Source organism: Hemibagrus wyckioides, linkage group LG07 (genome assembly GCF_019097595.1).
Source record: "Hemibagrus wyckioides isolate EC202008001 linkage group LG07, SWU_Hwy_1.0, whole genome shotgun sequence".
Taxonomy (NCBI): domain Eukaryota; kingdom Metazoa; phylum Chordata; class Actinopteri; order Siluriformes; family Bagridae; genus Hemibagrus; species Hemibagrus wyckioides.
In genome coordinates, this window is record NC_080716.1 from 6,201,900 (window position 1) to 6,273,988 (window position 72,089).

Genomic DNA, 72,089 nt, shown 5'->3' on the forward strand with positions numbered 1-72,089 from the left:
TGAAAAGTGAAGTGGTTCCTCTCCTCAAGTTATCCACTCTGCTCATCATTTGTTTTGTGATTCAATGAGGCCCACTGCCTACAGTTTCACCTTCAATGACATCTCTGAATGCCACCGGATACGCCTTTACCATCTTTCTTGCAATCTCACTTATGTGTTTCTCCCCAGGTGTTGGGCATATTGTTAAGATTTCACTAACAATCAGTTGAATTATTTGAAGTCTCTCACTTGTTGTTGGTTGCTTTCCTGTTACTAGCTTTCTGATGATGGCAGATGGCACCTTCTTCCAAGGAATTTCAGTGAGTTTGAACTTGAAGAGTTGTAGCCACCTAAAGGGTTGCAGAAGAAACAAACAAAAAAAAATTAGGCTGCAAATTCAGATGTGACATATCAAATTTCCATTGATCAAAGATGTTTCGTAGGACACCATACATTTTGTTCATGTAAACAGCTAGTGTATGTTTATAATTTCTAATTTGCAGGCCAACCTGGAGACCATTTAATTTATCAAATTAAATTAAATTAAATTAACAATAATTATCAGTGCAAAAACTGAAGAAGATGCATTCTGCACAATAAAAGTGTGTACTCACCAGAAAGGGACATTTTGTTAGGCTGTGTTTGAGGACTGTCACAGGTTGTATCTGAGGACAGCTTGTTTCTGGGAAGACTGTCTGACACATCTCTTTGGCCTTAATAAATGACACACAATATTATAATAATATTATAATATTATTATTAATAATATAATAATATTATAATAATATCTCTTGGATGTAGTTCAAGTCGTCTAGCTCCTGGACTCCTAATTCCTGAAGAACCTCAAAAGCTCAAGTTCCATTAGTTTTGGAAGAGTTGATTTAATAAAAGAAGCAAGAGCACTCCTTCAATCCATGACTATACAGGACAGATGAGACCGACAGTTTAGTTTCTCACATCATTGATTTTATGTATAACTATATTTTATGTAGTGACTATTAGTGGTAAAAGGGACTTGAATTACTCTAGCCCATACAGTAATTTTAAGGTAAATGCTATAAATTTTAGTATCGTAAACCAGTGTTAAATTTCCAGATCTCTGGGGAAGTCTAAGCCTCACTGATATTGCTCATACATTGGTGTATTTATTGCAGTTTACTTTAGTTTACGGAGTGTGCAGCTTTACTTTTGAGGTAGTGTTGAGGTGGAGTAAAATGGTCTAATCTTTGCATCTCAATAGCTCCTTATATATTTAACCTAGTGTGTCTTGTTAAAAAAAATCTAAAATAGGGTACTACTATTCTGACAGAGGTGTATAGTCTGGAATGATCTTTACTTTCTTTCCATTTACTGTGAGTCAACAATGCTATGCTTCAGTGAAATGGCTCTTGTCCTAAAAAGCTTGTACACAGGTAATGGATAATAATTCACATTAAGTTCTGCTTTTCTGCACTTCATGCTCAGCCTTGCCTCTTTCACTTAATATAGACCAAACTCTGGCAAATCTGACACATCATGAGGTGTATTAATGAAGTACACATGCTTCTCCTCCTTCACCAGTATGAGTTAAATTTGTCCAAATTCATTTGACTTGCCTTGGCTCTAAAAGATAAAGAGCCCAGTGCCTTTCCCCTGTACCTCTGTAGTTGCCACAATATTGGGTTCTTTGACCAAGGTTGGTCCTCCAGCAGTGCGCACTCCATTACTGTACAGTTCAGCATGGAAAGGAGTGGAGTTCTTCACCACCAATAAAGGTGCAAAAAAGAAACCTAAATGTAGGTATGCTTGTAGCAACTGGTAGCTCCTGTTGAGTGTTTGACATACATTTTTGAAATTTTGTGTTCTTCGGACACATCTTTTGAAGTATGAATGCTTGCTTTCGAACTGCATTATCCATAACCGCATTAGTGGGCCAAAATTCAGAATCAATGCAGGGTAATGAGTGAGGTAATGACGCTTTGGTTTCAGTTTGTGTGTAGGAAACAACTCTTTCCTTTCCTTTCCACGGATCTGAACATTGAGAAAAGCAACCTGAAGTACTGATATTTTAGGGACACAAATCAATTCCACTACCTCAATCAGTTGGACAGTCAGCTGCCATACATGATTCTCTGTATCTGTGATCTTTTCACCAATTATAACAGGTAGAAGCCTCAGCAGACACCAGTTTTCTGTTGCTTGGCCACCTAGTTTTATACCCTTTTCAGAAACTTTTGAGGGTGTAGAATTACGGTCAGATCCTTGGTAACTAAACTGCCTGATCCTAGTTGTGGATATCTGAAGAATTTCTTCACCTTGACAAAGTAGTTGAGGTAAATGGCAAGGTCAGATGCCACTACACCCTCAAACAAATCATGGCCAATGCAGGGTGGGAGGCCTGGCTGGCAGACATGAAAAAAAGCCAGAGAATTAAAGACAGAGTTAAATTTCAAACCTCTGACTTCACGTGCATCACCATTTTGCACCTCTTGAACAGTGTCATTGTAGTCTTGCATTGCCGGATCGGAGCCTGGTGTTCCAGATTGTCTAGCTCACTTCTAGTTATATGGAAATAGCGGCAGAAATAGTGACATGTACTAAAGTTTTCTGTGAACCCACCAATATTATGTGAACCCAAATTATTGCCTGAAATGCAAAAGACTGATGCCTTCACAATGTTTCCATGTGCATTCAGTCCATTTGTCTCCAGTTCTTTAAGATCTGATATCACTGGAGAGAACACTTTCTCATGGCCAAAATGTTTGAAATTAGCTTCTCTTTTGCTAGAGTGAAGTAGACCCCAAGCATTTCGTGTTTTTACTTTGCAGAGCCAAGGGGATTAACCACCTCAAATCCATCTTGTTAAAGTATTACCTTTAAGGTGACACTTGGCTCTGTAAACAGAGGATTGGATTTGAATACCAATCCATCACACACATAGTTTAAAATAGGATGTGTACTCTCATTCCCATATATACAACATTCTTTCCACAGAGCAGGATCGTTCAGCAGAGCTTTTAATGTATCTTTTATGGGAAGATCCTGAGCACATAGGGAAAATTTTCCTCAAAATAATGGTTTCTCTTGTACTCTGTGGAAAGGAGAGAGCTACAGGATGCATGAAAGTCATCTAAATTCTTCAAAATATCCAAGGGTCCTCCTCAGGTCTATCTGTAGCAGAGAGCTACAGGATGCATGAAAGTCATCTAAATTCTTCAAAATATCCAAGGGTCCTCCTCAGGTCTATCATCAACTGATCTGACAGGCTTTCACCAATACAGGACTGAGACTCACTAGGAACTGAAGCATAGTATGCACTAGAGATATGCAGAGATGTAGTGTGTTTGTGCTTCCTAGATAGGTGGGATGTAAAAGATGTTTTCACTGAAAAAGTGTTATCACAGTTTTTGAATGGGCAACGAATCTCCTCTCTTTTCGAAATGTGAGATTTCTGGTGAAACCAACGATTTTTTAAGATCAATCAGCTGTTTCTGACAGTTAGGAAGATCACATATAAAGAGTCCCTCCTGAAAAATGGAAATTTTATGGTTATTCAGAGTTACAAACATTCTGTGGTGTTTTACCGTTGACATGTAAATTCACAGTATATTTTTGTAAAATTAATAATATTCTGTGTATTTCAAAAATACAGGAAAAATCTGTAAAAATTAACAGTCAGATTTTTCTACAGTGTGAGAATGAATCATTTCATGAAAGCATGTTGGTTTAAAATATAATATGTTGTGATTCAAGTTCAAGCATCTAAGTAAATTTATCTAAAGGGAATTGTGTGTGTGTTTAATCCCCTGATAATACAGGAAGTATGTCAAGTGAATATAAAATATTTCTCAATGGTCAGTTCGGTTTAGTTGTTGCATTTTTTTTAAATGATTTCAACATCTGTTTCCTTTTAGTTTTTCTTTTTCATTTCTTTTTCTGCTTTACATTAAATGTTGTATTTTTCAAAAAAATCTCTAACCTTGTGTTGATAGAGTCTTCCAGTCCACCTCACTCCTGAATGTAAAGCCACACACTGGTGAGACTGTCATGTGATGCTGTGGGGTGGAGCTTCATGAGCCTTCATTATTTTAACATATTATTGTGCAGAAAAACCTCACAATATTTCATTCAGTGAAAACGATTCATCATGTTTACTGTTATCTTCATGTGTCTGTGGCTTTCACTAGGTGAGTTTTTGAATTTTTGTTATTTTAGAAATATGTGCTGAATTAGTGATTAATTAGTCTGTGTGTTGTAAAGGCAAAATATGAGTCTGACTTATGCAATTCTGGCTTTATTATGTAAAGTTTAAAAACATTGTGTTCTCTTCTCTATGACAGGTGACTCCATGGCAGATTCAATAAAGCCACTTTTCACTCATAAAGTTGTAGATGAAGGTGATGATGTTACTCTGTCCTGCAGCTACAAAGACTTCAGTGATACTGTACAGATTCTGCAGTGGTACAGGCAATATCCAAAATCTAAACCTGAGATCCTTCTTTATATTTTTGAAAATGGAGATCTAAGTCCCAACACTCCCCCAAGAATGTCTGCTAAAGTTCATGAAGATAAACAAGTGGATCTAATCATCTCCTCTGCTGCTGTATCAGACTCTGCACTATACTACTGTGCTCTGAGGCCCACAGTGACAGGAAATCCAGCTGCACTGGACAAAAACTTTCACACAGTTTTGTTATATTGAAAGTAGTTCAATTCTGTTAATTTTGAATTTACATGACATTATTGGGGATTTATAAAGAGTTATATTTTTGACACATGTTGGATTACAAGCGATCCTCAGTGATCAATCTTTGCTCTGTTGCTGGTCTTGGATTTTTATTTTTTTTTGTTTTATATTACTATACTGTATGATAACTTTCAAGTTAATAATCTTAGTGTTTGGTTTCCAAAGTTCTTAGGTATGAATTGTAAACTGCTTAATCTTTCTGAATATCATAAAAAACTTTGCTGATGCACAAATCTGCTTTAAAGCACATTACAAATCATATCTTCATGTATGCTGATGACAGTACAGTGTTGAGCCTCATCAGCAAAATACTGAGTCTACATACAGGCAGGAAGGTGAAAGACTGGTGTAGAAGCATTAATCCATAGGCGGAGTTCTCAGTTTCCTACAGACATATGAGAGAAAACATAAAAAAAGACATAAAAGGCATCCTGTGCAGCTGTACCATTGTTTAATATGAAAAGTGCATTCTGTCTCAAGACACTACAACAGATAGTGAAAACCACAGAAAACATCATCAGGGTCTCTCTTACTTTAATCAAGGATCATTACCAGAAAGTGTACATTAATTAAGCCATCAGTTTTGTGAACATCACCTCCCCCTATCAGAATCTTTCCTCACCTGCCATCTGGCAGAAGGAATAAGAACATCTGGACAGAACATCTGCTAAATTCTGTAACAGCTTCTTCCCCAAAACAGAAGTAATATAAATATATCTAATCAGCTTGATATGTTCTCTGTACAGTGTATAGATTGTAAAAGTGTAAGTGTATGTATTAAAATGTAAGTTTAAAATTATGTGGAAACAGAATCAATTTCAAGTTTCAAATCAATCAAGTTTTGATTTCTATTTGTAGCTTGGTTTCATTCATTTTAGTAGTCAAATAAGTCAGATTATGCAAAAGTCAAATTTAATTCAAGATTTATTTATTGTTATTAGTGACCCAAGATTTAATCCTGAACAGCATCACTTCCTGGGTGTGGCCTTCTAGAGACGTGTTCCCTCCTGTGTACAGTTCAGCACATACAGCACTATTATACAGAATCCTCACAGAGCTGTGTTCAGAAATGGATCAACTATACAACTTACTGTACATAGTGAGATACATACCACTGATTCTCACTCTAGTTACAGGTAATTCATTTTCAGCAGTTAATTGAGGGTATTAATTAATACTCATGTCTTATAGGATTTTTTTATTAGAAAAATCTAGAATTTAGAATGTATTTATTACTTGTCATTGTTTTCAGTATTACAAATACTTATAAAAATAAATTTGTTCCTTATTTATATTACTACTCTTACTTCTCTCTTACTTCTCTACAACAGGAATTTTTGCTGATAAAATTGGGCCGAAGGATGAAGATGCCAATATTGTCAAGAAGGAAACAGACACTGTTACTCTGAAATGTTCATATGAGTCAAGCAGTAATTATGTTTGGCTTTACTGGTACAAACAATATCCTAACAGCGCACCACAGTTTCTATTGTATAAAAGTGCAAAGTCAGCAATTTCAGCTCAGCACAACCCCTCTGGCTCTCGATTTAAAGCAGAAACATTCTCAGACTCTACTAAACTTACTATCAAAGATCTGCAGATCTCAGATTCTGCACTCTATTACTGTGCTCTTAGAGTATTAACACAGTATCACAGTGATACAGAGTCATTGAGAGACTGTACAAAAACCTATGAAATAATTCATTTAAAGTTAAATGATAAATATCAAATACACTTCCTTTAGCAACTTATCAGTTAACCACAGACCCAAAAGACATTTGTGGTAACATATGCAGCTGAAGAAAGAGAAAAAAATAAAGAGGCACTGTGTCACTTGTTGCTGGTGTGTACTGTTTTATATTAAATTCATTGTACTTTGCTGGCCAGTTCTTCCCATGATTCATTGAAATTAATTTTTAGTCACTCATATGTACAAACTATGATTGGTCATATATTCGAAGAAAAACAATATTGTACAATTTGTTTATAGAAATATCTGCAAATCAAGATGTGTAGTATAATCTAGGGAAGAAGACGAACATTTTCTAGGTTGTCATGAAGTAACATAGAGCAGCTTACCATTTCTATCATGCTGCTCTGTTTTTTTCTAGGTATGTTCAACTTATGTTAAGACCAAGTCTAGGGTTGGGATGTGAGAAATGTGAGAAATAGCACAGGGTTATATACAGTATATAGGAGGTAGAACAAAACACAACACAGCAGTGAATTAAGGTGATACATTGTGATGTAGTGATATGTACAGCTCATTGAAACACACTGAGATTAGCTATCTGACCTAAACAAAAAAAGAAATCAACATCTCCAACAAAAATAGCAGTCATACCCGTAGTGCCAGTGAATATATACAATGTCTCAATATTTACATGTGCAAACAAAAATTAAAAAAATATACACAAGGCAGCAAAACCATCAACAAGAAGCAGATCAAACTCGTAGTCAAGGCAGGTAAAGATCGAAACCAGAATTGTTAGAAGCAAAAACACAACACACCAAGTCAGCATCGAAGTTGGGGTAACACTTAATAAATATTATATCTAATAGTATAGTAAACATTTATATCTACTGCAAGAGAGACTCAACAGTCATGTTACTCTATTTTTATAGTTGCCATTTATATTACCACTGGTATCAACTAAAACCTCAATCAGAACCAGAATATCTCCTGCTGATGGTGACACAAAAACTGAACATGACCCAAGACCATCCACCAAAGTTCCTAAAAAGGACAAAGTAGATCTGGAGATCTTTCCTGCTGCAGTATCAGACTCTGCACAGTTTTCTTTTTAGTTCTCAGACTTTGATGTTGATTTGCTTTGAATATCAACAATGATCCTTTTACATATTCTGGTAATGCTTATTGGTTGAACAATCAGACATGAAATCCATTCAAAATAAATGTTAACCTTTAATCAAAAAGAATTATTTCATACTGTTATGCTGTTATTCCCCTAATGCAGTGGCGGGCCATGCATTTCACACCTAGGCCTTCACTGGCGTCGCTAAGCCATTTTTAGGGGGGCTTTAGCCACTGCAGTAGATACTAATCAACCATTAAATAACAAAGTAAAAAAGAAATTACACTGTAAAAAATCAACTCAACTTAAAATTTTAAGGCAACTTGCTGCACAGCTTTTTTGAGTTAACTCAACTTTTAACCCAAGTAGTTGACTTAACTCAATTTACTAAGTAAGGTCACATGTCTCCTAACTTATATTATTTGTTAAGTTGATAGAGTTTTGACAGTTCAAAAGACTTAGCAATTTAATAAATGTGAACTTATGTTTTTTGACATCCCTGATTTACTGAAGCAGGTCATTTAACACAAGGTTATGAAAAAACTGCATGCTTAAATTTTATTTTAAACCAAAAGTAAAACATTACAGTCACATTCCTTAACTGTCAAGTAATATTAAACTAAAAGAAATAAAAATAAATTAAAATCGTGACATTTCAAATGTACACAATATTATAAAGCAATAAGTATAGCTAGAACATTTCCTTTTAAAACGTTCAAATGTTTTTCAAACATTATAATCTGCAAAAAGGTAATATTATAAACTTTACCTTTTAAAATGTTTTTATAATTTCAAAAGACTCTAGTGCAAAATTAGCAGTTTTACAACTTTTTCTTTGGATTTGTATTGAAAGTGCTTAAACATGGCAAAATGGCAGCTCAACAGCAGCTTCTCAGAACCATGGAATCATAAGGTGAAGGATAAAGATTACCTAAGTGGCTTTTTAGCCAAACACCTCACAATAGTCATAGAAGAAGTTTAGTCTTATGGGACTATACCCTTGCAGAGCAGTGAGTCCCCATTTCCAGAAACACCTTCTCAATCACCTCAAAAGTGTACTTCAGATTTTTTGGGTACTGAAAATCCAAGGCAAACAGAAGGCCAAACCGGTAGGCAACAGCAGATTGCAGATCTGGAGCATCTTGCAAAAAAATTGCTTCTTCCAACACAATGGCAAAGTTTATGACACTGGGCAAAGTGGTAGGGGCGTCATTATCTTCGATCACAATAAGAACTAAAACGTTCATCAAATAAAGAGTACAGAAAAATCACTTTTGAGATCCATCTTTTCTTTGTTGTTATATTTCTTTTTGTACCATAAAAGTCTTGGATCCTATTGGATTAATGTAGACAAAATGAACAGAAAACACTTAAAATCCACTTAAATCCTTAAAATCAGTTGTATCTGAGATATGTAAGTAAAGCTAAATGATAAGATTAACAGCTGTATTAGTTGTTTCTACAGAGGTTGCTTATTCTACATGTGTAGAATTAATGCAACATGCTCACCAGACATGTTTTGAACAGTGGGATGAATGTTCACAGAAAAATATGGGGAGACCTTCCAGGGCAGTTTTCTGTTGGTGAGCCACAATATTTGAAGTCTGAAAAAAAAGGTACCAAAAATAAGGACTTATTTCAAAGATTTGTGATGTAACATTTAATGTTAGGAAACGTCTAATGATGAGACAAAGATTCAAATTAGAAGGATTAACTATAAGATATCTTTTCAGCCTAAGTTCAAGATTGAGAACCACTTATGATAAACAATCAGCCTGTGTGCAATTTAGGAAGTCATCTTTCTTCAAAAAGAAGAATCCCTTATTTTTCTGCAAATACAATAGCAAAAGGCTCTGATATATCTATATTTTCTTTAAAGAGTTAATGTTTGTCATTAACAGGTTACCTGTTGATCTAGCTTGTTCAGAAGCTCCTCCATCTCTTCTCCAAAAAGTCCTTTTTTTGCTCTATATAACTTACTGATTTACTGATGCCTTGAATGTATCAAGAAGGTTCACATTGGTGATGCGTTTGAACTCATTACAGATCTAGAGAAGAAAAAAAACATCTGGCCAGTAACATTGCTCAACAGACTTCATAAGACTCACAACAGACATGTGCAACCAACAAGTAATATTAAATTATCAACTAGAGTTAATTATTTATTTTTACCTCATTTGGAAGAAACAAGGCAGGCCATCGTTCCAGCAGATCAGACACCATCGGTACTGCCTCCACAATTTCCTTTCGTCAAAGGCAAAATGTCTGGTTCATTTTCTAACTGATGAGTACTTCGTTTCTATTTTTCTTCTTTAACTCCTCTACTAAGATGAGCCTTTGCTCTTCCAGAGAATCATCAGACTGGCCTTTGGGATGATCTGGCAAGTAATTAGCCTCTCCTCGCTTAGCCCTTTTCACAGTGTTTCTCTGTTTGTCTTCATTTCCCCCATCTCTTTTCCTGTTGATGCTGACTTCATGGCAACCAGCTGAACGCAGTTTGGATCTGTAATTGCCAAGTTTGAATTTTATGCTTGTTTTCCAGCCATCATATCCTTTGCCTGTGCCTGGCTCTGTAAGGCAGGGATGCTTCAGTATAAGGTCAGAAGCTACAGACTCAATTTGCTCAGGGAGTGGGTATGCCTTAAAAGCAAACATTGCCTCTGCAATTTTCTCCAAGATGTGACTCTTCATTTCTCTTGGAAAACTTAAAGCTTTGTTTGTCTGTGCATAAACATCATTGCCTTTGCGAAGCCTTATCTCAGCATCATACAAAAAATTAGGAATTGGAAAGGGTGATGGCCACTGTGTGTACTTCTCATGTAGCTCTGGACAATAGGTGATGAATCCTGGGAAGAGGTTGACACACTGGCAGTATCAAGGACGGAAAAAGATTGTGCATCAGAGTCATCAGGAACAGATGAATCTTTGTCCCACACAATTTTTTTAACACAGTCCTTTCAGCAGGCAGTTCAGAAATGTCTGTTAAATTACAGAGTTCATTTCCAAATTCAGGGTCCTCATACTGTAGCAAAAACTCTCCCTGAATCTGTAACTGCGATTTCAATTTTGCTTTTATATCATCCACCGAGCTAGGCAGTTCTGAACCTTGGATCTTTCTAATATTTTGGGGTGAGATGATAACCCGGAGCCACATTATCCACAGGGACAGAAACACAAAAGTTATGTATGCAAATACAAATTTATATGCCAAACTTAATAGCAATACATTTTTAGAAAAAATTAAAATAAAATACTTATCTTTTAATGGAGGAGAAACACCTTCAGAGATATCATCAGCTTTCCTCCAACTTTATATGCTTGGAGTGGGATAGGATCATTCAAAGACTGAGGATTCAGAATCTCAATCTCTCCATATTCACTTTCAGCAAGCTCAAAGGACCTGTAATGTTCCAGGTACCAGGATGAAAGTTTTTTGGAGACAAACGACACATTGTTGTCATCAATTAGAATACTGACAATCCTATAGAATTCTGGCAAACCACTGCACTGGCCAGCAGAAATGACCATGCCTTTAACATATCGGACACTTTGCAGGTGTAAATCAGAGCATAAAGAAACATGTCTTTTGACATGGAAACTTTCCTGTGATAGCTGCCCTCAGTGAGGTATCTAAAGAGCCAGGCTCAACCACTTTGAGTCTCTCCACATACAACTGTGGCTTGAAGAGAGAATGTCCTTCTAAATAATATGCAGATGTTTGCTGATGCTTTGTTGCCATTGTGAGAAGCAAGTTCTTGAAATTGTGGGTATCATGCACCACTTTTTAAAAAAAAACTGTGCTTCGCCTCAAATCTGACTGTCCATAATTGCTAATGGCCCAAAGCAGCGGATCAGGTGAGGGTAATGATCGATGAAGTGGTGTTTGGGTAGTAGTTTGAACTCAGGAAAAGACTCTGTAAGTAACTTTTGATGATCAGCTATTTTACTTTCCAAATAGCATAACGTCTCCTCCGAGAACTCTGTAGACTCAACCAATTCAACAATCTGTTTAAGGTCCATTAAAATCTCCCATGCTGGCTCATTTTCCGGGATACTTCCTCCGATCATGAGGGTGAGTAACCGCAAAAGCACCCAGTTCTCATGGCCGTTGCCACCAATAGTTCCCCTGGCAAAGCTTGATTTTGTGATTTTCTGTGGCGTATTTACAGAACCTGCATACTTGTAAGGAAATGACTTGATGCAATTATTGAGTTCATCAAATGATATGAATCCTTTTGAAATCAAGTCCTTCAGACACAGGGATAATTCAGCAGGAACAATACCTTCGAAAAGGTCGTGTAACACATCTGCAGGAAATCCTGTAATTGGATGGAAGTAGGATAAGTGCTTACTTAGAACACACTCCTGTTTTACACCATACAAACTGTGGGGCTGGTCACATTTCTTAAGCTCCTTCACTAGAGAAATGTGTTGTTTTGGAGTTCTTAACTGAAAATTTTCAGGCACAGTGCTGGCAATTTCTTTCTGACTTATCAAGCAAAATCTGCAAAAGTTCTCAATAATGAAGCTCTCTTGAAAGCATGCAAGGCCATGGGCTCCAAGGTTGTCCGCACAGACACAAAACACAGTTCCCTTTATGTTCTGCTGTAGATCTGGAACAAATATCCCAACCAGCTCCAGGGACTTTATATCTTGTATCAGTGAATCAAGGAACCGGTCATAACCAAACAATCGCACATCAATGCTCTTTCCCAAAACTGCTAGATTAATTACATTTACAGTGGAGCGAATTTTTGATGGCAAATTTAGAATTACCCAATATACAGCAGTAATTTTATGGATCTTTCTTGAGGTCCCAAGAGGGTTGCAGACTTCAAAATCATCTATGTATAATCCCAAAGCAATGCTGAGCTCTTCTTCACCAAAAAGTTTGGTTTTTTTGTAGTATCTTCCATCTTGAAAAGACTTGTATTGGCCAGGCAAGGACTCTTGATTAAACACGACTTTGTCCAAAAACTCTTTATTGCTAAGTAAAGATTCTAGCTGCTTTGTAATTGAAACATAAACATAAGTAATTTTCTTGGTGCTGTCATACAAATATTCAGTTGGTTCAATCACTTTAAATTGCTCTTTAAAATACAAATTTCTTCTGTAATCCGTAGATAACTTTCCATGTGCTGACGTTGTTACAACAACAGCATTTGTTTGAAAAAATGCATCTGTAATCTCTTGCACAGTCTGATCATTTGTTACAATGTTATGGTTTGCAAGTATTTCTCTAACATTATTGAGAGCTAGATTTTTAGAAAAATATAAAATGTCTTGTAACTGTTGAACTATTTTCTGTATTGCACTTTTTGAAATATGCAATACCGTTTGCATAGAAAATATGCTCAAGTGTCTCAGCATCAAAACTTTCTATGTCCTGTTCTCTACATTCTACATGTTCACATGATGAAGTCCCAGCTTCAGGTTCACTGTTCAGTTCAGGTTCTGTGTCATCCAAGACTTTTTCTGATTCCATATGCACTAATCTGAAACCTTTGATAGTGTGATTTTTATGGTTTCTTGTTCTATGGCTGCTAAAGCTAGAAAGATTGTTAGTTTTGAATCTGCATTTCTGAAAGAAAAAACTGTTTCTTTATTTCTCATATGTTTTCCAAGGTGAGAGAAAAACTGGGCTTCAGAGCAGATCTCATTGAACTCACACAAGTCACACAAAAATGTGGAATTTTCTTGTTGTCTTCTGCTTCTGTTATGTATTCTTGAGAGGTGTGATTTAAGTGAACTTGGGTTTTTAAAGCTACAGACACAATTGTCATAAAAATAGGGCCAGTTTATTCTTCCAGCATGTCATAGTCTAATGTGTTTCAGAAGAACATCTTGAGACGAATGGGCAAATTTGCAAATTTTGCATTGCATATTCTGTTCAGAAATCAAAACCCAAGGTCCCTGCAGACAATGTATGGGACACATATTACTCAAAATATACACTAAAGTAAAAGTAGTAAAGTAAAAGTAAAAAACTACACTGTTTTAAGAACTAGTCTGACCAATTTGAAGTTTGCCAGGAAATAATATTCATTCATTCATCTTCTATACCTGCTTATTTATTTGGGTCATGGGGATCAGCACACATTTTGGGTGAAAGGCAAGGGGTACACCCTGGACAGGTCACCAGTCCATCACAGGGCCACACATATAGACAGACAATCACACACACACACTCACACTCACTCCTATGGACAATTTAAAATTACCAATCAACCTAATGTACATGTTTTTGGACTGTGGGAGGAATCCGGAGTACCCGGAGTAAACCAACACAGGCACGGGGAGAACAACTTTTGCAACAACCTCATACTTCGTTTAAATCATTAAGAAGTAACTGCAGTATAAATGTTTACTTACATGAAATAGCACAGTTTTGCGAGGATATCTGGAAATGCGCGCGAATGTTTATCCGGAAGGATATCGAGAGAATGTGTTCTGAAACGTGAAATGCAAAGATTACACAATATAAATAGATAAACTTACTTTAGTTTAAAAGATGAAGTTTTCCGTTGTGTGGAGGAGAAACGCGCCAATTACGGTAATCCACTTGATGTTTAAAATGGCTGCTGCACGCATCACACATGCCCCAACGTCTGAAACCAGCGCGCATACTCAAACTTCCAAACCAACTTTCGTGCAAGTCAACTTGCAATTTCAAGTAAAGTCAAAAATTAAACCTTAGTTGACCCAGCGATTTTTTAATAAACTTCTTTTCACTAGTTCAGTCGGCTTTTTCATGTTTTATTGTCCAGATTACTAACAAATAATAATTATGCCAACATTTTGCTAGTTGGGTTTTTTACAGTGTAGGCTACAGTATTTCACACCTCACAAGGAAAAGTCAATTTTATTACGATTACTTTTCTCAGAAAAGACATTCTTGATAATCGTATGTCTGCTAGATGGCCCCAGTGACTATTTTAAGCTACGGGCACCTGCACTAGTAATTCTGAAGGCAGATTTCTTTCACTCTGGCAACACATGATGTCAGCCACTGGCTGAAATATGATTGGATAAATATTCTTATCATAAATATACACTACTGGAAGCAGTGCAACAAAGAGAAAAGCTATGAAATGTAGAGAATAGACTATTGGGAATAATTTAATACACATTCATTGAAAAATATATTAAATATATTAAAATGCAAGTCAGTGATTCAGATCACTGCTGTTTAGGCCAGCAGAGAAGGCCTTGCTGGCCCTGATGGTCCACCACTGCCCGAATGTAATAAAAATATAACACAAAGTTCAATTACAATATATATTTAAATAATTAAGAATGCTGATTTTTAATGTAACACTAGTGAACTTCACTCTTAATTTTTTGGCAGCTTAGAAAATAGCACTTGATCCAGCATTGATATTAGCTTGTCAGCTTTCTCAGGCAACTGTATGCTTCTTCTGTCTGTTAGTGTTGGTGTTGCATGTTATATGTGATCAGTCCAAAACTCGAGCCCCGAATGATTTTAATCTAGCCGCGAATCACGAATTTTGGCATAGGAGTGTAGAGAAATTAAGTAAATGTTGATCGGTTTAGTTGAGCACACTGTTGCCATTTACTGTACGCAATTTTGACTGACATCTCTCTCCATACACACGTGCATGAGAGTGTGCACTCGAAAATGCTCTAGAACCGCTCTCGCGATACTTTAATGTCCTACACCTATCAGACTGATCTGACACATCTGCACAGCGCCTTTCTAAGTCGAACACACCTATACACACTCACACACCATGTGACTAAAATACCTTACAGTCCTTGAGCGTGACAGCAATAAAAAAAAAAGTCAGAAAACACAACAATCTTATTATTGAGATTATAGCCTAACTTTTAATATTTAATGTTAACACAGTTGATAAAAGTAGGCTAACAAATGTATATTGTGTCAAAAACCCCTGACATATAGGACCCTTTTGAATATTATTCCATACCCACTATGTACAAATGCCTTAAATTAAACAAGCCTAAAGATAGATCTAAATAAAATATAAACTGTTAAAGCGCTAAGACATTACAGTCTGAACATCATGACTTTCTATTATTCAACTAATGCAGTATTTAAGTTAAAATACATACATGCCTTAGGTGAACAATGGGCCAGAACAGACTCCATCATTCGGCTGTTCTGTCAATAGAAAAAGGAATTCTCAGCACTAGAAATACTATTATGGTGACTGACCGTTTTGCTCAAGTCAAGTCTCAGAGATACCCTTTGATGATTCCACCCTCAAAGAAATAGGATCGAAAAGTCACCAAGAGCATGAAGTAGACAAGATACAAGCAGCAGGACAGATGAGAGAATGAGAGAACAATAAGAGAAGAGAAGAGAAGAGAAGAGAAGAGAAGAGAAGAGAAGAGAAGAGAAGAGAAGAGAAGAGAAGAGAAGAGAAGAGAAGAGAAGAGAAGAGAGGCTGTAAAATTAAAAGAAACACAGAACAATACATACAGCAGTGCCAGCATAAATGAGGAATAAAATAAGAGGTGCAAGTATAATATAGATTATTGTAAAATACTACTAATGAAAAAAGGATCTACACGACACTGCTTCACACACAAGCTGTAAAAGAGATAATATTGCGTGGCATACCTGTGAGAGAGAAAATGTAATGAATTTAATGAACTCCTTTTTTAGTAGCAAGACTCTGAAATGATGGGAGGAGTCAGAAAAGAGATTGAATGAAATTTTCTAAAGTTGCATACTGTTTGTGTTAATTTGCATTTATTACTAAACAATATTACATAAAAATGCCCTTATAAAACGTGTTATTCTTGCTTACCCCCTCTCCCTAATTAGCCCCTGATGTTTCGGGCTCAGCCCCTGATGTTTTCAAATCCTAGAAACGCCCCTGGGCCGACCAATAAAGTTGCCAACATTGTCAGTAAAGAAACAGACTCTGTTATTCTAAAATGTTTATACGAGTCAAGCAGTGATTATACTGAGCTTTACTTTTACCAACTTAAGAGCCATGCTTTTCTCACAAGATGGAGCTATTTTCACTTTTACATTCACTTCATCTTCAGCCTGTCACATCAAATGTAGTAACAGTGTATTTAATGAACACAATATTAGAGGTTACCTAATGGTGTATTCTTTGTAGAATAAATCCAAAATTGCACTTCTCTAACAAATTCAAATTTTATTCATCACATACGAAATCATACACAGTATGACGTAGTGAAATGCTTTTTACAACTGTCCTACATTTGAAGAAAGAATTTAAAGTGTGTGGACAAGAAAAGTATAGGGATATAGGTAATAAAAAATATATAGAGAGAAAAATAGGAAGAATAAAAACTATCATAGTAGAAATTAAAGACATGATAAATTATGAAAAACACCAATAGTTAAGCCAATTGTGTATCGGATATACATATACAAATATATGTGTATATAAAAATATATAATATATATATATAAAAATAAAAAAAAATAAAAAAGTAAAAGTATGTATATAATATAAACATAAATAATAATAAATAATGATGATGATAATAATAATAATAATAATAATACTATAATACAATATATTATATATAATAAATAATGTAATAATATATATAATATAATAATATGATGATGTAATATAATTTATAAAAAATATAATTTATAAAAATATATAATAATAATATATAAATATAAGCATCTATGATATATAGTATATACATATATGTAGATAAAAAAGACAAATATAAATATAAATGTAATAACAATAAATAATTGTGTGACTGGTTATTGTTGCATGAATCCAGTAGACACTGTGGATCAGAAATCCAGTAAACACAGAGTGTTTTTAATATATATAGAACTATATACTATATAAAATTATATAGTATATATATAAAAAAAATACTATATAAAATATATAAATATATAAAATTATATAGTATATATATAAAAAAATACTATATAAAATAGACCAAATAAATAAAATGTAGCATTAATGTTCTAACTGTAATGGTACAAGAATGTCCAGAATGAATCCAGTAGACACTGTGGATCAGAAATCCAGTAAACACAGAGTATCAAAGTATTTCTGATCCACAGTGTCTACTGGATTCACTCTGGACAATCTTGTACCATTACAGTTAGAACATTAATGCTACCTTTTATTTATTTGGTCTATTTTATATAGTTTGATGGAATCTGAAAAACACATACAAACAACATGACTGTGTCAAATTGACTAGTTTTAAGTGTTATGATTATGTTATGATTAGTTTGGATTTTAATGGAATATTGTTTCCAGATGTAGATGCTGACAACAGTGATTACAAACACTTTGTGATCAGTGTGAAATTAAATTACAAACCGATTAAGTTTTTTTTATGATTTAATGATTGTATAATTATTATTTAAGTAATGTAATTTGTTTGTATTTGCTTAAAATATATATAGGTCCCTTAACTGAAGCTGAATGTAAATCCTGGATTCATTTGTAAGAATCCACAATCTATCAACAACATTGGAGACACTGTCATGTGATGCTGTGGGGTGGAGCTTCATGAAGCTTTATAAAAATTGACATTCTTGAGTACAACTAGAGTACAAAAAGAATATCTTTTTATTCAGCTAAACCCATTCATAATGTTTTCTTTTATATTCATGTGTCTGTGGCTTTCACTAGGTGAGCTACTTTTTTTTGTTGCAGCATAAATGTATATACTAATTTATAAATTAGGGATGACTTAGTCTAGGTGGAGTTAAAAAAGAATCATTTCAGTATGTTTTATGTAATTATATAATACATCTGATCATTACTTATTATTTAAAAAAACCTCTCTTCTCTATAACAGGTGACTCCATGGCAGATCCAATAGAGCCACTTGTCACTCACAAAGTTGTAGATGAAGGTGATGATGTTACTCTGTCCTGCAGCTACAAAGACTTCAGTGGCATTGTGTATAATCTGCAGTGGTACAGGCAATATTCAAAATTTAAACCTGAGTTCCTTATTTATCTTACTTCAAGTGGTCCCACCATCCGTTCACAAATGTCTGCTATAGTTCATGGAGATAAACAAGTGGATCTGATCATCTCCTCTGCTGCTGTATCAGACTCTGCACTATACTACTGTGCTCTGCTGCCCACAGTGACAGGAAATCCAGCTGCACTTGACATGTTTTGCAACGTTTAAGGTAGCACTGCTGCTGAATTAGAAAAATTTACACACCCTTTACAAAATTTACACCCTTTTTGGGGAAATCTATTTCTGTTGAGTTTGTATTATTGACAGATGTTAAATTATTAGGAGACAGCTCATTCATTCATTCCACCATTTATTCATTCATTCATTTTTCAGTAACCCTTTTATCTTGACCAGGGAGCCATACTCTTTCCTGGGAAGAGTGTTAGTGAATATTTAATATGATGATCTACTAATATAAGATCACTTTGGTGAACTATTAATATAAGATCACTTCTAAGGATACCTAGAGAGCTACAATCAGTGTAATCATAGAGATCATCCTGTTTATCTGTACCACTGTCTGCTACTGATATTTACATTCTGTATTTGAGCTTAAGACCTTCATCAGATACCAAAAAACAAACAAACAAACAAATTATTAGAATCTTTATTACCACCACTGAGGATAACAAAAACATTTTTTAATGTTTATAAACCCACCCATTTTGCATGTCTGCTGTTCTAAAATGGCACTATTTTAAATATATATTTTTAGATTTTAAAATACAAACCTGTTCATATATCTTCAGGAACCTCTTTATGAGGGTCAGTGTTGCAGGGGTCAGAGTCTGGAATACTGGGCATGTGAAGAGAATACACCTTGGATGGAATATCTGTCCATCACATTTAAGTATAGAATAAATTAACCTTGTCTTGCCTGTCTGCCTGCTAATTTTGTGTATATATATATAAATAAATATATTTTATAATTTTAAATATTTTTAATATATTAAATTTATATTTTAAATATAAAATATATTTTATATTTTATAAATATTTGTAAATTTTATATATATATATATATATATATATATATATATATATATATATATATATATATTGAACAGATAATATGTTCTAAAAACCAGATATATGAATAGAAGGAGCAGTATTGATTTTTACTCGTGTCCCATTTAGAGTTCTCCCACATTGCAGCCAATGTTTCTGGAATTGTCTCTGGATCCACTGCAACCCTGAACAGACACATTATAATGAAATACAACTTTAAGCATCCCAGTTTAACTGGCAGCTGCACTGTTAATGTCCCAGCGTCATAGTAGATTCTAACATGTCCAGTGAACATTCTGATCTTTCTGGAATGTAAGACTCAACAACTGAAGTAAATCTGATAAACTATTTTTGAGTGGCTACTGTTAACTTTCAACTATAAACAGTAGCTTATGGTGTTATAGTGGTATGGCAGAGTTTCACCGCAGGATGGCAGAGTCTGATATCTTATTATTGGCCAAGTACTAGGAGTCCGATTACATACCCCAGGGATGCTGACTTCTTTGATTATGAATACTGTGACATAGATATGATTTTTTTTTTCCTCCAGCAAAGGCAAGTAGACATTATAGGGGCAATAAATAAAAGCAGCTGTGTACATGTTCACTTGTAATGGAATGTTTGTCATGGGTTAATATATATACTACACCCTTTATTTGTACATAGTGTCATATTTAAATAACAAATGGTAAAATAATGATATTAAAATCCAATGAGTCAGATGATATTGAGTAAAAAAAATAATAGATAGCAGAAAGAAAATAGGCTGGTTTGTTCCTCAGCACAGTGAAATACTCCACAAAATGTTTATAATCCTATTTAATAAACAGGTCGTTAGGTCTACCCACACCTCGATTTACTTTTCCCATCCTGCACTGCACCAAGCACTCCGTTTCACACAATGCACATTGACTTCCACATCTATTTATTTTACTTATCTATTTTTCATGCTATCAGTTTCTGTTTGTTTGCCATGTTTTTAGGAACATTTATCCATGTGAGGCTGAATGTGAAGCCAGAAAGCGTCAGTATAAATCAAATCATCTGTCAGTAACATAAATGACACTGTCACATGATGCTGTGGGGTGGAGCTTCATGAACCTTTATAATGGGATATATCAAAATGCATAAAGAGCTCAGAATATTTTCATTTATAAGCTCATCCATCATGTTCACTGTTATATTCATGTGTCTGTGACTTTCACTCGGTGAGTTAACATTGATTTTTGTATATTAAGAAATTGTGACTGATCAGATTACTTAGTCTTATTAGTTTATTGTGTGGCATTAGAAAGCCTGACTTAAGTAATTCTGTCTTGACTGTGTAAAGGTTAAAAACTTTATCTTCTTCTCTCTATGACAGGTGACTCCATAGCAGATTCAATAAAGCCACTTTTCACTCATAAATTTGTAGATGAAGGTGATGATGTTACTCTGTCCTGCAAATATGAATCAATCTACACACAAAACTACGTGCACTGGTACAGGCAATATCCAAAATCTAAACCTAAGTTCCTTCTTTAAATTCCTCCAAATGGAGAGCTAAGTGGAAACATTCCCCCAAGAATGAATGCGAAACTTAAAGATAAACAAGTGGATCTGATCATCTCCTCTGCTGCTGTATCAGACTCTGCTCTATACTACTGTGCTCTGAGGCCCACAGTGACAGGAAACCCAGCTGCACTGTACAAAAACCTGTTTTGTTATATTGAATACAGTTCTACTGGTCAATTAGAAACATTTACATATGCATTTTGGAGGACCCTTTCTTTCTCTCTCAAAATTTAAAAGAAGTTTATATTACTAGTAAATGTATTATTATTAATAAATGTATTATTTAGAGACAGCTCATTTCTTGAGGGGATTCCAGTCTTTTACAGTGCATCATGCACACACACATTTCCTCATTCACTCCTAGCAATTTGTAATTCAGTTAGAAAAGTGTGGAAAATAAAAAAGAAAGTGTGAAGCAAAGACAGAATTATCTCAAAGGATTTGAATGGTTTAAAGTAATACATGTTCTCAAAATAGACCTGCACAAAGCAGAAACATATAACAACAACGATGTATTGGTTTTGTAGAACCAAAGAAACTAAACTACACTATTCCAATACTCAACTGTTTTATTTGTTAATACTGATAAATCAAGTGTTGTAGTCATTCTAGATAACATTTAGATATTAGATGTTAGGAGAATTTGGGTGTAAATAGACACTCTGAGCGTTGTAGTTTTGGATTTGAATTTAAATTGTAGTATTTCATCAGCATTTCTGTTTTTATCTAGCCTACTAGAGGCAATATATTACTAGAAAAGTTTCAAAAAACTAAAAACAGTTACTGATATGGTAAGACATGAACATTACCAAAGGGTGAAAAGAGGGAACCTAGTCTGTAGTTTGTTGACAAAAATACTTGACAGATTCTTCTTTACAACAGGAAGTTTAGCAGATTAAATTGGGCTGACTGATGAAGATGCCAACATTGTCAGGAAAGGAACATACTCTGTTATTCTAAAATGTTCATCCGAGTCAAACAGTGATTACACTGAACTTTACTCTTCTTTTCCTTTTACCAACTTAAGATCCATGCTTCTCTCACAAGATGGAGATATTTACACTTTTACGTTCACTACATCATCAACCTTTTCAGATTAACCATCATTTAACCATCAAATGTAGTAACAGTGTATTTTAATGGACACAATATTAGAGGTTAACTAATGTTATATTGTTTGTAGAATAAAGCCCAAAGTGCACTTCTCTAACAACTCCTCATACAGCTAATTTGTTGTGTAACTGGTTATTATTGCATGAACCCAGTGGACACTGTGGATCAGAAACCCAGTAAACAATCTGTTCTGGACATTCTTGTACCATTACAGATAAAACATCAATGCTACATTTTATTTGGTCTATTTTAGTTTGGTGGAATCTGAAAAACACATACAAATGACATGACTACGTCAAATGGATTAGTTTTAAGTGTTATGTTTAGATACTTTAGAAACTATTTTGGATTTAAATGGAACATTGGTTCCAGATGTAAATTATTTTGTTGCTATTAACAGTTTCTGCTTTGGGTTTGCTTAAAATATATTTAGGTCCTTTAACTAAAGTTGAATGTAAATCCTGGATTTATCTGTAAGAATCAACAATCTGTCAGCAACATTGGTGACACTGTCATGTGATGCTGTGGGGTGGAGCTTCATAAAATGAACATATTAGAGTACAGAAAGAATATTTCCATTCAGCTAAGACCATTCATGAATTCATGGTAAAAAAAAAAAAGGAATAGCTAATAAACTATGATGCACAAAATAACAAAATAATGAACTGCGCAAGTGGCTCTGATGTAAAGTTTTGTTATTTATTTTATATGGCGTTTATTTTGATTTTTTTTTTTTAATCCTAAATGTAACCCGTGTAACCCAGGCTACTAATAAAAAATAAATGGAAATTGACTAAACAGAAAAAAATTATTTAAAGGAAGTAGGAAGTCTATTCTATGTATGGAAGCCCGTTTCTGCCACTGAATAAAAAAACGTTATTGCGACTTTTTATCTCACGATTCTGACTTTTTTTTCTCAGAATTGTGTGATATAAAGTCGCAATTGCGAGAAAAAAAGTCAGAATTGCGAGAAAAAAAGTCAGAATTGCGAGAAAAAAAGTCAGCATTGCAAAAAAAAAGTCAGCATTGCAAAAAAAAAGTCAGAATTGCGAGTTTTAAAGTCAGAATTCTGACTTATTTTCTCTTCATTTGCGACACTTTCTGGCAGCACTATTGGAAACCACTACATGTGATTCTTACAGAACACGGGAGTCTCTTACCTTTTGTCGTAAACAGAGCTTTGTATGCCATTTCCCGATGACAAGGTATGGTCATATTTACTCTTTGGCATGATAATCCATTTGTGTATGTTATAATAGAAGACTTTGGGCAAGTATAAAATCTGAATGTTTGGTAACTAGCGCTTGTTATGGTATCATAGGCTACTAGCTCATGTAGTTCATTCTTGGATGTTAAGTGTTGGTTTTATGAAAACATTATGTCGTTTACTACGTTGCATCAAAACTGAGTGAAATAAGGTTTGCATCAAGAGCTTGCTTTGTTATGAACAACAGATATTAGCCATTATAATACATGTTTTTGGTTTTCTGACTTGCATACTCAGTCTATCTTATAATATTGGCCTACCAGCCTCATTCTGCTTATGTTATTAATTTCCATTAAACTATCATTCCAGGATGGACGAATTCATCTTTTTTCTGAGGGAGAGGAATATTCCAGAAACAACCATAAAAAGGCTGGAGGATGACAAGTATTACCATATCAGTAACTGTTTTTAAACCTAAGTTCCTTCTTTATATTCCTCCAAATGGAGAGCTAAGTGGAAACATTCCCCCAAGAATGAATACGAAACTTAAAGATAAACAAGTGGATCTGATCACCTCCTCTGCTGCTGTATCAGACTCTGCTCTATACTACTGTGCTCTGAGGCCCACAGTGACAGGAAACCCAGCTGCACTGTACAAAAACCTGTTTTGTTATATTGAATACAGTTCTATTGGTCAATTAGAAACATTTACATATGCATTTTGGAGGACCCTTTCTTAGTAATTGTATTATTATTAATAAATGTATTATTTAGAGACAGCTCATTTCTTGATGGGAATCCAGTCTTTTACAGTGCATCATGCACACACACATTTCCACTCATTCACTCCTAGCAATTTGTAATTAAATTAAAAAAGTGTGGAAAATAAAAAAGAAAGTGTGAAGCAAAGACAGAATTATCTCAAAGGTTTTGAATGGTTTAAAGTAATATATGTTCTCAAAATAGACCTGGACAAAGGAGAAAGAAAGCATAATAACATCAAATCCATGTTATTGTATGATAAAATTAAACTGTATTTTTTAAAAAAAAGTTGTCATATGCTAATGAGACAGGAGGAGCACAGAAAGTCACGTGACACTTCTGTGTGTCCTAATTAGCATATAACAACAACGATGGATTCTCTTATTAAGTTGAAACGTAAGAAAAAAGTCACAGATTTAGTGAAACAGAAGCATGCAGCTGCTTAACAAATGTACTACAACCAAAGTAGAATACACACTTACAAGGTGGAAGGAACTGAAATGCAAACTACAGTTGAAATGAGATGAAAACGTGGCGTCTTTGTTACTTGACAGTTGTCTTCAAGCTGTTTTGTTTCTGCTCACTCCCAGTTTAGACTCACATGACACTGCATAATATTTTCTGAAAGCAGGCAAATTTTTTACAAATCAGAGTAACTGCTATTCAAAGCATGCGCATTGCTTATGATCTCGAATGCATTAAATACAGTTTAAAATAATAAAGTTTGTGCATCGAGCCACTAGCTTTGTTTATTGATTTAATATTTTTTGAACTATCTGAGTATTAAACTTTTCCCCACCGTGTTTGTGCTTTCTTGGGAAAGGTCCGTCATGTTCGCACACGCGCTTTTATGGTCATGTGACCTAACTGTATTTGCATACATAATATAGCTCTTAACCACTTGAACCACCAGTGCAGACGGATTCCTTTCAACATACAACTGTAAAGGATCACAACACAAGGAAAGAAAGCAATGTCAGAAGTGGGATTCGAACCCACGCCTCCAGGGGAGACTGCGACCTGAACGCAGCGCCTTAGACCGCTCGGCCATCCTGACACGTCCTCTATAGGTTTTGTAGAACCACAGAAACTAAACTACACTATTCCAATAAATAACATTTAGATATTAGATGTTAGGAGAATTTGGGTGTAAATAGACACTCTGAGCGTTGTAGTTTTGGATTTGAATTTAAATTGTAGTATTTCATCAGCATTTCTGTTTTTATCTAGCCTACTAGAGGCAATATATTACTAGAAAAGTTTCAAAAAACTGAAAACAGTTACTGATATGGTAAGACACGAACATTACCAAAGGGTGAGAAGAGTGAACATAGTCTGTAGTTTGTTGACAAAAATACTTGACAGATTCTTCTTTACAACAGGAAGTTTAGCAGATTAAATTGGGCTGACTGATGAAGATGCCAGCATTGTCAGGAAAGGAACATACTCTGTTATTCTAAAATGTTCATCCGAGTCAAACAGTGATTACACTGAACTTTACTCTTCTTTTCCTTTTACCAACTTAAGATCCATGGACACTGTGGATCAGAAACCCAGTAAACGCTCTGTTCTGGACATTCTTTTACCATTACAGATAAAACATCAATGCTACATTTTATTTGGTCTATTTTAGTTTGATGGAATTTGAAAAACACATACAAATGACATGACTACAAATGGATTAGTTTTAAGTTTTATGTTTAGACAAATGGAATATTGGTTCCAGATGTAAATTATATTGTTGCTATTAACAGTTTCTGCTTTGTGTTTGCTTAAAATATATATACTGTAGGTCCTTTAACTAAAGTTGAATGTAAATCCTGGATTTATCTGTAAGAATCAACAATCTGTCAGCAACACTGGTGACACTGTCATGTGATGCTGTATAAACGCTTTATATGGCGTTTATTTTGATTTTTTTTTTTCAATCCTAAGTAACCCAGGCTACTAATAAAAAATAAATGGAAATTGACTAAACAGAAAAAAGATGCAAATTGGAAAAAATTATTAAAAGTCTATTCTATGTATGGAAGCCCGTTTCTGCCACTGAATGAAAAAAAAAAGGTTATTGCGACTTTTTATCTCACGATTCTGACTTTTTTTTCTCAGAATTGTGTGATATAAACTCGCAATTGCGAGAAAAAAAGTCAGATTTGCGAGATATAAAGTCGTAATTGCGAGAACAAAAGTCAGAATTGCGAGATTTAAAGTCGTAATTGTGAGATGTAAAGTCGTAATTGTGAGATATAAAGTCGTAATTGCAAGATATAAAGTCGTAATTGCGAGAACAAAAGTCAGAATTGTGAGATATAAAGTCATAATTGCGAGATATAAAGTCGCAATTGCCAGAAAAAAAGTCAGAATTGCGAGAAAAAAAAGTCAGAATTGCGAGAAAAAAAGTCAGAATTGCAAAAAAAAAGTCAGAATTGCGAGTTTTAAAGTCAGAATTCTGACTTATTTTCCCTTCATTTGCGACACTTTCTGGCAGCACTATTGGAAACCACTACATGTGATTCTTACAGAACACGGGAGTCTCTTACCTTTTACCTACCAGAGCTTTGTATGCCATTTCCCGATGACAAGGTATGGTCATATTTACTCTTTGGCATGATAATCCATTTGCGTATGTTATAATAGAAGACTTTGGGCAAGTATAAAATCTGAATGTTTGGTAACTAGCATGTTATGGTATCATAGGCTACTAGCTCATGTAGTTCATTCTTGGATGTTAAGTGTTGGTTTTATGAAAACATTATGTCGTTTACTACGTTGCATCAAAACTGAGTGAAATAAGGTTTGCATCAAGAGCTTGCTTTGTTATCAACAACAGATATTAGCCATTATAATACATGTTTTTGGTTTTCTGACTTGCATACTCAGTCTATCTTATAATATTGGCCTACCAGCCTCATTCTGCTTATGTTATTAATTTCCATTAAACTATCATTGCAGGATGGACAAATTCATCTTTTTTCTGAGGGAGAGGAATATTCCAGAAACAACCATAAAAAGGCTGGAGGATGACAAAGTAATATTGAAGCATTTAACCCACTTAATAAATTAAAAAGACAGTTCACCTAAAAATAAAAATAGTCTTCATTTAGAAGCCAATTTAAGCCCACATTTGATTTAAGTATACTTACAGCTTTATTTTATAGGGATTATTTAGAGTTTATTTTATAAAATATATAACAAGGTTATGCTCAGCCATGAGTTCGTCACACAGTTGAAAGACATCCTCATCACAAGGGTAGTCTTTAAATAAACACTCCTCTTGGCAAATACTCTGTTTTGTACATTGTAGGTATATCAATAAATATTAAGTTATAATTAAACTTCAATACTCTCCATAAGGATAAAATCAAATCTGATAAAATCTCTGATACACTGAAAAAAATGCTTCATTGAATTTACTCAATTTTTTAAGGTAAGTGGTTGCAATCAATTTAGCTACATTTAAACAAATTTAGTTCAAAGTCAGTGAACTAAGTTTGTTTTTTTAAATGTAGCTAAAATAAATTGATTGCAACCACTTACATTAAAAAAAAAAGAGTAAATTCAATGAAGCATTTTTTTCAGTGATAGTGAACAAAATGACTTACCTGTATAAAATGTTGGAAGCAAAACTGAATGAGAGATTTGTCAATGAAAGTATCAACAAAGTGTCCATCTTCTTTAAGTTGTTCAAAATGATCCATCCAAAATTTTATGCACTGGCTTCTCAAAGTCGTTCAATTCTCTGGTTCCCAGTGCTTGGACCAAGAGTGACACATTCTGCTCGCAGTGTCTCTGAAGAATGTCTGCATATCTGCTAAATGCGTATTTTCAGTTCCATGGTCAGTGCGAATTCTTTGTGGAAATCCGTTATTCTCAGCAACAGCTTGTAGGAAATAACCTGCAATTACTCGTGGGTCATTGTTCGTTTTGTATGCTTCAAGCCAAATCATTTTTCTGGAGAAACCATCAATACATCCATTTATGCATATGCCGTAAGGTTTTAACTTGTCATATCCATCAATATGCCAAACATAGTTTGGCCCGCGACTGTTATACATGCGTCGCCGTATATGACCGCGAGCACGCAGATCCACTCCTTGTCCATGTAACAGTCGCATCAACTGACAGACAGTTTCTGTCTGTAATAATGCCGGACAGCCAACATTTCTGGTGCATCCAGCGATAGCCATGTTGTCGTCCCGATGTCTGTAGCTGCTGGTGTATAAAACGTGCCACTTCAGCCTCATCTGTTTTCTTGCGTCTCCGCCACAACTGATTCCTGCATAACGTTCTCTCAAGTGTTCGGAAACTAAGCTTTATGTTGTGTGATTCCTCCAATAAAATTAATATTTCTCTACTAGTGAAACTGCACCGAAAATAATCTCCTATAATCTTTTCCATTGTTATAAGCTATAGAGTATGCAATCCTACCATCCGTGGACACGTCTAGTCTTTGACACGTACAGTGAAGGTGAATCTCAACATTTATCTCACAATTCTGAATTTATAGCTCACAATTCCGACTTTATTTCTCAGAATTGCGAGTTTATATCACGCAATTCTGAGAAAAAAAGTTAGAATCGTGAGATAAAAAGTCACAATAACCTTTTTTTATTTTTTATTAAGTGGCGGAAATGTTCCATACAAAGCAGCTATGCGGAGCGATTCCAAAATTTCTCCATGCTAAATAAGCAGAGACAAATTAAAAATATTTAGACAAATAGGATTTCCATGCAGATATTATGAAACAGAGAAGCTGTGTTCGGATTAATAGGTGGATGAGGCAGCGATTTGCGAAATAGAGGCTGGGAACTGAACTTCCCCTTTTGAAATGTATTAATTTTTCGCCTTGGTAAGTGGTAATTTTGAAAATTATGTTGACATTATGCCAGGAAAGTGCCGTGGATTTGATAAAGAACCGAGGCGAAGTGTGTTCATGTAGGCCAATGCTAACAATGCATAAGCAAGTACTAGTGCTAGTGTGTTAACGAAGTATCATGGGGTATTGTATTTAATGTGTTAGTGTGTTCAATAAGGTCGAAATGTTATGATGTTATTAGAAATGTAATGTGGTGTTTTCATGACAGCTGAAATTTGTATATGACGAGCCACCCACCCAGTTCGCTGAACTGTGTTTTTGAGCTGTCCACCTGGTAGGAGAATTCCTTCTCTTGGTTAAGACAAACAGGACTTGGACTAATTGAAATCTGTTTATTTCAATTGATTGTCAATTTGTTGGATTTTGAGCTTTTGGATGTCAAATTGGGCGCCTACCTGATTTTATATTTTCTCTGAATTTGAGTCATTGAGTACAATAATCCGGTTGACATTTTGTTTATTGTTTTTTTATTTTCGTTGTATTACAAGAACATCTGGCACAGTGTCGAGTTTCTTGAGTGTTTTATTTTAATTCCTTTTTATATGAGCTTATCTCCAATTGAGTTGAATGTTGAATCACTTGAACTGCTGAGTCCACATAGCTGTAAAGCCTAACAAGGATATCAGTTAAAGTCATTCACTGTACCCTTTTTTATTTAATTATTCATAATTGTAACCCATATCAATTAAGCCAAAAGCAAAAGAAAATGCTTTTAAAAAAAAAAAATATCTTCCTCCTGGTCAGTTGGCCCATACTGAACATTGTGCTAGTGTGACAGGACAAACCTGTTACACGCTACATAAACTTTTACACGTGCAACCACCAACTGGCCTGCGCTAAACCTAGCATTATCCTGTTATCAGTGTCATCAGATTTTATAAACACTACACTTGAAAAAAACTGGTTCATTTATTAGTCATTGTCTTGTTTTTGTATTCAGTGTGAGAACATTTTAAGAGAATCATTTCATAAAAGTCTTTTGGTTTAAAATATTATGTTGAGATTCCTGATCAAGCATCTAAGTAAATTTATCTAAAGGGAATTGTGTGTGTGTGTTTAATCCCCTGATAGGACATGTGAATATAAAGCATTTCTCAGTGGCCAATTCAGATTAGTTGTTGAGTTTTACAGCCGTGTTCAACATCTGTTTCCTTTTAGTTTTCCCTTATTTCTTTTTTCTGCTTAGTATTAAGTATTAAGTAAAATAGTTTAAAAAAACAAAGATACAATGACAAACCCAACAATATTTGAGAGAGAAATGGATGACACCCCAAACTAAATGATGTTGTAAATAGAAAAAAAAAAATTTTTAAATCCAATATGTGTGGCTGTATGACCTTTTTGCAGGGCTTTATTTATTAGTGTGTTAAGGTTTTTCTCTTTGGTGAACACAGGATGGCGCAGTCGCTTATCCTAAGTACTAGAGCACCACACAACCTGCTCATATTCTCTGAGATGATGGAAGCTACTTTTCACAGTAAAACCTTTGTGACAGAGTATACTTGTTCTTCTATCATACATACTGCTGATATAATATCCTAACCCCTGCCCTGGTTACTCTTAGTGCCTAAGCTAATTTCAGAGATACAATTCTGATTAAACAACACAACTGTCCACTTAAGACTAAACTGTTATAAGAATAAATACTCATCTAATGTCATTTCTTTGAAAAATAAAAGCGCCTGCTGTGTCAAACACTGAAAACCGGAAACCTATCTGTAAATCTGCCTTTACTCTACTTTCTATTCTTCTGATGCTACTGTGAGTACAGGAAAGGTTTTTATATTTTTCATATTTAACTGTTAGAGCTGAGCATTAAAGGGTTAATTAAAAATTTATTAATTTCCTGCTTTCAGTATGTGTTTGCTTAAATGTCCTCTGGACAGGTTTCCCATATGAGGCTGAATGTAAAGCCAGGATGTTTCAGTAAGAATCAACAATCTGACAACAACATTGGTGACACTGTCATGTGATGCTGTGGGGTGGAGCAATTTTGAAGCTTTATGGTGTTAACATACAGAAAGATCTCCACTATTTTCACTGAGCTAAGACCAGTCATCATGTTCACTGTTATATTCATGTATCTGTGGCTTTCACTAGGTGAGTTAACATTGACTTTTTGTTATTGCAGAAATATTAACTATATTATATTAAATATTAGTCTGTGTGGTGATGCAGTGTGAAAATGCAGAGTGTGGGTCTGACTTAAGTATTTCCTGTTGATTATTTAAAGATTAAAAACATTATGTTCTCTTCTCTATGACAGGTGACTCCATGGCAGATTCAATAGAGCCAGATTTCCCTCATAAAGCTGTAGATGAAGGTGATGATGTTACTCTGTCCTGCACATACAAATTCAGTAGTACTTTAACAAACAACTACCTGCACTGGTACAGGCAATATCCAAAATCTAAACCTGAGTTCATTCTTTATATTAACCAAAAAGGAGATCTAACATCTTCCATGCCCCCAAGAATATCTGTCAAAGTTGATGTTAAACAAGTGGATCTGATCATCTCCTCTGCTGCTGTATCAGACTCTGCACTATACTACTGTGCTCTGCAGCCCACAATGACAGGAAATCCAGCTGCACTGTACAAAAACTCTGACACAGTTTTGTTATACTGAAAGTAGATCTACTGTTAATTTTGCATTGACATGTCATTTTGAGAAATTCTCTCTTGTGATTCATAAAGACTTTATAGTTTGTTCCATTTGATAAAAATCTATCACTAGTGATCCTCAGTGATCAATCTGTGTTCCTCTGCTGGTCTGATCATGGAGACATGAAGTCTTGGGATGCACATCACCTAGGATCTTTTCTGGGTGAGAAAATCCCATAAGCAGAGATAGAAGAACAAAAAAGCAAAAAAAAAAAAAAAACACACCTCCATCATCATCACTACATTCAGGAAAATATTGCTAGCATCCTGAACAGCCACTGTACCACTGTTAATATGTGAAACTACAATGAGTCTCAGAGCACAAGAATCTACTACAGATTGTAAAAACCTCAATGAAATACCTCAGAAAGTGGTGGTTATCCTATGCAATCGAGAAATGCAAAAATCTATGTTTGTGAAAAATGTAATAATTAATCATTGATAGGTTTTCAGAGAAGCAAAAACCTTGAGTAAGTGCAAGAATAACAACAGTTTAAGATTGTGGGCTGACCGATTTATAGTGACAACCATAAAACCAGGACAACAAAGAAGCTAGTCTCACCAAGGAGAGATAACATGGACACAAGGTTGCTGCCAAAGGAATGAATATAGCAAAAATATAATACAATAGGCTCTATTTAATATAACAAGCCTGACATAACATCAATCAAAAACTAGCTAATGGTGCTAGGCTAAGCTAGCAAGAAACACAAGGAGTGACACCTCCCCTCTAACCTAGTTTGTCTAGACATAAAAAATAATTACATGGTGTAATGTAAGTGCACACACAGTCTTACATGTTGTCAAACCAATGGAGCTAGTATAAGTGTGAAAGGGACTACAAGCAACTAACTAACAAACAAACATGTAATGTAATAGGACCCACTCATAATGGAGGTCATTTTTACATTCGGATTATATATAGAAAACATGGTCACTCTTCCACAGTCAGAAGCACATCTCAGATCATTATCTTGTTTAATTTGGTCTTATTTGACTGACCATTATCAGTTTGTAGATCTAGATGATGACTTCTCTATGCATACCAAGGTTATGTTCAGTGTTCCACAAGGTTCTTTTTTAGGCCCACTGCTTTTCTCCCTATATATGCTACCCCTTGGTGAAATTATTCGTAAACATGGTATTAGCTTCCACTTTTACGCCGACAACACACAGCTATATGTTTCAGTGATGTCAAATGAGAGATACCAGCTTATTAAGATAGAAGAATGTGTAAAGGACATTAGACATTGGATGGCCACTAACTTCCTTCTGCTTAACTCTGACAAGACAGAGGTGCCAGTACTAGGTCCACATGCAGCTAGAACTGAGCTTTCTGATTACAGAGTAACGGTGGATGGTCTTTCGGTTTCATCTTGTCCAGCAGTAAAAGATCTTGGTGTGATTATTGACTCTGGTCTTTCGTTTGAAGCTCATGTAGTTAATATCACTCAGGTAGCTTTCTTCCATCTCAGAAATATTGCAAATAAAATATTGAAATATATAAGATAAGAAATATGATGTCACTTCATGATGCAGAGAAACTAGTTCATGCTTTTGTTACCTCTAGGTTGGATTATTGTAATGCCTTACTTTCTGGATGTTCCAGTAGGAGCATAAACAAGCTCCAGTTAGTCCAGTATGCAGCAGCTAGAGTCCTAGAACCAGAAGATATGAACACATTGGCTCCCAGTCAAATTTCGCATTGATTATAAAATACTCTTACTGACCTATAAAGCACTAAATGGTCTCGCGCCGCAGTACCTGAGCAATCTTTCAGTATTTTATGATCCCCACAGTTGAAACTGCCTTCCAGTTAGTGTTCGGGATTCAGACACAGTCTCAATGTTTAAGTCTAGGCTGAAGACACATTTGTTTAGTCAAGCTTTTAATGTATTCTTAATGTAATGTTTTCTTAGGTAAAGGAGCAGATCTGGAAGGTTCATGGACATAGAGTGTTTGGTGTACTGGGATGTTTGGATGCTGTTGCCTTACCACCCTCGCAAGTTGCTCAGGTTTGCTGACTGTGAAGTGGTTGGATGCTTTATGTCCCGGGAAGCCTTCATGTCTGTCACCTTCAGGCTCTCCCTTTTAGTTATGCTGTCATAGCTAGTCTTGCAAAGTGCAGGCAGTCCCTGCCTGCACTTTACACATAATCTACACTGTCTTAAACATCACATGATCAGAATCATACTTAATATCTTTCTCCTTCTCTCTCAGTCTTATTCTGCCGAGCTATACACCCCAATCCTGAGCTCCCAGTGTTTGCCAGTTTCCATTGTGACCACTGCCCCACCCCTGGCCGGAGTCTCGCCACTTGGTGGTGCCCACTGATGCTGTGGATGGATCTGTGTGGACCAGAAGACAGCCATGGACAGAGCCACTTTGGGGACTTTCACACCATCACAGATCTGCCATTTCATCTGTCAGCTTCTGACAGCAAAGAACTAGTGTCTGTAATAACCTCAGAAACTACACTGACCTAATAGTTCCTCATGGGCCATTGATTTCTGTTGTAGAAAGGACATTAATCAGCTACAGTTACATTATTTACTGTTTAGTGTCACCCAAATGAGGATGGGTTCCCTTCTGAGCCTGGTCCGAGCTCTCAAGGTTTCTTCCTCATATCAACCCAGGGAGTTTTTCCTTGCCACCGTCGCCACAGGCTTGCTCATTAGGGATAAAATAAAATAGTTTAATAATTTAATAATCTAATAATTTATTCTTATTTCTAGGTATTTAGTTATTTTTTTATATTTTTATTTTCATTTTTTCCCCTCCCCTTTCTCCATTTCTCTTCTTTTGTAAAGCTGCTTTGAGACAATGTTGTAAAAGGTGCTATACAAAATAAATTGAATTGAATTGAATTGAACATCAGACTAGCATGCTAACACTGAATCAAGAGTCTAAAACAATATGCTGAATTTTAAACTAATAGCTCCACCTCTTTTGGTTCTATTTTGGGTTCTTGCCTTCTCAATCACCCAGTCTATGGTGTTTGCCACAGAGTCCCACCTATGGGAGGACAGCTACTCATGGACCGAACACATAGCTTTAACCACATTCTGCTTATCAACATCCCTTAAACACTTAAGCCACCACTGCCCTCAGAATTGCTTTCAGTGTGCAACAAAAGACTTCTGTACAAGATCACAACCCAAAGGAAAGAAGCCAATGTCAGAAGTGGGATTCAAACCCACACCACCAAGGGAGACTGCAACCTGAACACAGCACCTTAGACCACTCGGTCATCCTGACACGTTGGACCTATGCAAACTGTCAAGCTCAGTAGCTGAACCTAATTAAATAATTAAATACTTTAACAATATCTAATCAGCTTGACAGGTCCTCTGTAGTACCACAGAAACTAAACTACACTATTCCAATACTTAACTGTTGTATTTGTTAAAACTAATGAATAAATAAAGTTTTGACATCCTAGATAGCATTTAGATATTAGATGTTAGGAGAAATTGGACTGCTAATCTTTGTTACTCAATCAACTGGTCAATAAACAATAATCACCAGCATGAAATGGTATTTCCACCTGTTTTGTTGTGTCCAGGTTCAGTATTTAATTTCTTTGACAGGTTACACTCCACAGTCATGGTTAATGGCTCATATGAAAACAGACAGTCTGAGCTTTGTAGTTTTGGATTTGAATTGTAGTGTTTCATAAATATTTTTGTTTTTACATAGCCTACTTGAGGCAATACATTCATAGAAAAAAAAGTTAAAAAAAAAAGAAAAAAGTTCACTGTTATAGTTAGACCTAAATATTACCAAAGGGTCCAAAGAGTGAACATACTCTGTAGTTTGCTCACAAAAATACTTGACAGATTTATTTATTTTATTTATATTCTTCTTTATAACAGATTAAATTGAGCTGACCAATGAAGATTCCAACATTGTCAGGGAACAAACAGAATCATTCTGAAATACGAGTCAGGCAACAATTACACTGAGCTTTACTCTCCTTTTCCTTTTACCAACTTATCAGCTAACAACTGACAAAAAAAGTTGTGGTAACATATGATGCTGGAAAAAAAGAGGTATAAAGTGCACACAACTACTAAAATAAACACTGCAGTCAATTTATGTACATTTTCATCCTCCAAAGTATATTTTATATGATGCTAACAGAACATTTAGTGTCAGTTTTTACTGCTGCCTGATATAGAATTAAAATAATTTACCTTTTTTTCCTGCTTATATTGTTTATAAGGTAGATGTGGGCTTGTGTATAATTTGCAGTGTGTGATAATTATAGGAATAATTAAAGATGATTAAAAATCAATGAATTCACTTTCACAAGAAAAGATTAAATAAAACATGTTCATGGTCTTTTAAGTATAGTGCATTTTACTGTTAATTGAATATATATTAAATATTTTATATGTTATATAGTGCAGACAAAAGAAATAAAATGAAAAGAAAAAATGTAATCCCTAGTACAGTAGTAGTTCACCTACCTGTGCAGTATAAGATGAAGCAGCATTGTCATGAATATGAATAAATCTGAGTGGGTGGAGCTATATGTTGGGACATCAGAGACACATTTCAAATACACAACACTGGCAATAATTTCTAAAGCTAGAGACCTGAACTAAACACTCAGGATAACAATGTTACTCCTTTTCTTGCTTTTCTTTACTGTTGCTGCTAATGGTAAGTTACAGTATATACATTATACATAGAATCATTATGCTGTAAAACAATGTAAAAGAATCCAGCTGCACTGTACAAACAGCACTACATTTGAGCAGAGCCATGCTTTTCTCACTAGATGGAGCTATTTACATGCTTTCACTCACTTCTGAAATGCCTGACTGTGAGGACAAAGCTCTACAAATTCAGAAGTTCAGGAGAATAAAGTAATGTTCTGCAAACTACTGTTTGTTGTTGTGCTTTGTGAATGAAAATAAAAATGACTTCTCTTTGTGGTTATTGTGTGTAGCACAGCTTCAACCATAGTCTGTTTTTAGTAGTTTGTGTTGTACTTTATAAATAATAATAAATTGTATGCACTTGCATCTGGCTTTTGTGACATGAAAAGATTTCCATGTGATGCTGAATGTAAAGCCAGGATGCTTCAGTAAGAATCAACAACCTGTCAGTAACATTGGTGACACTGTCATGTGATGCTGTGGGGTGGAGCTTCATGAACCTTTATGATGCTGAAATATGAAAGTATAACTTTCCTCTAAGTCCATTCATCATGTTTACTGTTATATTCGTGTCTCTGTGGCTTTCACTTGGTAAGTTAATATTGACTTTTTTATTATATAAATATTAAAAGTTGAATTAATGGTTAAATAGTCTGTGTGGTGATGAGAAAAAACTGAATGTGAGACTTATTTAAGACTGGCTTGATCCACACATAGGTTACTGACATTATGTTCTTTCCTCTATGACAGGTGACTCCATGGCAGATTCAATAGAGCCACGTTTCACTCCTAAAGTTGTAGATGAAGGTGATGATGTTACTCTGTCCTGCAAATACAAAAGCAGTGTTTCAGTAACACTGCACTGGTACAGGCAATATCCAACATTTAACCCTGAGTTCCTTCTTTATATTGATACAAGAGGGTTTAAAAGTGACCCAATCCCACCACGTCTGTCTGCTAATGTTGATAAAAACATGCAACAAGTGTATCTGAACATCTCCTCTGCTGCTGTATCAGACTCTGCACTATATTACTGTGCTCTGCAGCCCACAGTGACAGGAAATCCAGCTGCACTGTACAAAAACTTTTTAACTATAATGAAGGCAAATATACTGTTTTTACTTCTTTCAGCTGATCCCAATATGGTTTGGTTTTACATCAGGAAGGGCATCCAATGTAAGATAAAAGGTTTATAGCATGAGAATAGTGTGAGAATGCACTGAATTTGTACAACTCCAAGTTGGTTCTGTGCTCAGGCCACAGCGGGGAGAATGCAGGAACCTAGATTCAAGATTCAAGAAGCTTTTATTGTCATTTCAACCACATACAGCTGGCGCAGTACATAGTGAAATGAAACAACGTTTCTCCAGGACCTGGTGCTACATAAACATACAACTACTAGTTCAATACAAAACAACAAACAACACCACAGAGCTAGGACAGAAGTTTGTCTTAGCCACGTAAAGTGCACAGTGTGCAGCTAGGTGCAAACAGAGCATAGACAAGACAGTGCAAAAAAGACAATAAATACAATAAAGACAACACAAAAGAACACAGGACACTTAGCGCTGAAAGGAAATAAAAGAACGTGTACTGGAATGTAAGTGAAATAAAATAGATAAAGTGAAATGATGTAGAAAAAAAAGTATTGTGCAAAAATATTGTGCAAAAATACACAGCAGCAGTTGAGGTAGTGCAAATAGAATAAACATAAGTATAACTATAGCAGCGGATGACAGGTAGAGGTAGTGCAGTAAGTAATGAACAGTATAAATTGTGTGTGTGTGCATCCACACAGTCAAGAGAGAGTGTGTGTATCTGTGTGTGAGAGAGACAGAGAGTTAGTATACAGTTCAGTCCTGAGTGAGAGTGTGTGTGTGTGTGTGTGAGAGAGTGTAGAACAGTTCAGTCCTGAGTGAGAGTGTGTGTGAGAGTGTAGAACAGTTCAGTCCCGGGTGTTGAGGAGCCTAATGGCTTGAGGAAAGAAACTGTTACACAGTCTGGTTGTGAGGGCCCGAATGCTCCGGTACCTCTTTCCAGATGGCAGGAGGGTGAAGAGTGTGTGTGAGGGGTGTGTGGGGTCAGCCACAATGCTGATGGCTTTGCGGATGCAGCGTGCGGTGTAAATGTCTGTGATAGAGGGAAGAGAGACTCCAATGATCTTCTCAGCTGTCCTCACTATCCGCTGAAGGGTCTTGCGATCTGAGACGGTGCAGTTCCCAAACCAGGCAGTGATGCAGCTGCTCAGGACGCTCTCGATGGTCCCTCTGTAGAACACAGACAGGATGGGGGGAGGGAGATGGGCTTTACTCAGCCTCCTCAGGAAGTAGAGGCGCTGCTGGGCTTTCTTGGTGATGGAGCTGGTGTTGAGTGACCAGGTGAAGTTCTCCGCCAGATGGACACCAAGGAATTTGATGCTCTTGACGATCTCCACAGAGGAGCCATCGATGGACAGCGGAGAATGGTCACACTGTGCTCTCCTGAAGTCAACAACCATCTCTTTGGTCTTGTCGACGTTCAGGGAGAGGTTGTTGGCTCTGCACCAGGCTGTTAGATGTTGCACCTCCTCTCTGTATGCTGACTCGTCGTTCTTGCTGATGAGACCCACCACAGTCGTGTCATCAGCGAACTTGACGATGTGGTTGGAGCTGTGCATTGCTGCACAGTCGTGAGTCAGCAGAGTGAACAGCAATGGACTGAGCACACAGCCCTGAGGTGCTCCAGTGCTCAGTGGGTGGTGCTGGAGATACTGCTCCCGATCCGGACTGACTGAGGTCTCCCAGTCAGGAAATCCAGGATCCAGTTGCAGAGAGAGGTGTTCAGGCCCAGGAGACTCAGCTTCTTAATCAGCTGCTGAGGGATGATTGTGTTGAATGCTGAACTGAAATCTATGAACAGCATTTGAACGTAGGAGTCTTTGCAGTCCAGGTGTGTGAGGGCCAGATGGAGGGTTGTGGTGATGGCGTCTTCCGTGGAACGGTTAGGACGATACGCAAACTGCAAGGGGTCCAGCAAGGGTGGTAGCTGTGACTTGATGTGCCTCATGACAAGCCTCTCGAAGCATTTCATCACGATTGGTGTGAGTGCAACGGGACGGTAGTCATTGAGGCAGGAAACCGTGGACTTCTTTGGCACAGGGACGATGGTCGTTGTCTTGAGGTACGTAGGGATGATGGAGCTGCTCAGCGAGATGTTGAAGATGTCAGTGAAGACATCTGCTAGCTGCTCCGCACACTCCCTGAGAACTCTGCCAGGAATGTTGTCTGGTCCAGCGGACTTCCGTGGGTTAACTCTGTATAGAGTTCTCTTCACGTCAGCCGTGGTGAGACAAAGCACTGGGTCATTAGGAGGAGGGATGGTCTTCCTCGCTGTTGTGTTGTTCTGTGCCTCAAACCGAGCGTAGAAGTCGTTCAGTGCATCTGGAAGGGAGGCGTCACTGTCACAGGCAGGTGAAGTTGTCCTGTAGTTGGTGATCGCCTGAATGCCCTGCCACATGCGCCGGGAGTCTCTGCTGTTCTGGAAGTGGCCGTGGATTCTCTGGGCGTGTGCACACTTCGCCTCTCTGATGGCTCGGGACAGTTTGGCCCTTGCTGTTTTTAAGGCCGCCCTGTCCCCCGATCTGAAGGCAGAGTCTCTCGATTTCAGGAGAGCACGCACTTTCGCAGTCATCCACGGCTTCTGGTTGGAGCGTGTTGTGATGGTCTTGGAGACAGTCACGTCATCGATGCATTTCCCGATGTAGCTGGTCACTGATGCCGTGTATTCCTCCAAGTCAATAGAGTCGCCGTTGGTTGCAGCCTCCCTAAACATGTCCCAGTCACTGACACTGGACTAGACACTGGACTCTCTCTGTTTATATTACATATCCCCAACAATTAACTGATGTATGCTATTGACTTGATTTTCATGATTATTGGCATCTTTTTGGATTAAACAATGGCAGCAACAGAAAAAAAACACATCACCCTTTAGTGCTAGACATTTTTTCATCCATCCATTTATCTATCCATTTATACATAAATTTTCAGGAGCCATTTTCTTCTGGTTACGACATTAAACACACATACAGTGATGCACATCTAGGAGCGGTTTAGAGTAGCTAGAGTCCAAATAATTTGGGATAGTTTATATAAAACAGAGAGTAGTGCATTTGTAGTATCAGGTGATATAATATCAGGTTTTAAGCTTACTGACTGCACATTATAAACTCTAGCTGAAGGAACAAAAATACAAAGTTAATGTATCTGTATTGTGTCTCCTGCTAGAGATTTTAACTCACACTCAGTAAAACTCTTCTTACTGGTTCCTCAGTTCCTTTTTAATAGCCTGCTCTAAAATTCAAAAGAGATTCCTGTAAATGTAGCACAGACACACCACCTCAGATGTTTCTCTCACATGCTTGACTTATTGTATGTTCTTTAATTCTTACTATCAGCACCTTCAAAGTAGCATAGATATTTACTTCCCATATTAAATTGTGAACACACAAGTATATGAAGGTATTTTTTGGATTTTTATCAAATATGTCAATATTTTATTAATTCCCTTCGATGAAAGGCTATATAAATGTAAAGATTAATTTATGATAGTAATTGTGAAAAAGCAATTACATGAAATTATTATTTAGATATAATTACACTAATCAGCTTTCCTATACTTACCTAGTGGTAAAGAGAAGTATTTTGTAGATTTTGTCTGTGAATCCTGTTCTGTTCTTTGATAATTATAGAAATTTTGAATTCATGTTTAATACAAATAGCTTGATGTAGTGGCCAATGAGCCTGTTCATCACATTTGCAGATTATCATCAAAATATCATAATTATTTATAGTTTTCAAATAATGTAAACACCACACAAACAAGTAAAGGCTTATAGTATTGTATAGATGATAAATCTTGAAATACAACACCAGCCATATTAATGACTTTAGTTTTCTGTCACTGAAACTGTGTGAAAAAAGTCAAAGTCAGAATCAAAGAAGCTTTATTGTCACTTCAACCATATATAGTTTATGCAGTACACAGTAACGTGAGACAACGTTCCTCCTAGACCAGAGGTGCTACACAGAACAAAAACAAAGTACAGGTGATGCAGACAAACACAGAGCTTAACTATACTACAGTGTGCATTCTTTAGAAACAGGCACAGGATGACAAGACAAGACAGTGCAGACAAACAAGACACAACAACGACTCTTGTGCAAAAAAGGATAGAAACAGTATTTGACAGTGGGTGCAAAGAAGGATAGAGACAGGTTTAGGACAGTGACTATAGCAGCAGAAGTAAGAGAAGTAATTTAGTTATAACAGATACATTTAATTAAAGTGTATTTAAATATTTAAAGTGAACAGATATAAATAAATATTTAAAGTGACGTGTACATGTAAACAAGACAAATTGTGTATGTGTGTGCGTGTGTTGTGTGTGTGTATGTATGTATGTGTGTCCAGCTCAGTTCAGTTCTTTGCTGAGATCATCTCTCTGTTGTGTGTGTGTGTGTGTGTGTGTTTATACAATGTGCCAGCACAGTTCAGTTCTCTTTTGAGAACAGTTCTCAGTTGTGTGTGTGTTTGTGTGTGTCTCTGTGTCCAACTCAGTTCAGTTCTCTGTTGAGATACCTGATTGCCTGAGGGAAGTAGCTGTTCAGCAGTCTGGTTGTGCAGGCCCAAATTCTTCAGTACCACTTTCCAGATGGCAGAAGGGTGAGGGTGTGTGTGGGTTCCTCTACAATGCTGTTTGAGATGGTGCAATTCCCAAACCAGGCAGTGATGCAGTTGCTCAGGACGCTCTCAATGGTCCCTCTGTAGAAGGTGGTCAGGATGGGAGGTGGAAGATGAGCCTTCCTTAGACATCGCTGGAAGTAGAGATGCTGCTGGGTTTTCTTGGTGATGGAGTTGGTGTTGAGTGATCAGGTGAGGTCCTCCTCCAGCTGAACAGCAAGAAATTTGGTGCTTTTGACAATTTCCACTTTGGACCCGTCGATGTTCAGTGGAGAATGGTCACTCTGTGTTCTCCTGAAGTCAACAACCAGGTTTGTTAGCTGCTGCACCTCCTCTCTGTATGCTGACTCATCGTTCTTGCTGATGAGACCCACCACAGTTGTGTCATCAGCACACTTGATGTGGTTGGAGCTGTGCATTGCTGCACAGTCATGAGTCAGCAGAGTGAACAGCAGTGGACTGAGCACACAACCCTGAGGAGCTCCAGTGCTCAGTGTGGTGGTGCTGGAGATGCTGTTCCTGATCCAGACTGACTGAGGTCTTCCAGTCAGGAAATCCAAGATCCAATTGCAGAGGGAGGTGTTGGTGCCCAGCAGGCTCAATTTCTCAATCAGGAATGATTGTGTTGAATGCTGAACTGAAGTCTATGAACAGCATTCATACATAAGTGTCCTTATTGTCCAGGTGTGTGAGGGCCAGATGGAGGGTTGTGCTGATGGCATCGTCTGTGGAGCGATTTGGACGATACGCAAACTGCATGTCTAGTGATGGTGGCAGCAGGTTCTTGATGTGCCTCATGACAAACCTCGCAAAGCACTTCATGATGATGGAAGTGAGTGCAGCGGGACGGTAGTCATTGAGACAGGACACTGGAGACTTCTTCGGCACGGGGATGATCTTAGGCATGTTGGGATGATGGTGCTGCTTAGGGAGATGTTGAAGATGTCTGTGAAGACATCCACTAGCTGTTCTGCACATTCTGAGCACTCTGCCAGGAATGTTGTCTGGTCCAGCAGCTTTCTGTGGGTTAACTCTGTGTAGAGGTTTCCTCACATTGGTGGTGGTGAGACAGAGCACCTGGTCCTATGGAGGAGGGATGGTCTTCCTCACTGTCACGTCATTTCGTGCCTCAAACCGAGCATAGAAGCTGTTCAGCGCATTCGGAAGGGAGGCATCACTGTCACAGGCAGGTGGAGCTGGACTGTAGTTGGTGATGGACTGGATGCCTTGCCACATACGCCGAGTGTCACCACTGCTCTGGAATTGGCTGTGGATTCTCTGGGAGTGTGCACACTGTTAAAATCCAGAGACACTGCCTTCAGAGCTGGAGACAAGGTCGCCCTAAGAACAGCACAGGCCAAACTGTCTCTGGATTTTAGCAGCACACGCACCTTTATAGTCATCCATGGCTTCTGATCACTGATGATGTGTATTCCTCCAAGTCTATGGTTTCGCCATTAGTTGCACCCTCCTGAACATGTCCCAGTCACTGCACTCAAAACAGTCCTGAAGAGCAAAGATGGCTCCTGCTGGCCAGGTTTTAACCCGTTTCAGAACCGGTTTAGAGCGACTGACGAGTGACCTGTATGCTGGAATCAACATAACAGAGATGTGGCTTGAGTAGCCAAGGTGAGGACAGGGCTCTGCACAATACACGCCAGGAATGTTTGTGTAAATAAGATCCAGCGCGTTCACTCCTCTGGTTGCAAAGTCCACATGCTGATGGAATTTAAGAAGAAACTGACTTGAGATTTGCATGATTGAAATCTCCAGTGATAATAAACAGTCTGTCGGGGTGAGCATTCTGCAGCTCACTAATAGCACCGTAGAGCTCACACAGGGAATGTAAGAGGGGAATGTACACTCCAACAATGAATACGGTGGTGAATTCCCGTGGTAAATAAAAAGGTCTGGATCTAACAGTTACAAACTCCACTAGCGATGAACAGTAATTAGACACAAGCACAGAGTTCTTACACCATTCCGTATTGTAAACACACACCACCACCGTGAGTCTTACCACACAGAGCTGCATTTCTGTCGGCACGAAATGCAGTTAGCCCGGCTAGCGGAGCTGTCTCCATAAAAACAAAAACGCAGCAAAGCACAAACCCACTGATACTTGATTAGAGTCAGAAACAAATTGAGACTCTATTAGTACTTACTATCAGGGATCTAAAGCTCTCAGATTCTGCACTCACATAGAAGCACAGAGTAAACAGAGTCAGAAAGGCTTTACAAAAACTTATAAAATGGTATAAATGAAGATTCTTAAACCCAGGAGTGTAATTTCCACTAGGGACAGGGGGGGCATGCCCCCCCACTTTTCAAAATCCCGTTTGTGTCGCCTCCACTTTCAAGTCAGTTTGTTATGTTTTTTTAACCACACGCCGTCATCGCCGCGGAGGAGCTGGACCGCGCAGGACACAGAGAGTCTTCCTGTGTCAGTGCTTGCGTCTGCATCCAGGAACATCGCGTACACACTGAAACCGACTGACTGAAAGGTGTAATGAAAGGTGTAATCGCAGTTGTGGCCAAGTCTGCGATGTAACGCCAAAAGCAGCAACAGATGTCTTTAATGTCATCATGGATGAAAAGAAAGAATGGAGATGTGAGTTGGTTGATTCAGCTATCAACTGATAAATTAGCTTAGGTCAGGATAATCATATTTTAATGAACATTCTGTGTAGCATGAAAATGAGTTGACTTTAAACCGTGCATTTTCTGTCTGCAATGTTTGACAAGCAGACTCTGGATGCTAGTTTAATGTTAGACTTAATATGATCAGTGGTTTTCATATCAGAGGACAGATGAGGTGGACAGTTAGGATACATGGAGAGATGTGATTGAATAGATGGAGGACAATGTTCTTTATATTTTTTTTATGTTTGTGAGATTGTGTGAGAATCTTGCATCCTGTGTACAAAATAAGTAGTGTATCTATTATGTTATCAATTTTCCCATCCTTTTGGATTACAGAAGTAAGGATTACAGATCATTATTCCTACCTTGCTATAATACAGTGTTGGAGGCATAAAAATGATCTATTTTTGGTATTTGTGCTGCACAGAAAATAAGCACCACGAATGTAAATATTTAAATTTGTCCATTAACTAAGGGGTGGTTGTTTATGCATGAAAGATACTGTCTATTTGTACTTTAAATTACAAAATAATGATTCAACACAGTTTATAAAAGCTTTTTGCTGTTTCTATTCTAAACCCCTGAGGTTTGGTGGATGTGTCTCTGACAGACGTCCTGTGCAACAAGTGATTTATTTTACATTTTCAGGTACAGCGGTCAGTTTAAAATAAAAGTTTGTTTAACAGTGGAAACTGAGTCTTACATTATTTTTATTTTATTCACACAAAAAACATTAATGGTGAACATTTTTGACATTTAAAATTATTCTCTCAAGTCTTGGCGATCGACTATGGATATAAAAAAGATGTATTACTTTCTTTATTATTTAATAGGGGCTTATTAATTAATAAAGAAAGTAATACATCTTTTTTATATACATAGTTTAGTAGCCTACTATTCTTTTTGACAGAATTTATCATTATAATCAACTTAATCATTTCCTGGATTTTGTATCAGCATAGTCCCTAAATGTATGTAAATGCAGGAAATGGGATTCAAATCCAAAACATTTCCCCCCATTTTGTGCCCCTTTACAAACCTGTTATCAGTTAACCAGACACAAACAATGTTTGTAGTAACTCTGTGGTATAAACAAATAAATAAAAAAGTAAGCAAGTTTTCTTGCCAGTTTTGTCAAGGATTCACTGTAAATAAATAAATAAATAAATAAATAAATAAATAAATAAATAAATAAATAAATAAATGCTGTATAAATAAATTTGTTCCATTTTATGTGTGTTAAACATGTATGCACAGATATGTTACTCTGTTGGATGTGAACTAGAGAAATGGCCTTTTACAAACCCCTCAGAACAGATGAGGGTTTAATTAAAGAACAGTGAGTTTGATTGTACAGATAAAGCATAAGATGAAATGGATAAATAAAAAACTCCTATAGAGAGTAGATAGTTCAGTAGAAAGTTTGTTGTCACATTAACTGCATGCACATTTGATTAATAAAGATCAATGTTTCTTCAATGTATATACAGCTCTGGAAAAAAATAAGAGACCACTGTCCAATCTCCAGATTTGATCCCTATTGAAAACCTCTGGAATGTCATCAAGAGGAAGGTGGAGGGTCACAAAAAAAATGACTGAGAGTACGGATATCTCTGACATTTGAGTTAACTCTATTCTGTTCCCACTAGATCTGTGACATTCAGGATTAACTGAACAGAATTTTATCTGCCAGTATTTGTTATGTTGCAGTTGCAGTACACTAAGCACCCGTTTATGATGTTTAGAAGGTGAAGTGGTTATATAATAATATATGTTGTAGTTTTATTAATGTCATAGATACTCTGATAGAAATTAAGCTATTTGTAACGTTGCGGTAATCTCCCAGACAGCCCCACTTACCCTGCATATTGGGCGTCACACATGGCTCATTACCCTGTTTGTCACTAAGGTCCCTGAATGCAGCCTCGTCCTAGGTTTCCCCTGGCTGCAGCTACATAACCCCCACATAGACTGGTCCACGGGCTCTATTTCCATTTGGGGGCCTCAGTGCCCTCAGAGCTGCCTCAGGGGCCTCCGAACCTCACCTCCCACTGTAGAGGAATCAGTGGACTTGACTGGCATACCGGAGGTTTATTGGGACCTTAAAATGGTCTTCTCCAAGCAAAGGGCCCAAACCCTGCCACCTCGTAGGCCCTTATTGTGCCATTAACCTGCTCCCAGGGGTAGCTCCTCCCCAGGGAAGGTTATTCTCCCTTTCTCCTCCAGAACAAAGCCATGGAGGAAAATATACAGGAGGCCCTGTCCTTAGGCTTCATCCACCTGTCTACCTCACCAGCAGGCGCAGGCTTCTTCTTCGTCAAGAAGAAAGATGGGGGGCCTGCGTCCCTGCATTGATTACCGTGGCTTAAATGCCATCACTCAGAAGGACAGGTACCCTCTGCCCTTGATGAACTCGGCGTTTGACTGCCTTCAACAGGCCAAGGTTTTCACAAAACTAGACCTGCGTAGTGCCTATAATCTTATTCGCATCATGGCAGGGGATGAATGGAAGACCGCATTCATTACACCCTCAGGGCATTATGAATACCTTGTTATGCCTTTTGGCCTAATGAATGCCCCGGTGGTCTTCCAACGCTTCATATATGAGGCACTGCACGAGACCTTGAACCACTATACATTCGTCTACTTAGATGATATCTTGATCTTCAGTAATTCCCTGAAAGAGCATGTGGTTCATGTTTGCCAGGTTTTACAACTCCTTCTTCAAAACAGTCTGTACGTTTTACAATTCCCCCCCTGCCACTCTGACCGTGGTCCCCAGTTCGCCAGCCGCTTTTGGAAAGCCTTTTGCCGTTTGGTGGGTGCCACAGCCAGCCTGTCATCGGGGTTTCATCCCGAATCGAACGGTCAAACTGAGAGGGTAAATCAGGACCTGGAACGGTCCCTCCGGTGCTTTGCCTCATCCAACCCATCGACCCTAAACACCTAATGTGGGTAGAGTATGCCCATAACACACTCTGGCACACAGTGCCAGTTTGGCTATCCTCCACCCATGTTTGCCGAGCAGGAGGAGGAACTTGGGGTCCCGGCAGCGGAACAACTGGTAGGTCGGTGTCGCAGGGTCTGGCAGAAGGCCAGGGCGACACTGCAAGCTGCTGTCCGGAAAAGCGCCCGTGCAGCCAACCGCAAAAGACGTATGGCTCCCACATTCCGTCCTGGCCAGCGGGTCTGGCTGGTGACTAAAGATCTGCCACTGAGTCCAAGAAATTGGCCCCTCGCTATATCAGTCCATTTAAGGTCCTAAGGCAGATAAACCCGGTGGCCTACCGCCTGGAGCTTCCTCGCTCCATGAGAATTAATCCAACTTTTCACGTGTCTAGGCTGAAGCCGGTTCTCTGTAGTTCCCTGGCGTCTAGCACTGAGCCAGCCCCCCACCACAGCGTATCATTGATGGATCCCCTGCCTTTATGGTTCAGTGAATCTTGGACTCCCGTCGTTATCGCTGGGGCATACAGTATTTGGTGGACTGGGAGGGGTATGGTCCAGAGGAGCGCTCATGGGTACCAGCTCGCCACATACTAGACCCTGACCTTAACAGGGACTTTCATAGAGTCGGGGGATTACTCTTGGAACGTCAGGGGCCATTCCTCGGGGCAGGGGTACTGTAACATTGCCGGTGCCTGCTTAGGCAAATCTGCGGTTACTGGCGTGCTTCTTTATAGTGCTCAACCCAGCACAGGCAATTAGGGCTAATGCACAGCACCTGTGCACGCTGTTATATAAGCCTCAGGTTTTCACTCACTCGGCGTGCGGACATAGAATCTGTGCCAGGTATCGGAGGCAATAGGCTCCGAGAGGTAATTTGGTAATTAGAGTTACACTCCTCAAAAGCTGTTGCTAGTGATATTTAATCTAGAGAATATATAGAAAGTTATTTACTGGTGTTGCAGGCTGAGAATCAGCCCACTGCCACTTCCTATTTATTAAGCCAGACCCCGACTCGGTGAGGGAACTGCTTAAATGGCCAAAGGTTGCCGTGACAAACAGGGCTCCCCCCTCGCCTGGGAGAGGGCGTTGGGAAGTCCAGTGTGGCGTTGAACCTCTCTGGTTCGCGCCCACCTCAGACGGTTTCTTAGGTTTGTATTTTTGTTTGCCTATTTCTGCTCATTATTCTGCCCGGCTCCCTGATTGAATTTTCCACCTTCCATGGAGTTTCATCCATTTGGGTAACAGGTCTAGCTCAGTGCTCACCCCCTCACTTAGTGCTGAGCGCTTCTTCCCTGTAACACTAATGTTTAAGATAGATAAACTTACTTTGGGGAAAATACTTGACACAGTTATGCACATTTGCCAACTTCCAAGACACAGTACCACTAATTCACCTCTTATAGCCAGCAATGAATAAAGTTTCAGGGTTTAACACAAATAGTATGATGTTAAAGGTAATTTTAACTTTATGAAACAGCTGAAAGGACAGTTATACATTGTGGCTATGACAAAATAATGCACTTTCGAAACTTACCTTATGAAGAGTATAATTATCAAGATCATAATTATTTATAGTGCACAAATAATATAAAAACATTTAGTTAATGTTTTGATGTGCATTTGAATTAACAAATTGTTTTGTCCATCATTACCAGTAGGGTGAAAGTGTGGTAAGTTTGTGATGGTGAGCAGTCTAGCAAAGCAGCCACTGTCTACAAATAGCAATTATTCAGCTTGTTAATATAGTCAGCATCATTAACATGAAGAGCCAAAATCTCAGAACTAACAGTAAGTAATACCTGGATGTTCTAGGAACTGAAGAAAACACTCTTATGCTTATCTAGTGGAGAGTGGCTAACGAAGTGTCACCATTAAAGGGTTTGAGTAAGCATAAAAAAATTTAAAACGAGTGTGAAACAAACATTGTTTCCATTTAATTGTGGCAGTAGTCACTACAATTCTAACCAGAGCTGGAGCTACACTTGATATCAGAGATTGTAGAGCACCACACAGTATGCAACAACTTCTGGCATGAAAGCATTAACTAGCACTGTGTATTCTGACACCTTTCAGAATCAGCATTAACTTCAGGAATTTGAGCAACAGTAGCTTGTCTGTTGGATCGAACCACACGGGCCAGTCTTCACACCCCACATGCATCAATGATCCTTGGCTGCCTATGATACTGTCACTGTTCCTTCCTTGGACTACTTTTGATAGATACGGACCGGGAACACCCCACAAGAGCTGCAGTTTTTGAGATGGCCTGGTCCAGTTGTCTAGCCATCACATTTTGGTCCTTGACAAATTCACTCAAATCCTTATGCTTGCCCATTTTTCCTGCTTCTAACACATCAATTTTGAGCACAAAATGACAATATTGCTACCTAAAATTTCCCACCCACTAAAAGAGGAGATAATCAGTGTTATTCACTTCACCTGTCAGTAGTCATAATGATCGGTGTATGTGTCTGTATGACCTGTTTGATGGGTTTTATTTATTAGTGCATTAAGGTTTTTCTCTTTAGTGAACACAGGATGGCGCAGTCACATATCTTACTGTGGGTCAAGTACTAGAGGTTCCCTATATGAGGCTGATAATGCCATAATGTTTCAGTAAGAATCAACAATCTAACAACATTGGTGACACTGTCATGTGATGCTGTGGGGTGGAACAATTTTGAAGCTTTATGGCGTTAACATATTAGATTACAGAAAGATCTTGACTATTTTCACTGAGCTAAGACTAGTCATCATGTTCACTGTTATATTCATGTATCTGTGGCTTTCAATAGGTGAGTTAACATTGACTTTTTGTTATTGCAGAAATATTATATTACTATTATATAACTATTATATGATATAGATTTAAATTTAAATATTAAAGATTAAAAAACATTATGTTCTCTTCTCTATGACGGGTGACTCCATGGCAGATTCAATAGAGCCACTTTTCACTCATAAAGTTGTAGATGAGGGTGACAGTGTTACTCTGTCCTGCACATACAAAAAAACTGGTGCATCAGACTACCTACACTGGTACAGGAAATATCCAAAATCTAAACCTGAGTTCATTCTTAATATTTTTCAAAGTGGAGATCCAATTTCCAACACTGACCCAAGAATGTCTGCTAAAGCAATAAACAAGTGGATCTGATCATCTCCTCTGCTGCTGTATCAGACTCTGCTCTATACTACTGTGCTCTGGTGTCCAAAGTGACAGGAAATCCAGCTGCACTGTACAAAAAATTTCAGACAGTTTTGTTATACTGAAAGCAGTTCTGCTGATGATTTTGAGCAATTTACATTGTTTTGGGGAAATTCTCTTGTCTCTCTTGAAATTTAAAAGGGTTCAATAATATATTACAGTTTGACAAATATTGGATTCTTAGGAGACAGCTAATTGTTTTTTAGCTTCATTAGCCACTTTTTCCTGTTCAGAGATCTATAGCTTTTCTTGGGAACACCGGGAATGAGGGAGGAATGTAAGAAACATCTAGGTTGGATTATTGTAATGCCTTACTGTCTGGATGTTCCAGGAGAAGCATAAACAAGCTCCAGTTAGTCCAGAACATAGCAGCTAGAGCCAGAAGATATGAACACATCACTCCTATCTTAGCCACACTACATAGGCTCCCAGTCAAATTTCATTTCATTTCATACTATTACTTACCTATAGCACTAAATGGTCTTGTGCCACAGTACCTATTTTTTGGTTTTTTTATGATCCACTATGCCTACTCTGATCAAAAGGTGCAGGTTATTTTCGTAGTACCTCAAGTAACAAAGGCTACAGCAGGGGGCAGAGCTTTTTCTTTCAAAGCCCCAAAGTTATGGAACAGTCTTTCAATTAGTGTTCGGGATTCAGACACAGTCTCAATGTTTAAGTCTAGGCTGAAGACAAATTTGTTTAGTCAAACTTTCATTGTATAATTTTCTTAGGTAAAGGAGCAGATCTGGAAGGTTCATGGGCATAGTGTTTGGTGTACTGAGATGTTTGGATGCTGTCGCCTTACCACCCTCGCAAGTCACTCAGGTTTGCTGACTGTGAAGTGGTTGGATGCTTTATGTTCCGGGAAGCCTTCATGTCTGTCTCCTTCTGGCTCTCCCTTTTAGTTATGCTGTCATAGCTAGTCTTGCAGGAGTCCCTGCCTGCACTTTATACATAACCTACATTGTCTTTAAACATCACATGGTCACAAGCGTACTTATTATCTTTCTCCCTCTCTCTCTGGCTTTCTCTATCGAGCTATACACCCCACTCCTGAGCTCCCAGTATTCTGAGTTTCCGGTGTGACCACTGCCTCTACCCCTGGTCGGAGTCTCATCGCTTGGTGGTGCCCACTGATGCTGTGGATGGATCTGTGTGACCCAGCAGACAGCCATGGACAGAGCCACTTGGGGACTTACACACCATCACAGTTCGGCCATTACATCTGTCAGCTTGTAACAGCAAGGAATTAGTGCCTATAATAAACCCAGGAACTACAGTCACCTAATAGTTTCTCATGGATCATTGATTGCTGTTGTAGAAAGGATATTAATTAGTTAGTTACATTATTTACTGTCCAGTGTCACCCAAATGAGAATGGGTTCCCTTCTGAGCCTGGTTCCTCTTAAGGTTTCTTCCTCATATCACAGGGCATTTTTCCTTGACACCGTCACCACAGGCTTGCTCATTAGGGATAAAATAAGGATAAAATAGTTTAATAATTTAAGTTAATAATATTTTTCTCTCCTTTCTGTTTCTCTTCTTTTGTAAAGCTGCCTTGAGACAATGTCCATTGTAAAAGGTGCTATACAAATAAACATATGCGAGTCATATATATATATATATATATATAGTGGTCCAATATTCTATCCTGAACTATCCTGAACACATAAATTAAAAATTATCAGAAAAAAAATTAAGAAAAAGAATGAATATTGGAATACTGTATGTTAAATCATGAGACTCTACGCAGATCTCTAACACCAAGATATGTTTAAATGGTGAAGTCAGATGAAGTGGTCTGTTCAGCATTATTGTGTTAGACACTTAGTTCACCAAGACAGATACTGTGAACTGAAAATTTGTACAAAGTTACACTACAACTGCAGCACTTCCTGGGTGTGGCCTTCTAATGTTCAGTGTAAAGTTCAGCACACAACACTAGTATACAGAATCCTCACAGAGCTGTGTTTAGAAATGGCTCAACTATACAACTTACTGTACATAGTGAGATACATACCACTGATTCTCACCACAGCTACAGGTAATCAGTAAATAATATATTAATGAATACAAGGAATCTTCACCAGTTACTTAACTGTATTAATTTACAGCCACGTTTATATTAATCTTATGATTTCACGTCAATATTTTGTTTAGAAAAATACTTCACAGATTCATTTCTTAATGTTCTTTGTTTACAGTAGGCAGTTTTGCTGATAAAATTGAGCCAATTGAAGGTGTCAGCTTTGTGAGGAAAGAAACAGACAACATTACTCTGAAATGTTCATATGAGTCAAGCAGTGAATACCTCTATCTTTACTGGTACAAGCAATATCCTAACAGCGCACCACAGATTTTGCTGTATAAAGGTGCAAGGTCAAGATCTGATTGGAAGAGCACTCCTGATGATCATCGATTAGAGGCAGAAACAAGCAGAGACTCTACTAAACTTATTATCAGAGGTCTTAAGCTCTCAGATTCTGCACTCTATCACTGTGCTCTTAGAGTAGCAGCACAGTGATGCAGAGTCAGTGAAAGGCTGTACAAAAACATAAATGAGACATGTGAAGTTTTTAAAACCACAACAAAGATACTCCCTTAACCAACCTGTTATCAGTTAACCGCAAACAGTTTCCTACAGAGATAAGAAAGAAAAGATCAACCTCCCATCTTCACTATATCTAGGGAAAACATAAAGAGCATCCTGTGCAGCTGTACCAATGTATGGTATAGAAACTGCATTCTGTCTCAGAGCACAAGACCCTACAGCAGATAGTAAAAACCACTTGAAACATCGTCAGGGTCCCTCTTACTTTAATCAAGGATCCTTATATGAAAGTATCAATTTATAAAGCAACCCACTGTGTACATGACCCCTCCCATCCTCATAAACTCATTAGTCAAGACAAGAAGCTTTTATTGTCATTTCAACCACATTTAGCTGATGCAGTACATAGCAAAATGAGACAACGCTTCACCAGGACCCTGGTGCTACATAAAACAACATAACATATAGCTACAGAACAGAAATAACACACAGCTAAGGACAGAAAGTGGTTGTCCTAGCTACATAAAGTGCAAGTGTGCAACCAGGTGCAAACAGTGCAAGACAGAAGACAGAGTGAAGACAGTGCAATAACAGAAAAAAAACAGACAAAACAGTACAGGACACATAGCACCAAAAATGTGCAAAATAAAAAATGTGGAAACTGTGATTCTTATAACATACATGTTCTGTAACCTTATACATATAGGGGCAGTTGGTGACCGTTTAAAGTGTGAAAACAAAGCAGTAACAGCAATTGAATAAGTGTGCAAATACAAAATGTTTCTTATAACGCAACATTTATAGTGTGGGTGGAGTTATAGAGTGTGTGTGTGTGTGAGAGTTGCTACAGTTCAGTTCTGGATGTTGAGGAGCCTGATGGCTTGAGAAAAGAAATTGTTACACGCAGGAGGGTGAAGAGTGTGTGAGAGTTGTGTGGGGTCATCCACAATGTTGTTGGATTTGCGGATACACCGTGTGGTGTAAATGTCTGTGATAGAGGGAAGAAAGACTCCCGTGATCTTCTTAGCTGTCCTCACTATCTGCTGCATGATCTTGCAATCTGAGATGGTGCCAGGCAGTGATGCAGCTGCTCAGGACACTCTTGATGGTTCCTCTGTAGAACATGGTCTGGACTGGGGAGGGAGATGGGCTTTCCTCAGCCTCCGCAGGCAGTAGAGATGCTGCTGGTGATGGAGCTGGTGTTGAGTGACCAGGTGAAGTTCTCCGCCAGATGAACACCAAGGAATTTGGTGCTCTTGATGATCTCTTGATGATGCTCTTTAGAATGGCCACTATGTGCTGTCCTAAAGTTGGTGCTGTCCAACAACCATCTCTTCAGTTTTGTTGAAATTCAGAGACAGGTTGTTGGCTTTACACCAGGCTGTTAGCTGTTGCACCTCCTCTCTGTATGCAGACTTATCGTTCTTGCTGATAATATCCACCACGGTCGTGTCATCAGCGAACATAATGATGTGGTTGGAGCTGTGCATTGCTGCACAGTTGTGAGTTAGCAGAGTGAACAGCAGTGTGCTGAGCACACAGCCCTGAGGAGCCCCAGTGCTCAGTGTGGTGGTGTTGGAGATGCTGTTCCCGATCTGGACTGACTGACTCCAGTCAGGAAGTCCAGGATCCAGTTGCACAGAGAGTTGTACAGGCCATATTTTATACAGGCTATATTTTTGTATTTTATAGTTGTGTTAACTGGTCATTTCTAACTACTGTCTAGTACTAGTAACAGCTACAATCAATTTTAAGCAGGATTACAATTTTTTTTACTCAGTGTTGGATGAGGCCATCAGAATCTTGAATCTAAAAACACTGCATGGCACACTGCCACTGTTGCTAGCTACTGCAATATATACTGCAACACTATGGCCATATTGAAAAGGGGCAGATTTAATTTTAAATCAGTGCAAGTCTCTGAAAAGGTGAACATTCAATAAAATCATCTGTAACTTTTTACATCTATAAAATTTTCACTCAGTTTTATTTTTTTATTGTTACAGCTGTCATAACATTCCATACATTACAACTGCTGTAACTGTAAATACACAGTCTTTGCACTGATTTTTTTCTGTGCAAACTTCTACATAGTGGATGAGTTGAGTTAATAAAAGACGTTGTGATAAAGTCACTTATCTCTGCAAGATGGCATAGTGAGTTCTTATTGTGGGCCAAGTACTAGGTCCCTGCGCACATCCTCTCTACTGCAGAATTTTTTTTGCGGTTTTCAGGTTTATGAAGCAGTATAATGTTATTATAAAGTCAATAAATAAATCAACAAAATTATGCAATCACTGCAAACATTTTGCTATAATAAATTATTTATCATGACTTATACATTACCACAGATATTTCTGATGACAAAGCCATGTGATGCTGTAGAGATTCCTGCAGAGACAGAAGAACAAACACTTCCCTCTCATCCTCATCATTACATTGAGGAAAATATTTATAGTGTCCTGAACAGCTGTACCACTGTTTAATATGTGAAAATGCACTCAGAGCACAAGAACCTACAGCAGATTGTAAAAACCACTGGAAACATCAGGGTCTCTCTTACATAATACATTCTGAGTAAATAAGCAGTTATTAGGCTGCAGCTACAGGACAGGGTTTAGTAGGTTTGTATGTGATCATTTAATGTCCCTTTGCAAGGTTGGGAGCCATTTTTTGAAAAGGGTAAAATTTAAACTTTGCAATTTTCATTAAGAACAAACTTTCTTTAAAACACTACAACTTGAAAGACATGTTAATCTACCCAAAAAATATTTTCCCACCTCAAGCACAAACTCACAACAAATTACATTTTATGTTTTCCTAATAGTAAAATGTCCCTTTTTTGGAAACCATCAATAGAGACTCTGTAATTTAATTAATTTTTTTATTATTAGATTTTTAATCTTGGAAAATTAATTTGACACTTCAACTGTTAGTAACAAATTCACTTGAAAAACACAAAGTTGCATTTATTTGATTAGGCCACACAATAAGAACATCATTCAACATTAATTTATGTAACATTTCATTTTCTTTCCGTAAACTTTTAACAATATCACCCTGAGATGGTGGTAAGTGATGTGACGGGGTAGTTCACTGTGACAGGGTGGTATGGGCGAAGTGTTTCTCTATATGAGCTGCTGGTTTTAACCTTTAAAACCTGGGGGAGGGAACACATTAAAATAGGAGACATAATGGAAAACTTGCTCATGCTCTGAAAAACTGAAATGAGCATCATAATAGTGACTGGAAGAGTCTTTACATCCTTCTGGATTTCCATATGGCAAGATGTCACAGGCTGTAGTGCTTGAATGATTTTGAGCATGCAGAATAAAAATTCTATTCTACTCACTACAAAAATCTGACTCCAGTTCCACACTGACCCAACAGCTCAGCCAGAGTGAGACTCTAATCAATTAAATCTTGACTAAATAAGCCAAATCAAGCAGACTAGATGAATGCAGATAAGAGATTTTATTTGTAATCAGCGCTGATACAAGAATTGAGATGCTCACGCATGAACGTCCCAACAACCTCTCAATGGGGAACTCCAATCACAGTCTTTATATACATTTTCCTTATCTCTCCAAATGCAACACGTCACTGGTTCTTTGCTGAGATAATCCCACCTATTTTTCTTTTTGGAACTTTAGGTTCTTTTTTGACACCATTATCTTTGAATTTACTTTTCAAATACCATTATAATTAAACTTTCTTGAATTATTATATTAATGTGGGCGCCCCCCCCCACCAGTGGGATTTTCTTCAGCCTCACTCTCTCAGGTGCCTCATTCTTCCTCAGTAGACAGCATGGGTAAGTTCTTGGTTCTACAGAGGCCTACCCCCATCTATACTCTTTATCATTATATTTTACACTTCACCGCTTTCTGATTTATCTTTTCTCCTCTACATATTTGATCTAGATATTTCACCTGGTACCGCCATCGCTGTTCAGCACGCTCTGCGCTTACTTCATGAGATCATTGCCTCTCAAGGTACCAGTGGGGTGAAGATGGGCCATGATGACCTGGAGTGCATCTCTGACATTGATTGGTCCAAATTTGGCAAGCCTGGTACTGCTGAGAAAGCCTGCAAGACTGACATCATCGATACAGCTGCTCATTCTCTAAAGCGCTTGCAGACTACATGCAAGGCCCACGACCGAGCTACATGTCACGTTATACCCTATATTGTTCTTAAAATCAAACGATCTAATGAATAAACTTTACCTGAGAACTCAATCATGCTGTCTCCTGGTTATTTCACACAACATCAAATACACGCTCCATACATATATACTTCAACTACAAAATTATCTCCCACATTCCCCCCTTTTGTGATTCAAGTCACAACACATTCAACTTGTTCAGGCGCTGAGAGTACACACATTTTTATATGTAAATAATCAGCATAAGGATTACATAATTGTATGATTCGTTTCAGTGATTACATAATCAATTTGCTAGTAAACAATTGCATTTGATTAGACAACCTTGAACATAGACGGAATGTAATAAGTACTTCAAGCTCCGTGCAGGTAACATTGCGTTGGTTCTTTTCAATCTTATTCTTATCAATCCCATTTGCTCCCTCACTCCAGCCATTCAATTTTATACTTACCTGGACCCCTGCCCTACGTACCAGGTGTTCACCTGGTTTTATGCATTCCACGTTGTTTCCCATTTTGCTCACGGTTACCAGCAGCACGACCGTGCCTGCCTTAGGTTGTCCCACCCTGTGAGATCTTACCCGTCTTTGGCTATCCGGCCTTCTTCTCTGGTCACCAGCTGCACCCTGTATTTTTCAGGTGGCAGCTTTTTTCGCCCAACACCTCTGACTCTGGTGTGGCTTTGTTTTGATGGTTTGCCTCCTCTTGAATCTTCGGTAGGGCATTAGTGGGGTTTTTGGCACAAGCCAAATTAGAACCTCAGTCATTCTGGAGATCTTATCATTTTACCTAATCAACTGTTGTACCTGCAGAGAGCTTCAAGCATGCACACATTAGACTCAAACTAACTCTATTCTATAAATATCCACTGATTTCCACTACTCGTACCCATATAATCAATAATCTGAAGAATTATCGTGTTCCCTTTAACCACGAATCAGCAGTCGTCATTGAGATATATAAATGAGTAAACAACCAATCAATCAGTAGTCGTTACAAGACTCTCAAGTGATCAGAATCATTTGGCACATAACATAGGAATTGATTCGCATAGGAAGTTGATTATGTTCTTCCAGCAGTATAGTCAAAAGCACACATAATTGATAACAGTGATTCATGCATAAATAGTGGTGACTCAAACCGTTTTTTTTTTTTAATACAATATAATATGACACACACAGATATAATATGACCAATGACCTTATGACGTTCCCCATTGTTCTTCTGCCCATGTGACTTTGCGCCACGTAGAGGGACCATAGGAGGACCAAGGAGAGGTTACTAGCACATCACTTAGTCCCCGTCTGACAATTGAACTGGCAATGATCTCAGCACCTCCATCGTATGTCTAGAAACACTGGTCCACAACACATCCTCTCCTAACTTTACCCTAATAACCTCCACCCTCTTTCTAAGAGGTACGCCTATCCATATGCCAAACTTCCTTTTTCTCCTGTGTGCAAGATTAAGTGAACGTTCTACACTGTAATGTACATGTTCTACCACAATAGGTAACTGAACTGTCAGTCTCAGAGTGTATGCATGTGTTTGTATCTCAGTGATGTACATCCTGTCTGCGTAAATCTCCTTCACTGATGTACGTCTGTCTATAAAAGGGTACTCTAACAGTCCTGAATTTGGCTTCCACTCACCCAAATCATTTCTCCATATATGCCTCCAATGCCTCTCCATCATGCGATCATTTTTATTAAGTCCATTTCATCAATGCTATCAGTTGGTTTGAATGGAGTCTCAATCTCATGTGTCATCTGAACATATTGGCCAAACAATGTTTGTGTCATCTGTGTGATAGAACGTAGTAGTGGAATTACACAACACAACAGAACTACAAGTATCAGCAGAACCACTCCCACAATTGTCCCTAGTCTAAGTATGACGGCCTTCCAATTTGAAGAGAACAACCAAGATAACCAATCATTTGATGGCTTATGTGTTCACTACGTATTCGTCTCTAAGATCCTTCATCTGCCTCAGTATCTTACTCAGGTTACCTTCCGGACCATTGGAATTGCATTGCATTGGAATGTAAGTACAACATTGATCTCCAAACATAGTGCACACTCCCTCATCCGGGGCTCTCATAGTGTCCAGGATAAGCCTGTTCTGTAGGGCCATGGTAGATGTTGCATGTAGTTGTTCTTGAATCAAGTCCAATGCTTGTATCGTATAGTTCATGAACCGTTGTTGATCGTACCAAATGTAATTAATCCATCTCACGTTTTTCACAATCTGTGCCCACGGCAAAAAGAATGTCAATGCTCCCGCTCCCGGTCAACTGATTGCAGCATGTTCATCTGGGACTCCCACCGGAATCCCTCTCCAATCTACGTAAACCCCATTGCTCCTGTCAAATTGTCCCATGTCACGTTTAGCTCGCCGACCTGTCTCGGTTATCTCTTTTTCTTGTAGCACAGTTAGTTTTCCTGTCAGCACCACTGTTGCACAGCACCCTGCCCATCTGGGCGTCAGGGTCTGTCTGGCAACTCCATGTCCACAGTACCAGAAGACATCAGCTAGCGGCCTAGTCCCATTAGACAAATCGGGCTGATTCAGGTCAATATAGTCCCTCTTCCTTTGTCTCCACATTTTAATCTTCAGTCCTTTTGTATCTGCTGTCACATCACAGTCCTTGGAAATGTTGCCGACAAACACTTGTGATCCATTCGAACATACACATAACGGGTATCTCTGTCCTTTAAGCGCACTTACTCCGGTGGGCGGATGTCCCTCTGTCCCAATTTCTACATATTCGCAAGTGCTGTTCAACTTCAGTTTGGCTGGGCCGTAAGCGCATGATATAGAAAGTGGCGTAAGTTGTGTTTGGTACTGTTACAGCCTTCTGGTCCCCTCGTCGGTATAACTCTGGGAGCTCATGATGTCCTGTCATGGCACACTACATGAGGTGTTTGCTACTTCGTGTGCTGTGTAACTTAGCCACTTGTAAAACAAGTTGTTTGTCCACAATTCCTGGTCCAGTCTGTTCACGAGGCTGTGTGGCGCGTCTGCGTAGTCTGGGCAGCAATGTTGCTGGGAGCTCATCATAGTTTGTTCCTTCAGTCTCATAGTTTATTCTTTCAGTGTCACCAAAAACTCGTAGAAGAGTGTACATCCATAGTCCTATACACAACAGCGCTATTATTACAAGTACCAGTAAACCCCAGTCTGTTCTGTTGATTCGATCAGTTTCCTTCTCCTTCACCTATCTCTTGCTCATTGTCTCCCTCTATCTCCTCTCCTTTAGTGTCCTCGCCACGCACGGGCTCTAGTTCTAGGTCCTGCATCTCCCACATCATGCTGTGAAGGCCCTTCCCTTGGGTTGTCCTCTTCTTGGTCTGCTGGGCTCTCCCACGGTTGATATTTCCTGTTTCGCGGGTGAGGTGCTTGTGCTGAAGGTGGTTGTGAGGGGGGAATGGCTGCATCACAGCTTAGCGTCTCAAATTCCCTTATCAGTGGATCCTGCTCCTGTTCCTGAGTCCTCTCACATCTCTCTCCAGCCCCTGGATCTGGTGCTCTGCAACAGTGATTCAGATGAAACCAAGTGGTCTTACCTTCAACTTTTACAGCTATGGGAGTTGCCAAGACTACTTTCAGTGGCTCAACCCATCTAGGCTCGTTCCACCTCCTCTTGAAGACCTTGACATACACCCAGTCTCCTGGCTTCACAGTCCTCAGCTCTTCGTCAATTTCGCTCGTCCTTCCATCAGTAGCACCTTTCACCTGTTGGAATATAGCTCGGTGTATTTCAGTTAGATGCTTTACATAGTTGCCAAGCTCACTTTCGAGTTGCTCTAACGAAGGGCCCTTGTAGGGTCCTCATAGATATGGCACAGGCATAGCTCGTCCAGTAAGCATTTCATGCGGGGTTACATGCGTCATTTGGTTATTTTGCATTCTCATACTCATCAATGCCAGTGGCAAAGCTTGCACCCAATTCATTTTTCCAGCTTCACAAATTTTTGCCAGTTTCGCCTTCAATGTTCCATTGGCTCTTTCCACCATTCCTTGCGACTGCGGATGATAGACACAACCCAATCTGTGCCGTATTCTTAAATACTGGAACACTCTCCGAATCACATTGTTCACAAAATGAGTACCACTATCTGAGCTGATTTTATCAGGAATACCAAACCTTGGAATTACCTCTCTGCACAAAAATTTAGCCACTGAAGCTGCATCTGCTTTAGCAGTTAGGTGTGCCTCCACCCATCTGCTAAATCTGTCCTCCACCACCAGGACATACCTTTTCTTCTCCTTAACTTCAGCCATGTCCATGAAATCAATAATCAGATGTCTGAATGGTAATGACAAACGTCGGGCTAGTCAACAAAGCGTGTAATGCATGTGTTGTGTACAACGTAGTTGGATGGCCCATCGTAATGGTTGATGCTTTCTGGTATGCAAAAGCTGCTGCCGCTAATCCATGATAACATGGTGGCATTCCACTCTCAATGTTGTCTAATCTAGTGCTGAAGTAGGCAACAGGCTGTTCGCCTGGCCCATGTTGTTGAGTTAGAACAGCATTAGCAAAACCCAGTTTTTCTGACACATACAGGAAGAATGGCTTACCATAATCTGGACTAGCTAGCGCTGATGCTGTACAAAGATCCTCTTTCAACATTTCAAATGCTGCAACTGCTTCCATCATCCAAGTCAATGCCGCTTTCTTCTGATCTGCTGCTTTTATCAAAGCACGGAGTGGAGACACTTCAATGCAAAATCTACTATCCACTGTCTGCTGTAGCCCACCATGCCTAAAAATGACATCTGGCCAACCGTTTGCGGTTTAGGAGCTTTTTGAACTGCCTCAACATGCGCAGGCGACAGCTTACGGCTGGTGCCATGCAAAACTCTTCCTAGATAATCTACTTCCTGCTTACAGAATTGCAATTTTTCCTTACTCACCTTGTGTCCATTTTCTGCCAGAAGTCTCAAAACTTTTAGGGAGTCTGCCTGACACTGTTCTTTGGTTGGACTACAAATCAAAATATCATCAACATAGGTCAGGAGAAGGCTGTCAATATCTAATGAAGCTAGATCCCTAGCTACTATTCGATTGAAAATCGATGGGCTTTCACAATAACCCTGAGGCAATCTCGTGTACGTGTACTGCTGGCCATTATATGTAAACGCAAACAAATGTTGTGAGTCGGGATGCAGTGGAATGCTGAAAAATGCTGAACACAAATCAGTGACTGTGTACCATTGGTATCACCTGGAATGTTGGAGAGCAACATATGTGGTTCTGGAACTACTGGTGCTTCTGCTTCAACAATATGATTTATGGCATGCAAATCATGTACAAGACGCCATTTATCTGAATTAGGTTTTCTGACTGGGAATATCAGCGTGTTGCATCAACTGTGTGTTGGAATTAAAACTCCTGCCTCTAACAGTCCCTCAAGTGTGGGACCTATACCTGCTTGGGCCTGTGGTGTCAGCAGATATTGTTTCTGGTATGGGTACCTGACATTAGGTTTAAGTTTTATCAAAACCTGGCCTGCTGATTTAATGAGCCCTACGTCTGTTGAATGCTGGAACACATGGTTTGGACCAACATGAGGGTGAGCAAATGATGATAAAAGTTTCATTTTTGGGTGAACTATGCATTAAAAAGATGCTGACAAAAATTATAATTGTTTGCTGCTTGTGATTTATGTACTGCAAATGTGTGGAACTGTGTGGACGGTTCACAACATTTGTTCCTGCCATGGGACTGACCCTGCAGTTTAGATAAAGTATTAGCCTTTAGAAGGTCTCTCTGATTTTAGCAATTGCACACCCATTTCTAGCTCGGTATGTAGGTACAGACAGGAGACCTGTGTCATTCCTCCACTCACCAGGGATGATGTGGTGTTCTGTATCTTCAGTATCGGCAAATCCTTGAGGGATGTATGTGTCCGGGGCATTTTCTCGCATGTAATTGTGAAGGGCAAGAGCAGCCAGGGTGATCTTTGTCACTGCCACTAGATCCAGATGGATGGTAGAGAGAAATACTCGGAATCGGTTGGCCAGTATTCCAAAGGCATTTTCAGTGACACGTCTTGCCCATGACAGCCTGTAGTTGTAAATGCATTGGTCATGAGCAAGGTGTCTTGAAGGATATGGCTTCATTAAATCTGTGCGAAGAGGGTAAGCCTCATCCACGATGAACATGTAAGGCATCTCAATAATTGTGCCTGGCGGTGGTTCAGCCGGAGGAACATTTAAAACCCTTTGGTCCATTGCCTTTCGAAGATCAGAGTGGGCAAAGAGGCCCCCATCAGACACTCTTCCAACTTTCTGAATAATATAAAGCGCATAACTGCTCATCACTTTTTACCCCACCCTCAGCTAGATTTGCAGTTTCCATTCACCTCTTGCATTAGCTATGAGTTGCCTCTGTTTTGAATGAATTGGAGTTCTGTGACTGAATGGGATTCCATGATTCTATCGCTTCAGTCGTTTGGCTAAGATCATTTAGTCATGTCCATGGGAGGCGACCATCAGCCGGCCCATGTGGTGCAGCTAAAGCATTATGTGAGAGTGGAGCTGAGGGAGGACACACCTGCTAAGGAGAAAACAAGATTTGGATGGGACTGGACGGTTCTTCGCAACTTGAGGGACTTCGGTGGGATTACTCAAGGCATTCCTGGCATGGTACTGCTTGTCGAGTGTGGAGCACCAAAGGTCTGCAGTCTGTGTGGCAGCGAGAAATATTTGTACTGGTGCTGCCCATCTATGGCAAGGACATTTGCCAGCCTATTTGTTGAGGAGTTCCTGACAACAGATTCTCCCCAAGAGGAGGAGCAGGATGGCGAAAGGCTTACTCAACAGGACACAGAACTGGCAGAGGAGGGAGAACCAGCAGGTGAGGGTACAGACACATTCATTTGACAATTTTAATCTGTTCCACTTAGTATTCCATTGATTTCAAGACATTTAAAATACTTTCTCATTTCTCATTTCTTTTCTTTTTTTTCTATCAGTAGCTATGATAGTTTGTACCACAATCAATACTCGATCCCTAAATTTAAGCTAAATCTACATCCAAGTCAACAAAAAAATAGTCAGCACCCGAAGCTAGATAATGTCTGGTCAAGTAAAGGACAATATAAGCCCTTAGTTGTGACATAAGAATTGAAAGAAAGTTGAATGTATTACTGATTGTAGGAGCAGACACGCACTTCAGGTTAATCAGAAAGCTAGGTCTAGATTTTTGGCTACAGACACACAGATTCTAAAGAGAAAAAAATCAATAGAAGATCAGAAGAAGCAGGATGATGACAGGTAGAACAGAATGATGGAATCCCATTTCATCCCAGATCTCCATCATTCTTACCATGTCTTGAAATCAATTAAATACTAAGTGGAACCAATGAACATTGTCTAATTGTGTGCTCTGCCAGGTGAAACGCAAGGGCACTTGATAGCTTAGACCACAATCAATGCTCCATACCTAAATTTAAACTAAATCTACATCCAAGTCAGCAAGAAAATAGTCAGCACCCAAAGCTAATGTCTGGCCAAGTGAAGGACAATTGTGAATAATATCACTTCATTGTGACATGAGGATTGAAAGAATGTTGAATGTATTACTGATTGTATGAGCAGACATGTGCTTCAGGTTAATCAGAAAGCTAGGTCTAGGTTTTTGGCTACAGACACAAAGATTCTAAACAGAAAAAAGCAATAGAAGCAGGATAATGACTAGTAGAACAGAATGATGGAATCCCATTTCAGCCCAGAACTCCAAGTCATTCTCGCCATGTCTTGAAATCAATGAAATACTAAGTGGAACAAACGAAAATTTGAAATTGTGTGCTCTGCCTAGTGAAATGTAAGAGTGCATGATAATTTCCGTACACCTTTTGCATTAGCTATGAGTTCAAGTTCTATCATTTACACTCCTTCAAAGAGAAAACTATTTTTTTTATTTAATTGCTTAAAATCAAACGTAAATTTTGTTAGTCTTTTTAAAAGCATTATTATAGGAATTGTATTTTTTCTACCTTTATTTTCAACTTTATAGAATGTGTGTCCAATTTCCAGTCTCATCTCTCAGACAAAAAGTTGTGTTTGCAGGTTAGTTGTAGATATGTATATTTGTTATTTACTTTATAAATGTGTTATATAATATGACATGATTTAAAAAACAAATCCTGTTAATTTGCTCAATTTTCTCTATGCCATTTCTATCCCACGTCATAAATTTTTACAAAATTCTCTCTTTTTTTTGATAAGTTTATCAAGTAAAGTTAATTGTCCAGTTAGACATTTCAAATACAATACATAAATATAACAAAAATAAAATATTTTTGAAGGAAAAAAAAAAAGTGGATCTGTTCATCTCTTTTGCTACAGTATCAGACTCTGCATTATACTACTATGCTCTGGCACTCACAAAAAACTTTACACAATACAAAAATGTTTGTATTTTTGTTACAATTTTGTTATACTGTAGGCAAGTTTACATGCAAATCTACAAATAATTTGTACCCCATCAAACCAGGAGACCTGATACAATTTTTTTTATCAGCAAACAAACAAGCACAACACTGGTAAAAACATTTAGTCAGCAACATGTCACATGGAGTACACACAACACTACTGCTACAAGAATAGTAATCATTATACACATACAGTTATGTGAAAAAATTAGGACACCCCATTATATATTGAGTTCTTTATTAAGAAATATCAACATGTCAATTTCTGATCTTGTTTTTATTTGTACCTGTAGATGAAAGTGATATAATTTCATGTAAACAACAGAATATCACTTTGTTTTCACTTATTAAACAAAAGAAATAAACAAAAATGAGTATTTCACTTGAGCATCCTATGCTCTAATAGCTAGTGTTTCCCCCATTAGCTGAAATAACCTCAATGAGACATTTCTGGTAGCCTTCGAACAGTTTCTGACATCGACTGCAAGAAAGTTTCCCCCACTCCTCAATGCAGAGTTCTTTCAGCTTTCAGCTTAAATTAAAATCAAATGCAACTTAGCTGTCAAGACCCTAGCAACAATGAAATGACACATAAAAGAAAATTAACAAGAAAGAATTATACATGTTTTAGACAATTTTTCATGAAAATGTGAAATCTAATGTTTCGAGTAATTTAAGGTAATAGTCAAAGTAAAATAAATAAATAAAAATGTCCCAATGAAGGCTTGCCTATAAAAAAATGGAATTTTGCATGTAGTGAGGTTAAAATGTACTTTTTGTTTTCAGCAGGTGCAGAAAGTCAGCCTCTTGACAAAACTACTTCTCATGCAAAAGTAAATTTATAGTAGTAAAATTATAAATAAAAATCATCTTGTGGATGTAATTAAATAAAAAAGCTTCAGAATAAAGCGCTACTCTGTTATACCACTAGGGGGCAAAATAAAGCAAGGTTCTAGTTTCAGTCCATAGCTATGTCTGTTTAAATAAGAACTAGTTAAAGAATTTAAAGGATTAGGATTTTCATTTAAGGGGGGCTCAGCCCCCATTGAGGGTATAATAGGTAAACAGGGTAGGATGGTAAACTTTTTGCAGCATTCCACTGTATTGCATAGATGTGTATAACATTTTGGGCACTGAACAAGTAATATTACTAAATACTAGTCTTCTTGATCACACACACCTGTTTACTGTATAAATACTAGTTAATGCCTCCACTGGTGCAGAATCCAGACCCAAATTCAGGGATAAGATGAAAAAATAGGTATTTTATTAATAAATAACAAATACTAAAGAGACATGGAAACACTGGGGTAAACTAGGCAACTAAGCACAAAATAACAAAAACAGCAGAAACCAGGAGGCTAAACCACATAAACGACAAGGACTCAGCAAACAGAAACACAAGACCGCAGACATAAATAGGGAAAGTAATCATTGAAACATAAGGAACAGGTGTACAGAGGCAGGGAACAGGAGGAAGGATTGGGTGGGGCAAGCACATGTGCAAACACAACATAAACAAAAGCACATGGGATCATCAAGGAACCCTGCCAGACTGCCCTCTGGTGCTCTGGCAAGGAAAATGTCCAGCAGTCCATGACAAATACAAAATTTTACTGCATTTCTAGTACAAACCTGTTCAAGTACAAACAGAAAAATGTTACCAGAACACATCATACTGTATAACTTTAAACTTACATTGACTATCCATATTAGCAATATAAACAACATAGCTATGAGGCTGGACAATGGAATAAACTATGTGGGTGCTGTGATTCACTTTCAAAATTTAAAAAAAATAAAAATAAAAAAAGCAAAATTGAAGCAGCTTGTGAGAAGCAGTTTTTCCTTTTGTAGCCCAGTTACTAGTTTCTCATGGGGACCATCAACCTGTGTCCTCTCCTTGAGGGTAGTAAATCTATTGATAATTTTTATCATGGTCCAATTGCTCAACGATATCTCTCAATTAGCATAACTGCCAGTTGATGGAGCCTGCTCTGACCCATTGTTCTCCTAAGCCAGGTGTGGAGATGACAAAGAGCACTGAAAGACCGCTGCTAACAGGTACAGTGAGGGCAACCTGGATAATAGATTTCAGTGATGGAAACATGTCAGAATCCAACAGGTTACACACTGAAATCATGTGCTATGGAGCAACACCAGCTTGAAAAAGTGCCTTACTACTATGACTTCCTCTGTCTTTAGATTAATGTTGTAGTGGTGTGCAAGTTCTGCCAAATGTGCATCAGACGAAGTTTTCAGGTGTTGAGCTACATGTTTGAATGCCTTTAAGCAATGATCAAACTTCTGCAAAAGCCCCATGCATTCCATGAAGTTGCCCTTATTATGACTTTCTGCTGTTTCATTGTGACCCCTGAATGGAAGCTCTTGCTTCCCTAACATGCAGGTCTTCTTTATTAATAATTTCTTGTTGAGTGCCAATAACAGCAAAACATTTATCTGTTTATCCTTTGACAATACTGCTGCTTTTTGGTGGAAATTGGCAGACATAAAAATGTGAAAAATACTTCAGGGTGCAATGACTGCAATCAGTGTTGGGAACACAGTGGTAATCTAGTTCAATTTAGCTTTTTAGCTTCATAAATAATACAGTAGGTTTTACATTAAACCCATTAAAATTGATTTATGATTTTATTTCATAGCTAATAGGCTATTCATTCAAATTCATTAATAAAGACAAACATTGTTTTAATGTAATTGTCTATGTTCCATCTGTTTTATATCATTCATTTTTTGTTTCTATTTATTAAAAAATAACAACTTTGCCACTTTTATAAATCAAAGTGACATTAAAAAAAAATCCTTACTCTAAGGCTAATAAATGTATTTCACGATCTGAGACATTATGACATATGACAGAGAGTGGCAGCCATTCCAGCTCCGTGCATGCCGTACTTTTCTTTTTCTTTCTTTTTTGTGTGTGCTTTTTTTTCTTTGTGTGTGCATCTGATTATCTATCCTATGGATATGGATCTTCACAAGCCAAAACTTGTTTATTCAAGAAACCAACCTCTTGCTCTGAAAAAGACCCCCGCCAGTGTGGTTCCCCATTTACCTGACGAGGTGAGGAGGCGGTATCATGGCTGTAGCGCTAAGCTAAAAGTTAAGCAGCTCGCGAAGAAGTGCCGATATATGCCGGTACCTTCTGTTATCATGGGAAACGTGAACTCACTACTGAACAAGATTGACGAGCTGGCTGCGCTGGTGAAAAATAATAAAATCTAACATCTAGCATTTCAGATGCTAACAGGGAGCTACCCGGCTTCCCAGCTACTCGGGCGGACAGAGACACTAAAGCCTGTGGGAAGCGGAAAGGAGGAGGACTCGCCATTTATGTGAACACGAGGTGGTGTAATCCTGGGCATGTGAGCATAAAAATCTCCAAATGCTGCAGGGATATCGAACTTCTGGCTATAAGTTTGCGTCCCTATTACTTGCCCAGAGATTTTGGACACGCAGTTGTTCTCATTGTTTACATCCCCCCACACGCCAACGCGGAGGTAGCATGTGACGTCATCCACTCCGCTGTCGTTAGGTTACAAACACAACACCCAGAGGCGATGGTGTTAATCTCTGGGGACTTTGTTGACTGTATTACTGACTACATCAACTTCTGTATGGGTGTTGTTGTTCCAGTAAGAACTGTACGCAGTACGGGAGTGTCACAAGGGACTGTGCTCTCTCTGGTCCTGTTCACCCTGTACACATCGGGCTTTCAATATAACTCAGTTCTGCCACGTGCAAATGTTCGCGGATGACACGGCTATCGTGGGCTGTATGAGGAAGGGACAGGAGGAGTACGGAAAACTGATACAGGACTTAGTTGCATGGTGTGACTTTAACCATCTGCACCTCAATACCACGAAGACCAGGGAGATGGTGGTGGACTTCAGGAGGCCCGGGCCTCAACCCGAGCCTGTTACTATCAACAGTGACTGTGTGGAGTTTGTCAAGACCTACAAATACCTTGGAGTACAGCTGGATGATAAAATGGACTAGACTGCCAACACAGACACTCTGTGTAGGAAAGGACAGAGCTGGCTGTACTTCCTAAGAAGGCTGGCATCCTTTAGCATCTGCAAAAAGCTGCTGCAGATGTTCTATCAGACTGTTGTGGTGAGTGCCCTCTTCTATGCGGCAGTGTGCTGGGGAAGCAGCATCAAGAAGAAGGAAGGCGGGCTCGATTGTGGGCTCAGAACTGGACAGCCTAACATCAGTGGCAGAGAGACGGGCACTGAGCAGGCTCCTGTCCATCATGGACAATCCACTTCATCCACTGTACAGCATCATCTCCAGACAGAGGAGCAGCTTCAGTGACAGGTTGCTGTCACTGCCCTGCTCCACTGACAGACTGAGGAGGTCGTTCTTCCCACATGCCATGTGACTCTTTAACTCTACTCGGGGTGGGAAGAGTCAATGCTGACACTACTCTCTGACCGGGACTGTACAACAAACTACACTACACACAATACACTTTTTTTTTGCACATTAATTATCTTATATTCCTAAATACTTCTATATTTAGTACTATTTGCTATATTTTTTAACTCTCTGTATTTAGTATCTTTGTTATATTTATTTTATTATAGGTTATTTCTTATATTTATTTGTTATATTTTTGTACCCTTAATTTAGGTATTTAGTTTTTTTTTTATAGTCCTTCTTATTTCATTTATTACCTGTGCTTGTGAGGCACAGAGAGGGCAGCCAGTGCAGCTTTGCACACTTCTTCAAATGGTTTTGACCTGGAAGTGTCTGTGTAGTTATACTCTGCACTCCAAAGCTCAATGGTATTCTCAGTTGACTCCCACCTCAACAAATGTATTTCTCCATTGGGAAACAATTTTGTTAATTGTCTGAGGGTGGTACCCCAGCTTTGGAGCAAGACTGAGTTGGGACATTGTGCTTTCAAAAAGGTACCCAAGATATGGTGCTGGACTGAGATGACCATCAATGGCATCCTTCAGGACATCAATCTTTGCCATAGGGTTGACTAGTCTGCTGCAAACTGATGATAAGAGGTGAACCAGATTGTCCAAAAGCTTGACAGGATCTGTATGTTCACCCTAAAATGACCACTGCAACTTGCACTTCGGACAGGATTGATGTAAGGTAGATCTAGTTGATCTTGTCAATGTACATGGCATGGAGCACATCTGCCATGCAGCAATGCTCACTGCTCTTGGTCAACTCAAAGTGGAGTTTCAGTTCTTCCCATTGGTCCAATATATGAGTTACTGCAGGCTCAATCGATAGCCAACGTGGCACACACTTTGGTGATCTGCAGGGGTTTCTGACCACAATTAATGGTTGCATACACTGCTTTGTATGCATCTCGCCATTTTGGGGAAATCGAAAACCAGTTATAGGTTTCCCTATAACTTCCCTATAATATAGAAGTATTCAATACATCTAGGGATGGTTTCTTTGGATTCTGCACTGACAGCCAGTTGTAAAGAATGGCACACACAGCAAATAAGTACCAAATTGGGCAAAGCACATTCTTCTTTTAAAATCTTGTGCACCCCAGTCATCACAGAGGCATTATCAGTGCCAATACCCTGAAGGTTCTCTTTTTTAAGGGTACACTTTTCAAGAAACTCAACTATTGCCTTTGCTATTGATTTGGCATCGCCTGCCTCCAATTCAACCAGACCAAGGAAGTGTTCTTTTTTTAGCACTAAAATACCAAATCACCAAACCCAGATATTTGGAAACACTGACATCAGTCAACTCATCCAAAAGCAGACTAAACTTCTCATACCCCACATCTGATGATATAATTTTCAAAAATAAAAAGACAATACTCCCTTAATCATTTCAGTGCATTTGGTGTGGTGCATGTGGAGGTTTGTTGCTGCCACAGAATCTGAAAAGATTGCAGCTTTGTGAGCCATACCTAAATGGTCGCATGCTAGCAGTAAACAATGTTCCGCAATGGCCATTGTAGCTTTTACACTTTTGCACTTATCCACTTTCTTTAATAGCTCTGGTAATGTAGACTGCTTTGTGCGGTTATATA

At 38.2% G+C, this 72,089-nt stretch overlaps 2 non-coding genes and 2 gene segments (V, D, J or C); 2 read left to right on the forward strand and 2 right to left on the reverse strand.

Moving 5' to 3' along the window:
* Positions 1–4,105: 4,105 nt before the first annotated feature.
* Positions 4,106–4,594, forward strand: LOC131355749 (T cell receptor alpha variable 5-like; the record flags this gene model as incomplete). The annotated part of the segment is given in 2 exon segments: positions 4,106–4,145; positions 4,299–4,594. Coding segments are annotated over 2 exon segments (336 nt in total), but the record flags the coding sequence as incomplete, so codon positions are not given.
* A 20,530-nt stretch (positions 4,595–25,124) lies between these two features.
* On the reverse strand, positions 25,125–25,207 carry trnal-cag (transfer RNA leucine (anticodon CAG)). Its single transcript has one exon. It is a non-coding gene; the product is annotated as a tRNA-Leu (tRNA).
* Positions 25,208–31,072: 5,865 nt separating this feature from the next.
* Positions 31,073–31,869, forward strand: LOC131355904 (T cell receptor alpha variable 13-2-like). The segment is given in 3 exon segments: positions 31,073–31,126; positions 31,293–31,580; positions 31,763–31,869. Coding segments are annotated over 3 exon segments (435 nt in total).
* A 2,995-nt stretch (positions 31,870–34,864) lies between these two features.
* Positions 34,865–34,947, reverse strand: trnal-cag (transfer RNA leucine (anticodon CAG)). Its single transcript has one exon. It is a non-coding gene; the product is annotated as a tRNA-Leu (tRNA).
* Between the last annotated feature and the right edge of the window lie 37,142 nt (positions 34,948–72,089).